The sequence below is a fragment of the Bemisia tabaci genome, chromosome 3 (genome assembly GCF_918797505.1).
Source record: "Bemisia tabaci chromosome 3, PGI_BMITA_v3".
Classification (NCBI taxonomy): Eukaryota; Metazoa; Arthropoda; class Insecta; order Hemiptera; family Aleyrodidae; genus Bemisia; species Bemisia tabaci.
The window spans coordinates 8,606,346-8,668,470 of NC_092795.1; the positions used below are offsets into that span (position 1 = coordinate 8,606,346).

At 39.2% G+C, this 62,125-nt stretch overlaps 1 protein-coding gene and 2 non-coding genes across 5 annotated transcripts; all 3 read left to right on the top strand.

Annotated features, from left to right (window-relative positions):
- The first annotated feature begins 5,170 nt into the window (after positions 1 to 5,170).
- Positions 5,171 to 59,873, top strand: LOC109032270 (uncharacterized). Of its 3 annotated transcripts, XM_072297714.1 has the most exons (11): positions 36,743 to 36,828; positions 37,151 to 37,294; positions 44,687 to 44,930; positions 46,259 to 46,557; positions 47,109 to 47,331; positions 48,521 to 48,816; positions 50,035 to 50,292; positions 50,963 to 51,178; positions 52,302 to 52,415; positions 52,860 to 53,045; positions 53,956 to 59,873. In XM_072297714.1, exons 3-11 carry the CDS (start codon positions 44,690 to 44,692, stop codon positions 54,601 to 54,603), a joined length of 2,481 nt encoding a protein of 826 aa, XP_072153815.1. In that variant the 5' UTR covers positions 36,743 to 36,828; positions 37,151 to 37,294; positions 44,687 to 44,689; the 3' UTR covers positions 54,604 to 59,873. The 3 variants fall into 3 exon arrangements, with proteins under 3 accessions (XP_072153813.1, XP_072153815.1, XP_072153814.1); XM_072297712.1 differs by lacking the exons at positions 36,743 to 36,828; positions 37,151 to 37,294 and adding an exon at positions 5,171 to 5,320; XM_072297713.1 differs by having other exon boundaries at positions 36,762 to 37,294.
- On the top strand, positions 33,783 to 33,853 carry TRNAG-GCC (transfer RNA glycine (anticodon GCC)). Its single transcript has one exon. It is a non-coding gene; the product is annotated as a tRNA-Gly (tRNA).
- Positions 43,949 to 44,019, top strand: TRNAG-GCC (transfer RNA glycine (anticodon GCC)). The gene has a single exon. It is a non-coding gene; the product is annotated as a tRNA-Gly (tRNA).
- Positions 59,874 to 62,125: the final 2,252 nt, after the last annotated feature.

A 62,125-nucleotide genomic window follows, 5' to 3' on the forward strand; every position in this document is an offset into this window, starting at 1 on the left:
ACAGAGGGGTTACGTGATACCACTTTAGGGAGCTTTCCTATGATCGTATGATACGGGCTTAAGGCATGATATAGTCGGCGTTTTGGAACTTTTTTGGTCTCATTTCGGGTTTGATACTGGCCTGAACTTGAGTCTGAAGGCTGATCTTGGTAGAAAATGCGAGTTTTTGGGTTGAAAGCTGAAAAAACTGCATTTCCCGCCAAAATTGGCTTTCAGACCCGTGTTTAGGCTAATATTACGAGGCCGGATTCGATCATATTGAGATGCATTCCGTAAAACATAGACATTAAATGAGCAAACATTCTTAAAGTCGAGGAAATTCAGGGTAGGCCCTAAAACGATCTTCATCGATACCTCTTCTTCAATTCATCTTTCCTGTGGTAAAGATTCAAGGTGGATGAAGACTGGTGGTCGCATTTCGTACCCTCTTGATCTCACACGGTATCGGGTACGTTTCGGGTACATCCTAATTGCATGGCAAAGCATGTACCTTCTGCGCATCACAGCCTTTAAAATGGCGGCTCAACTCGAAATGCGACCACTTTTCTTTATCCGCCTTGGACCCAGGTTTTATGTTACCGCGAAGCTGCCGTCTCACACAGCCGTGCCAAGGAAAAACGCCGTATGAACCTTCAGACGTTGCCAAATTTCCCCTGGCAAATCACTAATTTTCAGGAAAAATTTTGAATATTTTTCTACCAATTACTCGCATAATTTTGTTTGTAATTTGATCTAAGGGTCATTCCATTGTAACGGGTGTGACAACAATTTAACTTTAAACAAGAATTTGAACTCTTTCTTGGGGTTTAATTAAAAAATTATCTGCAGTAGCAGAAAGAACTTTTTTTTATAGATCATTTTAGTTTATCAGAAATTGTTTTTACTTTGTTCCATTCCTCAGGAAAAAATTAAAAGGCTGCGTAACGGGCGTGACCGATTTTGGAAGTGAGTTTTTCCTCAGTGAGTGTAAAGTGGAAACTCAGCGAATTTTATGAATTTAAAAATCTGATTAAATTATATGATGAAGCCAAGGGTTTTTGCTTCATCTGCCGATGATCCGTTTTCGATTATCTTTTTTTCTTTCCTTGAAAAATGGGAGAGTTTGCGTAACGGGTGTGACGTAACGGGTGTGACAGATTGTCTCTCTGAGGTCCATCATTTCTGAGAGAGTTTAAAAGTTAAAAAACTTACTTTTCTTCTCATACTCTTATTGCAGGCAATCCTAAGCAGTAAATCAATCAGCAATTTGACGCATTTTAATGTAGAACATGCCAAAACTACATTTTTCTACAAGGTGGCCCAGACCTACCGTTTGCGTTACGGGTGGACGTGTGACAGATTGTCTCTCTGAGGTCCATCATTTCTGAGAGAAATTAAAAGTTAAAAAACTTACTTTTCTTTTCATACCCTTATTGTAGGCAATCCTAAGCAGTAAATCAATCAGCAATTTGACGCATTTTAATGTAGAACATGCCAAAACTACATTTTTCTACAGGGTGGCCCAGACCTACCGTCCCAGGGCTTTTCTTCGGGTAGCCCAGGATTCCCCTCTCGTCCCCGCGGTCTGGACCTCGCATGATCCAAATTAACCAAAAAAAAATCCTGGTACGGTAGGTCTAGGCCTAAAGTAAAGTGAAAATATTTCAATCCAATCGGAGAGAGTTCAACGAGTTCTATTTGAAGTCCTTTTGAGATAGGTGTATTCACTTTAAATACTGAAATATGGCAAAAAAGTTGGCTATCTCTCTCTTATTAGATGTATACATACCTCTAATTGTGCATATGAGTGTATTTCTTGTGATAACCATAGAAAAAATGGTGAGAAGTGAGGCAACATCTGCATAATTGAAGCCTCTTCTCATTGGTCACACCCGTAACGTGTCACACCCGTTACGCAGTTTTGTCTATCAATTGTTGAAATAAAAATTTGGAAAAAATACTCCAAAGCTGTAATTGACTTGAAGACGTACGGAAAAAATTAGCATCTCAAAATAACATGAATTAAAATAGTTACATTAAAAAACCCATGTTTTGCGTAACGGGTGTGACAGTCAGTACACTAAGTTTTAAAAGTTACATATAATACACAGTAATTACTTTTAAAAATTGAAACTTTGCAGGAGCACATTGAATCAGTTTCTTGACAACTGCAAACATAAACTGAAACTTGGTTTTGGCGGGAACACCAGAAAATATTGCTACCAAACTGTCACTCTTTTTACAGTAGGATGAAGCTAACCAATGGGGTTACAAAACACGTGAAAATTGCGAGAAAAAAAAACAAAACGGATGTAAACCCCATATATTTCCAAAAACTAGGAGTACTAAGGAGTCCAAAAATAAATATTGTTGGGTCATTTGGAAGGGGGAAAAAAAATACCCCCCGGACTACCTAGGCGTGGAATGACCCCTAAAACTTCTGAAAATTTCGAGGAAAAATATTTATAATTTTCCTCAAAAATAAACATTTTATCGAAGGAAATTTGGCAACTCTCTAATGTTCATGCGGCGTTCTTCCTTAGCACGGCAGTATAGCATGTACCCGCTGTTGGACCGCGTGGCAGCCAGGGAGGGACCCCAAAAAGTACACACCACCCAGTAGAATTTTTCCGCGTAACGCTGCACGTGGCCTGTAAACGCCTGCGCCCCCGCAGCCCCCCGCTCCCCACACCCCCTATCCATGCAGCTACGCCCGGGAAGAAAAGCGAGGCTGAGGCTGAGAGTCCTCAAGTTTGTCGCACTGCCAACCTAATCAATATTCATTTGGCGATTCTTTTGATTCTTTCGAGCACCTAATAACAATTAGCTCGCTCGATTTACGGCCTCGTTGGCACCACTGCAGTCGACGTCGCGGACCCCGACCCCGCCCCCCCCCCCCTCTCCCCACCGTCGCTTGATTTAATTGTTGCACTTGCTGCAACTTTTTCGGCTTCGCCCCTCGCGGTTGCCGCGTTTCCACCGAAAATTGGACTTAATTATCAATTATTTGGCGCATGTTTTGTTTCTGAAGTGAGCTAAAAATAATAGTTCCTAATCGCAAAATGTAGTCCAATTTTTCCAGAATGTGTTTTTAAGGAAACTCACCGGTGAAACTTCCAAAGCATGTAGCTCGGGTTGCGACGTTGCAGACTTTCTGTCATTATTTATTTTTGAAATGGAAAAGTACTCAACGACAATTCTTGAAAATTGCCGTAATTTTCCTTTTCTGTGAGAACTTCAAGGAATGATGTTGATTTTTTCTCCTTTTGAAAAATGAACACGGATATATGAAGTAGAACGATTCCTTTGCCATTTGGGGAAAAATTACTATCGTAACACCTGAAAGCACCGAGGATGGTAACGTGCTTATTTATGAAACCCTATTTAACTATGAATGTTTCATGTTGCGCATTCATTTAATGGGGTCGTGGTTTTTTACCATCACAACTTTTTTGAAAGTTTCTGAAGTTGAAAAGTAAATTTAGAAACAGCCATGAGTACCATTGCGTTTTTCGCTATTTTTTATTCACAGATCGAAAAACCCGAGTCCAAGCAAGAAATCCAGTTTCTTAAGTCCGCTTGAATCGTTTTGTTTCAAATACAGGGTGTTTCAGGAAAAACGAGTAATTTTAAACACCACGAGAACGCTTTTGAGTGTCAAAAAACTACGAAACGCGTCGATGGCCAAAGTCGAAACCATGTATCTCAGTTTGCGACGTTGTAGACTTCCTGTTATACTTTACCTTTTCTCTCTAAAACTAGTCAACTCAATTTCTTGAAAAGCAGAATATTCTATTTATGTATTTTCTCCTATAACGTCGGCTTGTTGCTCCTCGAAAAAATAAAATAGGAGCAAACATTTTGAAACGCCGCAATGGAGATAGGTTGTCTCGCACTTAAACCATCGACGTGCTCCCATATTTAAATGGGGACATCTTTCAAGCCGATTTTCACTTGAGTAATCTCCAGGGGGAAGCACTAGGGGGGTGCTCGTTACTCAAAATATTACTTTGAAACGGCCCGTTTTTTTCTAAAGTGCCCTGTATAAGTCGTTCGATCTGGCACTAGTGAACATCTTCCGACTTTTTCTGCCTCCATCTTGTCTTCATTGCAGTTATATACAGCCCCGATCTTTTTTTTTCTTTCGGGTCGTAGTTTGTCACCCTCCAACTTACAAGTTAACATGTCGACGGAATTGCCTCTGCGCTGAGTCTTAAATTCTCTGTACGCCGCGTCGTGGAAAAAGCCTTATTACTCAGATTCGCGCTTCTGGAATCGTGCAAGATTTAGGCGCAGTTGTTTCCGTTCGCCGGCATGTGACTAGAACTTGTTGGCACCTCCCCTGGCAAAGCTTCGTTAAAATAAAAAGAGGTCTATTCTACGAAATTTTAAGCGGATATCACCAGTGGCTTGGCGTGAATTGCGATTTATCGATTGTTGTGCCATTTAAACGTATGGGAAAGGATCGATAAACAGGGTGTTCGCAGCGAACACCTCAATAATCGATTCTTTACCATAGATTTAAGTGGTATAACAATCGATGTATCGAAATTCACGCCACGCCACGCCACTGGATATCACCAGAGTCAGAGGCAGTGCTCCCATTTCCCGGAACTCGTTCCGAATTTCGGAACTCTGAGATTTTCCTGGATTTTTCCGGAAATTTTGAAATTCTCGAAATGTTCCGGATCTTTGGCATTTTTCGAAGCTTTCTCGGGCCGACATCGGTTGGTCCAGTGGTTAGCGCAACTGATCACAGACCTAGATGTCCCGGGTTCGAATCCCGGCCTCGGTGGCAAGATTTGATGGTCTCAGATCTTGTCACCGTGGAGTGGCATGGATGTTTCTCTTCGTTTCTTCCTTCGTTTCTTCCTTTGTACTTCTGTTTCTACTGTTGTTGTAATCTTCCCATCATTTAGCGGTGGCTGTTTGTCTACACGACTAAGGCCAATGAACTATACCTAGAGTGCGCAAGCTCTCAAAGAAAAAAAAAAAAAAAAAGCTTTCTCGGAACTTTTGAATAAATCTAAAAAAAATCCCGGAACTTTTGACGGTCGTGGAATTAGAGGAATTGAAATAATAAAGTTCAGAATTCCGGAACTTTTAACGGCCATGGAATGGAAGCTCTGGTCAAAGAGTTAATTTATCCCAAAATTTGTATTCTACATTTTATCAGGCTTTTGTATCGTACTAATTTATTCGTATTTCTTTCATTTGTGCAGGAAACGGAAGCATGTCCGAAACGGCAGGAGGCTGAATCATCGATGGACGAAACCAGCTGAAAACTCCTGAATCAATCCCCATTTTTGCCCGGTTTTAGTTCGGCTGAAACCCAGCAGAGGTAAGCACTTTCGTTGTACCTTGCCGCAAATTATCACTTCTCATGACGATTCTGAACCGGTGCACAGTAGTGGATCGAGTCAATTAGGGAGGTCGGACATGAAATTGTTGACTAAAACTGCAAATTTTGTTATTATTTTTTTACATTTTCAATTTCAAGGGTGCTCTTAGAACAAAATTCTACGAGGAAACTAATGAAACCACTTTTGGAACCTTAAAATTTTGCAAAAACGAAGTTGTAAGCTTTTAAAGTTTCCAAATTTTGTCCTAGCTCTCCTACGAGTATTCACTAGATCCACAGTGCGGCGGTCGGATGATGTTCAAATTTTCATAAATGAATTTTCGTTGTAACGAAGGAAAGATTTAGCGTCTCTTGAAGCGGGCGTAATTTTTCAGGTTGAACTGAATGAGGAATCTTTTGTGGAGAGGGGCACCTCATAAAACGTCGTCTCCTGTACGAAAAAAACGTAGCCTATTCCAAGGTTGCTACTTTGACTTAAACAATTCAATTTTTTACAAGATTGTACCCGGAAAATTTTTGTTAAAACGTCTGATTTTTTTCACGAGATCAGAAGATAAATCAGTGAAATTCTCGATTAGAAATGCCCAAGATTTTCCATGTAGAAATGCGATATGCGAGGGGAAATTTGGCAGCATTTAAATATAGTTATGTTTCTTCATAAAAGGATAACATAACGAAAAGATAGGTGTGAAAGTCGCAGAAAAAACCCTATTATTAGAGGGAGTTCGGGGGCACTCTCTCAGCTCCATGGGGAGTTTAGAAGAGGGGTATCCTCGGAAAAACTTTGGATATTGAGACATCCCTGGAGAAATTTTTAGTTATTCTGATCGAAAAAAAACCAATGACATTAAAGTTCAAGGATGAAAAAAATGTCTAGCATTTATTTCGCTAAATCTTCACGCGATCCAATCCAAGAGTATAATGAAGGGGCTTGGAGGACAAGGCGCATAAATGCAGTTTTTGCTATTACGAGAAATACTTGCTTGAAGTTTCGAAATTGCATGGATCCTACGAGGGGCGTTCAATAAGTAAGTATCCCCCTCTCTGAAATCAATAAAAATGGACCAATTTTAAACAACTTGGGCTCAAAATCTTCCTTAGGATATACTGAGTCCAACAAAACAAACAGCGACAAAATCGGACTATGTGCGGCCGAACGCGAGCCGTTTGAACGCGCCGAGGCCGAGGTGCTCGACGCGTTCAAACGGCTCGATTTCGGCCGCACATAGTCCGATTTTGTTGCGGTTTGTTTTGTTGAACTCTGTATATCCTAAGGAAAATTTTGAGCCGAAGTTGTTTAAAATAGGTCCATTTTTATTGATTTTAGAGAGGGGGGATACTTACTTATTGAACGCCCCTCGTGATAGTGGAAAGAAAGTTCAAACTAACTTTTTGATACTAAAGAATTGGATTTTGGAAGTGGATTTTTCACAGAATGTGCATTCTCACTCGAAATCAGTAATATCCCAACTTGTCCAAAAACTGCTCTTATGCCGTGTCCTCCAATCAATCACGATGACCATCATCTCGTAAAATACAGTCGGACTGTTTCTGATTGAATCCTTTCAGTTGCCGTCAAAAACCCTCATACGAAAGCATTTAATCTCCGCTCACATCCACTATTATCTACGATCTGCTAGTATTCAACCGTCGTCGGAAAATTTGCCGAAAGGAATATTTGATTAATGTGTAAATTATCCTTGAATCTTCCACTATTCTTCAGCCCGGTTCTTTTCGGGGCCAAGGAATATAGACACTCCGTGATCGTGGCATTCATGGCAGTTGCATTTCCTCGCCTTCGGGGTTTTTTTCCGCGTTTCCCCTCTCCTCCCCCACCCTTATACTCCCATCCCCCTTGTGCAACCGACGCCGCCGGCGCGGCGGTGCAGCGATGCAGGCCTTTGTCAAGCTGGGTGTCTGAGCGAGTGTAAGTATATGGGATTGATCCCGCTGCGCGCTATGTCGCACAGTGGAATCGGTGTACGGGAGGGTTCGAACATCGTTTGGAAACGTTAAAAGCGCATACCTTCGTCAACACGTTCACTGCCAAATTTTTCAGGGGACCTCAACAAAGTTTCCAAGTGCTGATTCTAACTAACCTAATTTTTTTAAAATGTTTAAGTCCTCTCCGATCAAAATTTGACTAAGGCATGGACCAGCACAGTGTAAGGAATGAAGGCAGTCCATGAAATATTTTCTCCCATGAAATATACGGGGTGGGGGAGTCGATATTTCGGAAATTTTACAAAAAAATCTAATTTTTGCAACGCCTAAAATTTCATGTATGTTTCAAATTTCAAGACGAATCTTTTTAGAGGGAGATGGGAGGTCCAGAGGATAAACCTCATCCCTCCTCTATGTATCACTTGGTTACTAGAGTTCATTGACTGGCTTTGTCGATTAAAGTTTTGAAGTAATCGTAGTCAATTTCCAAACTGTAAGAATGAAGGCGCTGCTCATGACAAAGGCCACTATTACCCATAAATTTTTTCCGAATATTCTGGAGAATCAATTTTCGAAATCTCCGACGCATAATCCTTTTCTTGTTTTCACGATATTTTCAATGAAAAGCGACCCCCGTGTTATTTTCCATAAGGGTTCCAGCAAGCGGCGGGCACCAGTCAAACTGGCCAATCAGAGACGACCCGTAAAAACAGGGGGTACCGCTCTGCCGTGTTAAGAAAGAACGCCGTATGAACATTCGAGAGTTGCCAAATTTTCTTACATAAATGGTTCATATTTTTGAGGAGAGTTATGGATATTTTCTCTTGATGATTTCTCTCTCAGATGACATAGATCTAATTACGGAACAAATTCTCTGAAAAATTGATCGGAAAATATTCACAAGTTTTCATGTAAACGTCGCTCCTCTGACGTAAGGGCGTATCTGGATTTCCACGTGAACCCTGCTGTCCATATAATTCCGTGCTTTCCAGGGCTCATGTGGAAATCGAGATACGCCCTTGCGGCAGGGGAACGACGAAAATTCGTATTTGATCAGCGGAAATTTGGCAAGTGAAGAAGGTTCATTCACGTTTTTCCTAGCACGGCAGCACGGCTTTGTATTGAGGCTCTTGTTTTCTTTTTGCTTCAACATCAAAATTCGTAGTTTTCGTCCAACGGCCATCTTCCAAAGGCTCGTTCCATCGCGCATTGTGCGCCGCGCGTTGCCATCGTGGCTGTCACCCGTCATTCGCGGGCTCATCAATCAACCCCCCTCCGGCTCCGACCCGGTGAACTTTTGCAAATGTTTGCACCCCCTCCCCTCTCCCTCGCGCACTCCCGGCCCGGTGCCCGTGAACTCTGATGGAAATCTTAGTCCGCTTTTTGCACCGCGCGCGGCTTCCCCCGGCGTCTCGGCGGATGTGGGTCAGTGGGTGAGACCTGCAACATCGCCGATGACAACGTCCACTCTTATTTATTGTCGTGTTCAGAGACAATGTTAATGGAAAGTGACCGTATTTGCCAAAGCTGTAAGTTGTACTTTGAATGGTTTCAAAGTCATCGATACTAGGAGCGCAGGGTGTCTACTAGTCCGGGATTTCCGGAAAATCCGGAGATAGTACTGATTTCTCAAGGTCGGTCCGGAAGTACTGGAAAAGGCCGGAAAAAGGTCCAATATTATTTATTTCATACCACGTGTGTTTGTTGATAAAGCCCGGAAAAGTTGCAACACCCTGCGCGTTGATTCTTGGAGTAGTATTTGCCCGCAAGATTGCGATTGTGCGCAATCGATTAATCTTCAAATCCCCGATGAAATTTTGTGTGCACGTCATTTATGTCGTAATACGAGCAAAAATTTCAAATTTTCGAAATTTTTCAAATTTTTTCACGTGGCGGTACTAAAAAAGTACTGAATTTTTCTGTTGAGACGGTACTGTATTTATTAAGAACCTACTGAAAAAGTACTATAAAAGTACTGATTTTTGGCGAACCTGTCTGAGTAGACACCCTGGAGCGTTTTTTTAACCGAATCTTTCGCGGAGAAGAACTGCGGTCACAGGGACTGAAATTTGGTTCAGATCAGTGGCATCATTTGGGAGTGGGGAGGCAGCGGGCTGTATTGCGAAGATCCAAAATGGCAGAACGCTGAATATTCTTTGTTTATACGAAGATATCTCTCTATATCGAATAGTTGCTTCACAAATTATCCTCAGCACATCGCTGTGACAAAGTTGAAGCATAAAAGATACTCACATCCCACGCATGTGTGCAACTATTCGTGCGTAGAGTACTGCGTAGTGGATGTGTTTGTAGTAAAAACGAAGGATTTAATGCGCTCTGTCGTTTTGGATTCTTGCAGTAGAACCCGTTGCTGCCCCGCTGCACGGTGGATCAAGTCCATCAGAGAGGTCGGACATGAAATTTTTGACTAAAACTGCAAATTTTGATGTTTACTTCGTCACATTTTAAATTTCAAGGGGTGTTTCTAAAAGAAAATTTTGCGAGAAAACTAATGAAACCACTTTTAGAACCTCAAAATTGTATGAACAGAGATATAAGCTTTAAAGTTTCCAAATTTCGTCCGACCTTTCCTATCGACTCGATCTACTGTGCGCCGGGGGTGAAGTGGTGTGTGCCTGGAGAATCAAAACGCCTCCAGTTCCGTGTGTATGCAACACGGACATCCGTGGAGCTCGAATAGTTGCATCCAAGGCGTTATCATGAAAATCGCTCGTTGTTTGTAGCATGCAAGAGGCAAGATTACCGGAGGGTGCTTTGCCTCTTTCTCGGATACGTAAACTTAATGCGAGCGTCGCCCATTGCGGCGATGAAGTAGGCAATTACTGATTTTTATTGTAACATCGTTAATTTTCCGAAAAATGTGTTGATTGTCTAAATGTATTACGACGTTTCCCTTCTTAAACATGGGCTGCGGCCCCATATTTCCTGACCTAAGAACGACGAATGCGACAGAGTCGTTTCATGGATACTTCAAGGAAAGATTTTCGAGCATGTATCCAAACATAATGGTTATGCGGAAGAGGTAAAAAGAGGCCCAGTCATAAACATGCATCAACCTCCGATCAGTTCAGAATCCGATGAGGCTGGAACCAGAGCTTGGAGAAAAAACATCTTAACGTTACTGATTTCTTCCGAATCATCGAATCGGACTTCAGGATATTAGCGCTTTTGGAATTTCACCCACAAGATACCAAAGATATTTTTTCAGCTGTGGCAGTTTATTTCTGAAATCATATAAATCTTTCCTCCTTAATACCCATGATTCATCAGTTGTGCTGCCAGTAGTAAGGGAAGAGGGGCATAAAAAGGATAAAAGACAATGAAATTTATACCGACGAAAGTCCATAATAAACCCCTGATTCAGACCACAGCATCCCCTATATTTTTCGTCACGCCATTCCGCCTTTCAATAGCAGCTATTGAAATTTTAATTAATTTGTTTTTGTCCAAACTCTGGTTTTCTTGGTCCATTGACCTCATTTTGGCTCTAATTGAAAAAATCCTACAGAAATATATCCTGTAACTCTACAGCAGAAATATCTGCATTAACCGACCCTATTCTACCATAAGAAAGCTCGTGCGGTCCATACGATTTTTCAAAATATTCCGCCAAAATCAAACGAGAAATCAGAACCCAAAGCTTCCTTTGTTGTGATACAGCACAACGCTTGACCTCAAAATCTCAGCATGGCAATATTCAGCTTTCATGTGAAACAAATGCATGTCAAATAACGTTGAAATGTTAATTGGTGTATTTTCGGAGTCAAATGCCATCCGTGGAGTGGCTTTTAAATGCATAGTCACCTAAAAACGTTTCGGTCACGCAGTCTTTGTGCGTGTCAGCCGCGGAAACGCAACGAGGTTGTCGAATCTCGGCTGAAATTATCGTTTTTTCAGAGCTTCAGGATGCCTCGGAAATCCGTAACTCCGTGGATTGTCAACATCGGATCGCGTTCAACAGTGCTTTTCTGAACAAGGCACCGACTCGGATAATAGGGCAACCTGCGGAGTTTCGGAAGGAAAAGCTTTCCGTTGACCTTTGTCGGATTGTTTTGAGAGCTCTCTTAACGATGGGTGAAATGGGTCAACGCGCGATGAGTTCTAGGAAAAGGCTGCTAACTTCGCAGGCAAATTGCTTGTGAGAGATGTGCTCACCATCGAGTGAGAGTTAAATTCGTCGGCATTGATATTTTAATAAACTTTTGCCCCAATCGCGTGGAAGCTTTCGGCTCCAGCCGTTCGTCTGATTTCCCTCGTGGAGTTCGCTTATTCACCTGGATACCCTCCAGGGATTTGCTTGATTTGCGATGAATGGTTAGCGTAGAGTTTGCATATTTTTGTCCCCTTTCCATTCGTTGTGCTTCTAGTGTGTTTTCCGAAGGAAAATATTTTATCGTTGAATATTTGACGAAAAAAAGGACATTTTTAGGTCTCGTTTAAAGTTAACTGTAATTCTGTTTTTAGAAATTGAACTGAATTTTATAATCATAGTGACCCAAGAGGATTCCTTTCTTTTTTTCCCTTTCTTTGCCCCTCCAGCTACATAGCACTGTAATATGTTTATTCACACTGTACAGATGTAAAGCTATGATGTGTTGAGATAAAAAAAAAAAAATAAAAAAAAAAAAAAAAAAAAAAAAAAACCATAGCCCTATCATTCAACGGAAGATGGAAGTGAGCCAGATCATGTTAAAAACGAGAAAAGTATGTAAATTATTAGTATATGTGCTTTTAACGTGCGATAAAAATGCATATTCTCCTCAGAGAGTCGAGAAAAAAAGTGAGAGGAAACCCTTAGTATTCATTTAGTATATGCTCCGTAAAACCGTAGGCGTAAGGTACGAGAAATGAGAATCTGGGATAAATAATTCCGTGTGTTTTTTATGAGTTTTAGTTCGGTGTTTTGCCTTCTGAGACATGGTCCAATATCCTGTCGATCACATCTAGAATCTAATATTGTTCATCTCTCCTTTTTAACACAAAATTGATTGATTAGGCGAATTTTTGCAAGTGAATTTGGTTGACTTTCTCGACCAGATTCTAATGAAGAACTTTTTTTTCCAACCAAATCCACTAGGCTGTTGAGCTCATCAGCAACCGGTGTCTGAACCAAATCCTAAATTTCTCGACCCACCGGCGGAGTTGGGTGTAAACGGTTTCACCAGTAACTTTGAAAAGCAACCAATTTTTCCAAAACGGTGGTTCTTGGTGCGACAAAACCAACATCTGACAACAACAACCGCGAGGTGATGATGATAAAGTGAAGTGTAAAAAGTGCATATATTTTTGTATGCTTGCGCTATATTTTACATCGTAAAAAAAGTCGTGTATCAGTAGCCAATTATTGGCGCGCTGTCATTGACTTTAATCCGAGATTTGGCTCGTTTTCTTCTAGATTTGGTTGAAACTTCGATATTCGATTCTGATCGGTCCAAATTCCAACGGCGATGCAACAGTCATCCATCCAGCAATTTAAGTCGTGAAATTCCGCCTATTTTCCGTTCTGAAGTCGACGGTGTACGTCCGCAACCACGTATCTCGATTTGCGACGTGGCAGACTTCCCGTCATACTTTATTTTTTACATGGGAAACTACTCAACGACAATTCTTAAAAACTTCCGTGATTAAACTTCTCTGTGCGAGGAAAATTCTTCGAAAATTTCAACCATGCAATGATGTTGATTTGTTCCTCTCTAAAAAAATAAAATAGGAGCGAAGATTTTCAAACACCGCAAACGAGATACGTGGTTGCGGACTAACACCGTCGAAGTGTATTTTCTTCCCATAAGGGACCGATTCCAATCCGTTCAGAGCGTCACGCGTTTCCCCCGGAATAATGAACTCGTTAGACCGGTAAATTAGAGTCGGAGGCAACAGTGGCGTGAAATCTATCGGGGGGTGGGGTGCACGACACGGATGTGCGGGGTGGGTCGGCCGGGGAGGAAAAGCAAAGAAAGGGCGCACGCAACGGGAATAAAGACTTTTCCAGGAGGAGAGCTTTCAGTGAAGTGAATTAAAAGTCCCGGTCTGATGAATGCTTAATGATTCCTTTCGCACTTCGGGCGTTCCTATACTCGTTGCATGCGGGCTGTCGTCCTCGTGGACGTATTTCTGCCCAACGGAACTATGTGCATTAAGACATGAGCCCTCAGACCCATATGAATATGTACATAACAGGGCTCACGTCATTATGCACATACTTCCGTTTGGCAGAAATACGTCCAAATGAATGTACGGTGACATGCCTTCTTGAGAAATCTCGGTGGGAACTCGTGATTTGATGAAAGCTCACAAAGCGAAGCCGTTCTCAAGTTTTCCGCCGCTGAAATTGTAATTATTGGACCCACATTTCGTCGTTCTCCCCGTAAAGAACGGCATTTGCTGGATCCGCCAATGGACTCAGATCGATTATCCGCGGTTTTTTCGGTGGCTTCAGCCCGAAAAAGCTTCAATTCAATGGCTTCAACCTTTGGAAAAAATCGCTCTAGGAATGATGTCTGTCAAAATGACCTCTCTGAGCTAAAAGTAATTCATTTTTAACCAAATATGTAGTTAGGTACATTTCTGTCTATTATTTGACAGAATTTTTTATAGATTCTTTCAAATTCAGCCTTTGCAATCCTTGTTTTGGCCGGATAGCTTATTGTTAGTTGCGGATACTCCACGAATTTCGCTTATCCGCGAGTCTCGCTTATCCACGAGTTCCGCTTTTCCACGAGTTTCGCTTATCCACGAGTTTCGCTTTTCCGCGAGTTTCGCTTATCCGCGATTGATTCGGTACCAATCATCGCGAATAATCGAGACTGCTCTGTCTCGATTTTTCCCCCGAAACGTTAGACACAATTCTCCTTGCCCGTTTGCGCCGGGCCACTGATATTCTGGTCACCAAATAAGTTTTTCGGTCGTAGAGAAGTCCCATTCATCCTCGGTCGTCCAATCGAATCGAATGGAGCAACTGCAAACTGCGGATTGGCAAGGGGCGCGCGTCGTCGACGCAATAATCGGAATCCGATCCAAGAAACTATTTAAACGGCTCGAACGCAGATTAAGCGGCGCGGCGCGAGCCCCCGCCTCGCGACGTTGCCAACTCGGGCATTCTATCCACTGGATCTCAATTAAAATGTGGATTTTTCGCCGCTTGCGCGGCAATCGCGACCGCAATCAAAACATTATTCCTAGGCATTCTTTATCGATGACCGTCGTCGGGGCGTCTGGGTTGCGGCGCGGAATTTTGCGCCCACCTTGACCCCTCCCCCCCGTCCCTCGCCCTCCGCCCACCCTCCGAAAGCTCTAAATTGAGAGGGAAATTGACGCACAGCGTTTGCGGCTAGCTATTTGAACTCGTGCAATTATATAAATCCGTTCGCATTGCAGCTTTAATCTGCCGCGCTTAGGAAAAACGCCGTATGAGCCATTAATCGTTGCCAAATTTTTTCAAATCAAAATCGAATTTACCGAGAAATTTGTGATTATTTTTTTTCAAGTTTTTTAGACAATTTTATACGCAATTTAACCTAAAATATCCTAAGATTTCAAGGAGGAATATGCACTACTTTCCTCGAAAATACACTTTATATTCGGGGGAAATTTGGCAACTCTTGGATGTTCATGCGGCGTTTATTCTTAGCGCGGCAGTAATGCCCGGCTCTATCACGTTTGGGATTTATCCCTAGCTTTAAATTTGACGCCTACTTTGAAGACCAGTTCACTACCCTTTGCGGGCTGATAATTGAAATTGCTAGTCAAAGCGATAAACAAAGCGATAAACAAAGTGATAGACAAAGCGATAGACAAAGTGATAGACACAGCGATAGACAAAGCGATAAACAAAGCGATATTCAAAGCGATAGACAAAGCGATAGACAAAGCTATAGACAAAGCAGGCAAAGGGAAAATGGAGCGATCCCATCGTTGCGGTGGAAGCGGGTGGTTGGCAAATGAACGAAGGAGGTTTCTATAATAGAACGATTAACGGCAACCCACAAGAGAGACCCTATTGTTAGTTAATCATTTCCGCCGTGCCAAGGAAGAACGCCGTATGACCATTCGAAAGTTGACAAATTCCCCCGGATAAAACGTGTATTTTTTTAGAAAAGTTATCCTTATTTTTCCTTAAAATTTTCAGATATCTTAGAATAAATTGCGTACAAAACCGTCTGAAAATGTTGAAGAAAAATATTCATACTTTTTCCAGTTAATTGTTTCTCTCAAAAGAAATATGGCAATGTCTGAAGGCTCATATCGCGTTCATCCTTAGCACGGCAGATTTCCCTCTTAGTCTAGAACAATCACCCGTTTCAGCAAGTTGGATCGCTCATTTTCCTTTTGTCTGTCAAATCTATTGCTTTATACATCAAAGACAATAATCAGCCTGCAGGTTTCGGATACAAAGGATCTCACTAAACACTTGAATTGTACCTCAGTTTGTTCGGTTTCGATTTGCGCGTATTGGTTCTCGGGTATGGACCACTGGAACGCCTTCAATTTTTTGTGCATGCAACACTGGCATCCACCAAGCACGAATAGTTGCATCAAGGCGACGCTACTATCATCGTTCCTTCACGAATTTCACGCTCACCGATCGAAACACTCACCGTCCAAACTTCCTAACTGACTCAATCCACTAAGCGCCGGTATAAAATCAGGGAAAAGGAAAAGTCGCACCGAGGAAACGGTCGCCCATTCAATCGTCAAACCATTTCGGATGCTCTACACGCCAAAACTCGAAGATTCGTTTGACAATATCGGCGATTGATTCGCCAACTCGGCGATAGGATCGCTAATTCTTAGTAAATGCATTACTAATTCTTACCGGATGCATCGCATGCCAAAATTTGACGACGGTGTCGACAGCCGTTTTCTCAGTGCAGCTAATATTGGCACTGAACTTTCACTTTTATTCTTGTTTTGTCGAAACTCGCGAATTCCTTCGAATGGACCCACGATTTTCATCGGCAGAACCTTAACTTCCTGTTCGAGCTCTGTTTTGGACCTGCTGACGGGGATGCAGAGAGTTCGAAAGTGTTCACCCGATAATGAAGTTGTTCTTCATGTTTTCATTTTATACCTTTTTGAGAGAATGAAGTGAAAATATGTTTATTTACATCACCTAATGCGCTTTTTAATTAGTAATAATTGTTATAAATCGGCAAAAATTAAGCTTCTTCATCTTACTACGGTAGAAAAAGTGATAAATTCATAATATTTTGTTTTTAATCTAAAGGAAATTTACGAGGCGGCTGCAAAACTAGCCCATACGCGAAAACATGTTTTATGCAAATGCAAAGATTTCACAAATCTTTATACACAATGTCTCAAACCAAGGTTTTTGCGGATGGGCTGATTTTGGCTCCCGGTGTTACCTATGCGTTGGCACTCTCTATAAAAAGGATTATCTCAAGCAACCGCATTGCTCTCTAGTCTGCGTTGCTACACTTTAGATTGGGTTTTAAGCGCACCATGCGTGACGATACGTGACATGTATTCGAGTCCTATTGCTTCCTGGGTAATTTTAAAGCCGTTTTCGTGGCAGGAACGTATTTGAATTATTGCATCGTGATAAATAATTCTTGGGAACATTTAGATTGCTGGTAATTGTTTTTTTAATTAATGCCGTCACTGAAAGAACCCATTAGATCTTCTTCTGTGTCTGTAAAGTTCTTCAATTTTTACATATTTATTAATTTGCTTCGAGCAAATTGCGGTTTCTCTATTTACATCTGCAAAGCATGATAAATTGTTAATTTTATTTTCGAATTTCTGATTGGTTATCATCGTATGAATCGTGTATAGGCTCCGTCATCGATGAGTGCAGTGACTCATCAGCTCGGGAGTCATCAGTCTTAAAATCGTTACTTCGCCTAATTTTCAAATTAAAACCTGGCAGAAATGTTCTGTGTGACAAGAAAAATGATGAATGGTGGCACCCTATTCTGATCAAAAGACCAATTTTGATCAAAGAGGACTGTTGCATGGTGGTGGGAAATTTGAACTTATCAGTAATTTTCCCTTTTTATCAGGAACAACTCTCTTCCCACTCCGGCAAAAGTTTGCAACAACCCTATTAGAGCTCTACATCGTAGGCTTTTCCGAGAACACCGCCCGGAAAATAAGTTTTTCAAGCCCCGCGAGTACCCACAGAAAGCAGGCAATTACGCGGCACGGAAAGGCGAGGGAATTTTTACACCGTGCCGCACAGTGTATAACGAGTTTTTGGGAGAGGATGAACATTGCATTTTTTGCTGAAACTGCAAATTTTGATTTTCAATCCATTTTATTATAAGTTTTATGGGGTGATCCTTGAGGAAAATTTTACGAGAAAACCAACGAAATCACTCTTAAACTTCTGCGTTTTGTTACAAAACGCAAACGCAGTGGCGTGGCGTGCTTTGCGATATATCGATATTCTACCATTAAAACCTATGGTAAAGAATCGATTACCAAGGTGTTCGCTGCGAACATCCTGATTATCGATCCTTTTCCATAGGTTTAAATGGCATAACAATCGATGTATCGCAAAGCACGCCACGCCACTGGAAAGTTTTGTACTAACGAAAATATGAGCTTTTAAAGTTCTCAAATCACAACCGATGTCTCCCGATCGAGACAATCTCACCTCTTTGATGTATCGAATACGATCCACAGGATTGTTCCATTTTTTCTTCTTCTCCTTTGTCTTTAGTTTAGTCCATCAGTTTCTATTATCAGCCCACAGTAGAGTTTTTTGTCGAGAAAAAGCCAGAAGTTTTGGTTCGTAATTGACTTTCTGGCATGAAGGAACAGGGGTATTTTTCTTAAAAATCAGCACACAACCGCTATTAGAGGTACTTAGGGTGGTCGCGTCGCGGTCAGGTCGGGTCAGAGCCATCGAAAAATCGTCCCTCGTTAAGCTCTCGCGATAAGCTGACCGGGGGGGGGGGTGGGGGGTGGTCCGGACGCTTCGGAGCAGCTCCAGTCAATGGAAAACCCACCCCGGTTTTATTGCGATGCTCGAGCAGGGAATACAAACGGGCGGTCTTAACTGGAAGTGTGAAACGATTGTATTCAAAATAGGGTCGTTACATTAAACTGCGAACGTAATGTGGAAACATTTATAATGAGACTCGGCGACTAACGAGAGCTTTTTGTGCCCGCTGAGCCTCCCTGTTCAGCCTCGGTGTTTTTCAAAAGCTCGCATCGCGAGAGGAAAACTGTGGGTGACTTGCTGATCTAGAGATGCGAATGCAGTTTTGCAGGGTTGCTTGGACCTCCTGCGGGCTGATTATTGAAATTGATAGACAGACACAAAATCAGGATTTTAATATATGACTGTAAACTTTCGTAGGCATACACGTGACCTGAATTGCTTACAAATCATTCTTTTGAACCCTAATAGGGAGGATTTTCGGTTCAATTCCAAAACCCGATTTTTATACCTATCTTGACCAGAGATAGCTCTCCTAAAAACTGGAAAATATTCTTAAAATTTCCCCCAAGAAATATTTGTTCTTCAATAATTAAGAATGGTTCAGCTTACTTTGAGCTACTTCTTGGTTTGACCCAACAAGAATTGTATTTTCTTCGTGATGAATTCAACGTGAATCAAGATAGAAAAAAACATTCTTTGCACCAAATTCAAGAATCATAATGCTTGACTCAAGCGCTTTCCTCGCTGCAAAAAGTTTGTTTTCGTGGAATAAGGCCCCTTTCTTCTCGGACGATCACTCACAGGTGCACGGTTTAATTAGACATCGTTAATTTTATTAAGTTGTAAAATTGTCTCATTAAATGTATTTCTTGTTAGTACTTGGCCACTAATTCGCATTGTTCGCAGGAGTTTTTCCGCTTCCAAGTTTACGAGCTTCTTAACCTTTTTTAAACAGCCGATGCCACCAGGCCGGATACCATTTCTGTGCGGTCTTTCTCCCCGTAAGCGGCTCAAATTCTCACCGCGATCCAGTCGTAAAATCTGGCAAATCCACTTACCCTCCGTACTTTTCCCCTCGAACTCAACGAGAGGAAAGTTTTTCGCGGCGCGTTGCGCTCTTTTGAAGTTGCGGGCAATTTTTTTCGCTCCTCCGTAAGGCGTATCTCGATTTTCACGTGAGCCCTGCTCTCCGTATAATTCTATGCTTTCCAGGGCTAATGTGGAATTAGAGATAGACCCTTACGTCAGAGGAGCGACGTTTTGTGAGGAAAGCCGGAAACGCTCCTTTTCGAGGACCGACTGAAGCCGACGCGACGCACAGTGGATCGAGTCAATCAAAGAGGTGGGACATAGGGTGCGTCAAAAAAAATGAAAGATGATGAGACAGAATGAGCATTTTAAAATACCGATTGCCCGGACCCTCTTATTACGGCCGCCATTTCAATTTTAACTTTTTTGAGGGGTATTCCAGGTCGGGCCATTTTAACTTTTAGGAAGTTGTTCAGGGGGACCTACTGATGACGATTACATAGGAAAGTTTGTTATGCAATTTTTCCCGGTCAAACCGCACTTTCCCCTTACTATTATAGCACGATCCTGCTTCTTGAGCCGTACACTTTTTGGAGGATTGTGCAAAATAGTTGGAACTTTTTTTGAAACTGAGGAAGTTCTGATGACATTGCATCCTCAACACTTGCCTACAGTTCATTCATACCCTCTTTCGACTTATTTTCGTGAACCTGAGTCTTTTAAACCTCTACTTTGTAAGACCTCGGAAATCTGAGGACCAAAAAAATAAATACTGAGTTGAGTTTTTCTAGTTCAATTTGGAGTTTTATCGGTTACAAAGACGTCCTCCTAATGTAAAATTTTGTCCTCTACAAATCGAGTTCTTTGGCATTTTTCTCGTAAACGCACGATTTCATCGTAAAATCGAGTGTTTTTGTACGAAATCGAGGTCTAAACCAAAATATCACAAATTCATCACAAAATTGACCTTTGCAACATTTAAAATGGTTGAAATTGGCCCAAATTTTGGCAAACATGTTTTTTTACCAAACGTCATCGATTGCCGCCTGGGGAGCGGAACATTTCAGACTTTCTTTTTTTTTGACGCACCCTAGTGGGACATGTAATTTTCGACAAAAACTGTAAATTTTGATGTTTATTTCGTCACATTCCAAAGTTCAAGGGCTGCTCCTAGAAGAAAATTTTACAAATAAACCAATGGAACCACTTTTAGGACCTCAAAATTTTATACACTGGAAAAAAAAAAACACATTGGATCTAGAGTCCAGACTCTTAAAAACATCGACAAGAAAAAGTACTCTTGATTCAATCAGAATGTAGCTTAAATCAAGAACCAAGCCTCTTAATTAAGCGGATTTCGTTTTGATTCAAGCTAAAATCCGATTGAATCAAGAGTATTTTTTCTTGTCAATGTTTTCAAGAGTCTGGACTCTAGATCCAATGTTTTTTTTCCAGTGTATAAACGGATTTACAAGCGTTTAAAGTTTCCAACTTTTGTCCGACCTCTCCTGTTGACTCTCACCACTGTGCGTCTGGTGACAAGTTTTTGAAGAGTCAGAGAATTGGCCAACCAACCTTGAGTAGTCCGGGGATTTTCAGCGCATTTCGCTTTAGAACCTTGAAACTATTTTTTTAAAAACCGAAACATTGAAATATTTTCAAATTACTGGGGAAAAAAGGAAACCAAATTGTGAAAACCGTTGTAATGAGAAATCCTGCCCAAAAACATGTTAGGGAATTTTACGTTTAGGAACCCTTAAAAGTCATGGAAAAGCCAGGGAATTTCGTATTTTAAGAAAAGTCACTCTGTTGAATACTGTTACCTAGTTTATAAAATTAGTTAACAGTATACATTCGTAACATTCGTTTTCCTAGTGATTTTTTTTTTTTTTTTTTTTTTTTTTGCGTATTGTGCTTTAAGTCACACCTTGTTTAGTGGCCCATCCGGTATTCATCACGCGATGTGCAATTTTTCGCCATTTCGCACTGATGAGCATTGCTTTGAGCCCACCAAATTAAATTCTGTACAGTTTGTTGTGTTAATTTTTTTACCGCCTCTCCGTTCTCTCCTCCCCAGAGCCCAGACGACCTGCCCTAGTCTGTCGTGCTATGGAAAAACGCCGTATGAACATTCGAGAGTTGCCAAATTTTCTTCAATAAAATGTTTATTTCTAAGACAAGTTATGAATATATTTCCTGGAAATTTTCAGGGATTTAGTTGGAATTGCGAACAAAATTATCCGAATAATTGGAAGGAAAGGATTCATAAGTTTACCATGAAACTCGTAATTTATCAAAGGAAATTTGGCAACGCCTGAAGGTTCATACGGCGTTTTTCCTTAGCACGGCAGCCTAGTGCCCTGTTCCGTAATGAAGTATTACTCGGAAATCATCACCGAACTTGGCTAACTTTCCGCATTAAATTCTAGTTACCGTTAGTTTCCTCGGCTGTGTTCGGCGGAAATCTGAGTCGCGCCAGCGCAACGTTGCAAAACAGTGCACGTAAGGCCATTAGTTCATGCACTGTGTCTCGGAGCTTTTCCTCGCACGATGTGTCAATATTCTAGCTTTACCTAAGAAAATGATGATCGAACGTCAAAGTGGGAGTGGAAGTTCTTGGATGCGGCCGGATCCGAAACTTGAGACCGTCGGCCTGCCAGAGATTTCGTGGAAAACTCCACGCAGTATTAGGGAGTAAGTTGAAAATTTGATCTCGAGCCTTCAATATTTCGAGGTTTGGCCGCGCCATTATACGGACGGTGGCTCTAACCGGAATCTACCGGAATCAGGCCGGTTTCGTCATGCGCTGCCGGATTTCAACTCCTTTTTTTATACGTAAACATGGAATACTTTAAACGAAGTTAAATACGATCACAGAGTCGGGGGTGTCTAGATACTCGCGGACCTTTACGATCATCCACTCCATTTTAAGTGAAAGGAAAATTTCTTGTTTCGAATCGAGGGCATGAAGTGACATTTTTTTTGAAAAACTCAAGAAAGTTTCAGCTATTCGAATTTTCCAAAATCCTCTTGTTTGCAACCAGAAGGCAGTCCAATGAATCGAACAAAGGAAAGTTTTTGGAAATCTATCCAGTAGAACTTGAAAAAAGTGTACCTTAGCATCTAATTTAAAAATTAAAATTTAAACTTTAAACTCAAAAGTAAATAAACTTTGAAGGTCGGGGCTCATGCTTCCCATCAACTAACAAAAAACCTGATTAAAAGGCTTTTCAAACTTTTCCACCTCCAAAATGCCTCAGGTTTACCTATTGCTGACAACCTTGTGACGAACAAAATTCGTGAAAACTTTTTTGTCCCGAATTTCAACCGTTCGGTTCGCACGTGCAATGTGTCAGCCGTCATTCGACTGACTAACAGTAAATGCCTTCAAAAACACAACACACTTCACGCATTACACGCGTCGACACTGATCGATTGCTCCAATGCTCTCTTTGCGTAGCTCACTCGAGTGCACGCATGGTGGATACTGCTTCTCTTTTGATCCATCTACCTTTTTTTTTTTTTTTTATATTTATTTATTTTTTGTTGGGTTAATGCACGTATAGGGTGCCAGGAAACCTTTCTTCTAGGATTTTCCTTCAGTCGAGGTTCTGAAGTATACTTTGACCGAGTTCCCGAGAAAGGAAACATGCTCAATCACGTTGAAACGGAGGAAAAGAATTTTAAAACTTTATTCCTCCTGAAGATCTAATAGTCATAACTTTCAATCAGTATTCTCACATTCGAAATTTTTTTTTCGACTCTGCGTTTTTGACTTAAGGAAATATGCAATTATTTGAGACTTGAGCTCATAATATTGCCTAACATATTTTAAAATGCATTCTGTGTGTAATTAAATATGAAGGGTATTTATTTTACACCATAACGCGCTATTTTTTGGCATGTGATGTTTTATTTCATAATTTTTCAACCTGATTCCATTTCTGGAGCTGAGTGGAATTGCGGAATGCATCTAATGATGGAATAAACGTGCCAACTAAAAAAACAATGCGTTATGCTTTAATAGAATTTCCTTCAACATATTTTGCTCCGAAGTATAGCTTTCTTCATTTCTGCCTAGCTCGGTGTACTTCAAAAAGGGAAAGAAGTGGGTGCGTAAAAGTGTTTTGACTGTGCTCGGGGCAGTCTCAATCTCGTAAGGTAGCAAAACTATATTTCCTCCTTTTTAAGTATTGCCTCTTGATGGAGAGGCAGCCTGTCTCTCTAAAATAGATTGTTTATACGAGGAATCAACGGTTTGTTCCAAAAATTCAACCCAATTTGATAAACTGTAGGTCATAATGCGAGATTAACACACGATAAAATCTGCGAAGTAGAATTCCTTAAAAGAAAAGAAAAAAAATAATTTTTTAGCAGCTAGTCATGGAAAAAATCACTCGCCGAAGTTCTATTGTGTTAAATTTTACAACATGTATCAACGCGGTTTCAGGAAATACAACAGAAAACTGATTCACACTCAATAGAAACAGCACGTAACTTCTTTGTCGTTTACACAGTTAGCTGCACGACGCTATTTGTCCGCCTTGATACAACTATTCGTTCTCAGTGGATGTCCGTGTTGCATATACGAAAAGTTGTTGAAGGCGTTTTGGGGCTCTATGTGACGCTGCGCTGCCATCCTATCTTGTTGCAACCGTTCGTTTCCGTGAATGTCCATGTCGTTCAAACAAAAAGTTGAAGGTATTTTAGAGCTGCTTCAACATCTGCTCTGGACGCCACTGTCTTGAATTTTTCAATTCGTGTCAATAGTTTTGATTAAATAGGAGAGAGAGCAGACAATTAATGCACATTTACAAGCAGAAACAGCACGGTATCTTCCGTGGCGGTACAGGAGGATATTAAGGCGCCTTGATGCAACTATTCGTACTCTGTGGATGACCGTGTTGCATATACGAAAAGTTGAAGGCGTTTTGGGGCTCGATGTGACGCTGAGCTGTTATTGTGCCCTGTGCAACAGTTCATTTCAGTGGATGCCCGTATTGTTCAAACTAAAATTTAAAGGTGTTTTGAAGCTTGATTCGGCCCTTATATCTGTTCTAAACGCCACTGTTTTGAATTTTGCAACATGTGGCAATAGTTTTGAATTTAGGAGAGGGAGCAGAAAATTGATTCACTTTTACAGGCAGAAACACCACAGAATCTTCCTGGCGTATGCGGCGCGGCGCTACAGGGAGCTATTAAGGCGCCTTGATGCAACTATTCGTACTCTGTGGATGACCGCGTTGCATATACGAAAAGTTGAAGGCGTTTTGATTTCAATGTGACACCATATCGTTATCGTACATCAATGTGAGTGTTCGGATTCGGTATATGTCGGCTCCTGTCATAAATTCAAAGTTATTTCAAGTTTTTTGAACATGAAAAAAGTCGTTGAACTTTGTTCTTAACATAGAGCCTATGGAGGAACACAACCGGACCACATTTTGCAGTTAGGATCTACACACTCAGGCTTATCCATAAGAGCACCTACCTGTATACGGAAACTTATAGCACACCGACGGTGAAAGTCGGCAATCAATCACATAACTCGTTTGCGGTGTCTGAAAATCTCCGCCTCTACGTCATTTTTTTAAAGGAGAACATATTGATATTATTTCTTGAAGTTTTTGCAGAATTTTCTTCGCATTGAGAAGAAAAATCATGACACTTTTAAAGAATTGCCGTTGAGTAGTTTTCCATTTAAAAAATGAAGTATGACAGGAAGTCTGTGACGGTTCAAACCGAGTTATGTGATTGCCGACTTTCACCGTCGACACGCAACTTATAGCACTGTTTCTAACATGAGCCAGATATTGTAGTTTCTAAAAGCAGATTGCAGCTCAATTTGAAACCTCTGATTCTTGGTTCCAACTTGATCCGACCTGATGCGTCTTCATTAAACTGTGTCCAAGTTTGCAACAGCTCCACTCCGGATGTCTTTCAATCGCTAGCGATGCATGACGTGACGTCACACGAAATCTCTCCATGGTAACAGGTCCCAAGGTTCCGGTCAGAGCGGTCCATCGCTCCCGCCGCATCCTCCCTTTTCAGGGGCTCGATATGCATGCGTTATGCATGCATGCAGTGCACAATTGGACGTATTTATGCCAAAAGGAGATATGTGCAAGTGGAAAGATGGGGTGTGCTCGTTAGTTGGGTCATAAGAAACAATGTAAAAGTGGATGTAGCTCCTTTTGAGAAAATTGAAAAGCGGGATTTGACATTAAATCAAAAGAAGCTAAGCGCCAAAATATGCTAAATCATGAGCCGTGGGCATGGCAAGAGAGCGTTGTGGACAGGGCTCATGAGTTCAAGACGCCGGACGGCGATCCCGATCCCGAAACCGTCACCGCACTCACCGCTGACGTCACTGGCGCTTTATATTCTCCATTCATTCTTATGGCCCGACCACTAACGAGCACACCCCATCTTTCCACTTCCACATATCTCCTTTTCGCATAAATACGTCCAATTCGTCGGGCATCGTGCGAGGCTCCCGATTACTTGTTTACAATCCCATCTTCAGGCTTGACTGGACTGTCGGGGCCCACAGAGAGCCTCGCGTCGCCATAGCAACCCGCGCAGAATCTATGTATGAGTCCCTGGAAAACGCTGCCGAGTGGGTTCCAAACAAAGAGCTTCCAAAAACGGGCCTTTTTGCTCCTTTTCTAGGAATCGAAGAATTTCTCGGACGCATGCAGATGAAACGAACGGATTTTTCCGGAATCATACTGAGGGTGGTGTCACGATAACTGGAATAGTTCTGTCGCCGTGACAGACAACACATTTCTCGGTCTCAATTTTAGTAGAAATGATAATCACTCGAATTTTTTCGCATTAATCTTCAAAGGGTTACGTATCTTAGCGCTTTCTAATGATTTATTGCTCTACTTCTCAATTAATATGATGTAAATTCCGAAAATGTGCTGTCTGTTACGCAGTGAAAAGTCAGCGTAACAGACAGCACATTTTCTTCAAGAATTTCTTGGACATGCATATGAAACGAACGGATTTTTCCGGAATCATACTGAGGGTGGTGTCACGATAACTGGAATAGTTCTGTCGCCGTAACGGACAACACATTTCTCGGTCTCAATTTTAGTAGAAATGATACTCACTCGAATTTTTTCGCATTAATCTTCAAAGGGTTACGTATTATAACGCTTTCTAATGATTTATTGCTCTACTTCTCAATTAATATGATGTAAATTCCGAAAATGTGCTGTCTGTTACGCGGTAAAAAGTCAGCGTAACAGACAGCACATTTTCGGCCATTCATATATTAAAATTGAAAAGTAGACCGATAAATCTTTGAAAAGCGTTATAACACGTAACCCTGTGTGGATTAATGAAAACAAATTCGAGTGATTATCATTACTAATAAAAATATAACCGAAAAATGTGTTGTCTGTTATGGCGACAAAATTACTCCAGTTTTCGTGAAACCACCCCTAACTACAAGTAAAGAATAAGTAGTCCAAAATGTACGAAGGGAGGGAGGAAACACAACTTGCGTAAACGTCAAGCAGTTTAATATTTTTAAAAAAATTTCACTCACGCGAGTGGATATTTTTTTAAAAATTTTAAAATTCTTTTGTAAAATTTGTATTTTTTTTCAATTCATTCTGATCTAGTTGATTTGCACATAGGTCTTTTTAGCATAAACACGTTCAAGTTTCCGTTATCACCCGGTTCGCGACACGGCTGAACCCTCAAAACCACAGTCGAGCAGAGGCGGAATTATCTCTGCGGGCGGCTTTCGACAATGACATTTGTGCCTGACAGCCAACCAATGCTTCCGAGCATTGGGAAGAACGTCGTATAAGCCTTTGGACGTTGTCAAATTTTCCTCAAGAAATATTCATTTTTGAAGGAAGTTATCGTATTTTCCTTCGAAATCTCCAGACACTAAAGATTAAATCGCGAATGAAATTCTCTGAAAATTTGGAGGAAAATATGTTGAAAATTTTCCGTATTTGATCGAAGGTTTGGCAATATCTGGAGGCTCATACGGCGTTTTTCCTCAGCATGGCAGAATATGCGCCGTGTAATTTGCATTCGACGTGTTAAAGGGGTCCAAAACGGATTAATAGCAGCTCAAATCGAAAATGAACTCCAGGGAGACGGAGTGAAAGGGGAGGGTGATCACAGGGGGCTTCATTCTCAATTTCCGGGTACATATTAAGCAGATCCGCGACAACTGACGGCTCGTAATATTGAGCTGAGTTGTCGGATTGAACTGGAACTACAATATTTGGCTCCCGTTAAAAACAGCATACGTGTCATAAGTTTCCCTATGCGGATAGGTGCTTTTATTGATGAGTCTGAAATTGGATTACATTTTGCAATCAGGAACTATAAATTCTAGCTTAATTTAGAAACAACGTATGTACCATTAATTTCCCCATGCACATAAGTATTTTTACGGATGAGCCAGAAATTTTAGTTCCCAATTGCAAAATGTAGTCCAATTGAAGTTCCTAATTGCAAAGTGCAGTCCAATTTCATTCAAACTTTTGAAGCTTCTCCTTTTAAATTGTACAATCATTGTATACTTGGCAACCAGGTCCCTTGACGTCTCTGGCTAAAGTTTTAATGAGTGTTATTACCAGTCTATTGTATCTTTATCGTGGCGATTTGACCTATATTCTTTGAATTTAATTTGACATTGTCCCGCACTACATTGTTTATTTAATTATTCTGCTAAAATATTTTTCGAAAACCATATTTGCGAATGAATATGTAGTTTGAAACGTTGTTTATTAGTTGAGCGTCCGCCGTCTGGTGGTGAGGGGAAAGGAGTACCTTCGTCGCAATATATTGTAGTGCAGAAAGCACTCGAGCATTTTCCCGACCAAACGGCATACACTCACCTCAACTTCGCATTTCTGTCTTCTGTTTGCAAGCACCCAAAATCTTTAACGCGGGATGCATTTTCTTTGGAAAAACATGCAGAAAAATAATTATACATTTAGAGGCAAATTCCATAATGAAGCGTGAGGTTCTCTACAAGCCAAACAGTTAAAGGTATACCATATTTTAGCAACGTTGTTATATTTATATGGCGTTTTTTTTCGAAAAGGTCTCCTTAACTTAAGAATATGAGGGAAAAAAAGTTTCAAGGAAGGAAATATTGAAAATTGTAGTTGCGCAACAGATTAGCCATATAGGAATATACTTATGTGACTGAAAATATAAATGCATGATGTATGTCAATGGCGTCACTGAAAGCCCAGATTAATAAATACAATTGATCCAGCGAAAGATAATTTTAAGGAGTATACTGATTCGTGCCGAGCAATCCAAAAATGGAGAGCGTTGCGCCTTGATACCGCATTTTGCTTTGACCTCAAGCAAAGTATTTAAACTCCCTGCAGATCAAATTGCATATCCGACGAAATGTAGGAACTTGGAGTGAATTCGTGGAGCTTATCAGTATACTATCTCCCAGAAAACTTGAAATCATCCAGATTAGAAGCGCTCTTACCTTAAAATGTAAAAAGAAAAAAAATGGGGCAGGGAAATAAAAGATCCGCGTGACCCTAAAATCCACTTTTCCGCGATAAAACCGTGTGACCATTTTCATACTGAGTTGGGCCCTGTCCAAAACAAACGATTCGAATAAAGTTGCCTTTGCTTGGCAATAGAGCAGAAGACCTTGACAGCAGCCAATCGTTTTTTTCCCTACCTCTCGTTTCAAGGACAGGAGACAAAGATCCCCACTCCCCTTTATAGTTAAGGGATGAATGGGTAGGAGGGGAGAGAAGTAAGCACACATAAGTGTCATCTTTCTCTTCATCTCGTGGATTGTGGGTTTATCCTCTTGCCGCCAGCTCTCGTGGTAATTAGTCAAATAGTCAAAACTAAGGACGAAATACAAAGCTGCGAGCGCTAATTCCAAGTGTACGAGATAATATTATTTCGAGTAGTATAAGTTGCACTTAGTATTTGCCACTCTGCTGTCACGTTGTGAGCGCGCTTCCACGTTTTTAGTTTGAAACTCGGTGGATCTGCAGTGCTCATTTTTCAATCTGCTGCATTGAAAAAAAAAAAATTCTTAATATGTTATTTTGACTTAAAGCGTTTCTCGTCGACAATTTTTTTTACTTAAATCCGTTTGGGTTAAGTCTAAGTACAAAAAATGATAGCAAAGTAACGTTTTTTTAACTTAAAAAAACTGGCTTCAAGTTAAATCCGTGCGGATTAAACGTAGCCTATCATTTTCCCCCTCTTTCTATAACTACCATTCGTTTCAACAAATAGAATCGCTCAATTTTCCCGATGTTCTCTTTTTATATTGCTTTGTCTATTATTGTCAATAATCACTCCGCTGAGTCTCCCATCCAAATGATGCCTCCTAAGGAAAGGAACTGTTTTGTGAAACGACCATGAGTACGGTCCTACCTAAGTTTTGTGTGTTGTCGCAGCCCACAACATTTTAGGACTGACAAAGTGCCTTTTACCTGCCTGGACTTAACAGAGTTAAAGCGCTGCTATGCGGTCCTGCAGCGCAGTGGCTCACAATTGCATCCCTAATTCGATTATCGTCTCATGCCCAAGTCCACTTCAAACTTTTAACGAGGCTCTTGCGGCTTTTACGACGGAGTTGGGGCGAACCGCAAGATCCTTTCCGCCGAAACTACCGTCACCCCTGGGCGTGCTTTTCGATTTATCGATTGATCTGCCATTTAAACCCATGGTAAAGGGTCGATAAACAGGGCGTTCTCAACGAACACCTTAATAATCGATTCTTTACTACAGCTTTGAATGGGGAAATATCGATAATAGATCATTCACGCTCCTCCACTGCCCTGGAACCTCTCCGCAATAGTGTCAACTTCGCGGGTTATTTGAATTACGTGGTCAGCAATCGATAACTTAAAAGAGGTTAGGAATGTGAGGAAATTTTCCGAGAGTTCCACTGATTTTCTGTGCAGGGAATGAATTGTATTTCTTAGAAGACCGGCAACGCCGCTGTATGTGTCTCCGTAATGCTGCTACCCGGTTTTCCTTTATTCAATTTCCGCAATACATTTGTGATGTCTTCATTTCCGCTCACAAGATCTTGAGGCTTCGTTGTCTGATTTTTTGTATTATCAATATTTTTTTCGTGAGCAAGCGGTAATAGTACGGTATCTGAGGGTTTTTATGTGCAAGCTTGAACGAAAAAGTGTGGACCCGGTTGCTTCTTACGCCACACTGAAAAAATAGTGAAAATACAGTTTTCTTAAAATTTAAAATAGAATTCCCTTTATATGAGATGGGGGAGGGGGGTAAAGAACATGCATTTTTCCTTAGGGAAAAATTATTTTAAGTGAAGAAAAAGTGTTTGACGCAAATGATTTTCTTTATTATTCAAAGAAACATGACTTCGCCGTCGATGGCAAATTTACTTTTCTTTGAATTGAAAAAGATTCATTTGAGTTAAAAAAAATTCCTCCCGCTGAAAGAAAACATTTCTTTCAATTAAAAATAATTTTGTCCCATTTGAAATAAGGTTTTTTTTACCTTTTTTCAGTGCAATTTTAACAGTTTAGAATTTTTCGTTTCAAGAGATTATAAGCCTTGCAACAGCTTGCATATAGGGCTGTGCACCTGTTGTGTACCTATGTGTAGTACTCGTTGTATCCTCTGCGAAAATCCATCGGAAAGCTAGGATTTGACTTTTCCTCTTCTCTTTAATTCTTTGCTTTTCCTAATTTGCGCACTAGATCAACTGTAATGTAAATGCCTTTGATCGCCGCAAATTACCTGCAATAATCGATACTTTGCGATATATCGAATGTTCTGCCATTTAAACCCTGGTAAAAATTGGCAGTAGAATGTGTGTTCCAAAATACTACAGACCTAAAGCCGGCTGTAAGATTTCCAATAGCTTCTGTAGCCGGCTGTACAATTTCTTATAGCCTTTTATAGCCGATGGCGATTAAGCAACAGCCAGACGATAGAGTTTATGCTAAACGTTACTACATACGGATACTAGGACTTAGTTAGTTTTTGGACTACCGCTCTCTTTTAGTGCCGTAGCATCTTGATTTATTTTGCGAGGAAAGCTCCGTACTTTTGAAGGATGCCTGTCATTCTTAATATGTTGGAGCGCCTTCAATTTCTTATGATACTGTGCAATACCTCTGGTGTGAAATAGTTGCTTCAGACGCCGTGGCACGCTGCGGCGCGGCGGGCGGGCAGAGAGTGCGAACGCGCATTGGCGCCTACAAACCTAACCAGGATACTTCACGAATTGTGCAATGCGTGAAGTATCCCTGTTAGGTTTGTAGGCGCCAGTGCGTCGCCGCGCAATGCGTGAAGTATCCCTGTTAGGTTTGTAGGCGCTAATGCGTCGCCGCTCCGCTTTGTGTTAGGCTCTAATATTTAATCTCGCGGAGTCAGCGTTTTTCAACTCATGATTTTTAAATGTTTGCACACTCTGTATGGACCATCTCATTTTAATTGATGAAAAAAAATATGTTTTAAAGGAAAATACGTATAATGTGTGTTTTGTAAATATTAAGGTAGTTCCGTATCAAAATTAATGATTTCCAAAGCACACGAATTTCTACACAATTTCTTATAGCCTTTTATAGCCAATGGCGATAAAGTGTAAAGCCCGGCGATAGGAACTATAGCCCGACTGTATACTTTTTTATAGCTTCGTATAGCCCGGCTGTATGATTTGCTCCACTTTCTACAGCCAGCTATATGATTTTCAATAGCCTTCTTTAGTCGGCTATTAGAACTCCTATGGTATTTTGAAACGCAGCTCGTATCGACAATTTTTACCAGGAAACCTACGGTAAAGGATCGATAAACAGGGTGATCATAAGAGCACCTTAGCAATCGATTCTTCACCACAGCTTCAAATGGACTGCATTTTGTAATTTGGAACTATAAATTCTGGCTCATCTGAAAAAACACTTATGTGCATAGGGAAACTAATGGCACATACGTTGTTTTTAAACCGGGCCAGAATTTATAGTTCCAAATTGCAAAATGCAGTCCAAATGGGAAATATCGATAATCGATCATTCACGCCTCGCCTTTAATTATCAGAGCTGGAAGATTGTTTTAAAACATTGAGTAAAGGATAGTTTCCACCTTATTAAGAAGCATATTCTCTCCCGCCAAGAAGCTCACATAAGTTTCCAAAAAATAACCAGAGCGCGACACTTTAACTTGAAAGCTGTTGAACCTTACAAAAAAATGAAATTTCAAGCATATTTTTCTCCGTTCCGTATAAATATCACCAACTCTCCTCTCGTTAAACGCAATTTAACTTAAGGTGCTCAAAGATTATTTCGCAACAACGGATAAAGTCATTTTGCTTTACCTAAAGCATCTTTTAGGATAGAAAACTTGCAACAAGGCTTCTGTAAGCCGGTTCAAAGTTCTCTCATCTAAAAAGTTAGTTTCACACCTCGCTGTAAGCTCGCCTCTGAACCTTCGATCAAACTTGCTTTTGGCTCACAATAACTGAGTTGTAACGCAACAACAGAAATAGTCCTAGAATTCGCGAAAGTTAATGGCAAGCCAATATCCAGCGACTTCGCTATGTAGTTTTTTTCAGTAAAATTCTTTCAGAATATTTTTCCAAGAACGCATGCACGTATCGACTTTAAAAAAAAAAGAAAAAAACTTAAATCATTCACCATGAAAGGTATCTTGAACGAAAAAGGAATGAAGGAATGAATCAATGCCTCACATTTGAACTATTTTAGGAAATAGGAACTAAAATTTCTGGCTTAACCGTAAAAACACACATGAGGACTTATCTGTAACAACAGCGGATGTGAAAAATTACCTTTTCGGAACACATTCAAAAAACTGTTTTGGCATCGAGAAAATTTTGAAAAAATACTTGAAAGGTGATCTTCGAGATCTGTACATTATACCAGAGCCAAACATTTTAAATTTTTGTGTGAACAAAACAGTTTTTTAAACGTGTTTCGAAAAGGTAATTTTTCACATCCGCTATTGTTACAGATGAGTCCTCATATATCCATGGAAAACTCACGACACATGCGTTGTTTTTCAACTGATTGTAAGCCAGAAATTGTAGTTCCCAACTGAAAAATGTAGTTCATTCATCAAATATTCCGCTTTTCATCTAACGCTCTTTAGACTTATCGCAGCTTTACGTTAGCAGCGTTGCGACGCGTGCCGCACACTATGGAACGAGCAAACAGGAGAGATCAGACATGAAATGTTTGGCTAAAATTTCAAATTGTGATATTTATTTCGTCACAAATTCAATTTCAAGGGGTGTTTCTGAAAGGAAATCTTACGAAAAAACTAATGAAACCACCTTTAAACGTTATATTTTTGAAAATATAAAGGCTTTGAAGTTTCTCGATTTTGTCCGACCTCCTCTACTGATTCGGTCCAGTGAGCGCCGGTGCTAGTGAATGTGATCCGACTGCATTCACCAGATCATGTGTGAGTGTGCCGAATCTCGCAGCTCCGATGACCTCATTGAAGATGCGCAGCAGTTTTGAGATAGTGGTGAAAGTAATCAAGGATGCATATTTCCTCTTCCTTCATCAAGCATCGGTGGTTCAATGGTAGAATGCTCGCCTGCCACGCGGGCGATCCGGGTTCGATTCCCGGCCGATGCATATTTTTATGATTGCGCACAATTTTTACCCTTTTTGAAGTTTTCGTTTAAAATTTTTGAAATTTTTTAAATATTTTACCGATGAAAGGAATTATTTAAGAGTTAAAAGGATTAAGTGAGATTATACCACGATCCGCGCCTTTGCGCCGATGTTCAAAAAGGCATACGATCGCAGGTCTATAGTTTTCCTTTGACCCTGGCCGAATTAGAAACTAAAAACATGTTAATAAATATCGAGTAATACTCAGTGAAAATGTGTTTGGCAATATTCGCATCCTGATAAGCTTGGCAGCTGGAGCCGAGATTTTCAGTCTCCGCTGTCGAAATTCTGAAATAGACGAACTGAATTTTCGAATTTCTATAAATTGAATGTATTCCCTTGCTGTTGTGGGATCAAATTATTTTCAAAATGAATAGCTCGTATTGAACCGGTCCTAAAGCTTCAGGCTAAGATGAAAAGTTGATTTTTCGTGGTTACTTTGGCGGAACTCTTGTTTTTTCAAAGATAATCTCGAAGAAAACGAGAGCGAAATCCCAGGGTTTCATCGTGGAATTTTTCCTCGGAAATCAGGAAAAATCGAGGAAGTATCAGGGAATAAATAGAAATACACTCGGAAAAAAAAACTCCGGTCGTGAAACCCGTACTTACCGGCTGTATAGACGTACCGTCCTCGCTCCGGGTTCAGAAGCCTATAGTTCTTCGTGTAGCACCCGGGGCAGTCGAAGCTACGGCTACAGCACCCGGAACTTTCGGCTTCTGAGCCCGGAAAGGACAGTTAATCTTTAAGGCCCGTAACTTTCTTTCAGTGTTAGAATTTCAGACACCTTCAAATTACAGGGAACAAGAAAATTCAAGAAGTTTAGGCACAATTTTCATGAACTTGATGCACAATCTGAGCAACACCGATGGTGCTTACAAAGTTTTGAATTTCCAAGTTGGTAGAGTGTACTAACATGGATACTCCAGTGCTGATAATTGGCATCGGTTTACGAGCAGAGCCCGCCGCCGGTCTTATCCCGGAGCAGTGGAGTTATTATCCGGGCCAAAATATCTGCGCAAGAACCCCTCCCCCTCCATCCCTTGCCCCCCCCCCCCCAAACCTCCTCCCCCGCGTTGAATATTTAAGCGTTTCGCACGTGATAATGGTGCCCGAGGCACGCGACAAGGTGCGACACCGAGCCAGCTACCACTAAATCATTTTTATTCATTTTTTATCGCTCCCGCTTAAATCACCTCTAACTCCCCCGCCCCGCCTCCCCCCATGTCGTCCCCTCTGTCGTGCGAGGAAAAACACCCTATGAGCATCCGGACGTTGCAAAATCACCTCCCGCCAAAGACGAATCGATTGTGAACTTTTGGGAAAAGTTCCCATTACCTTTCCTCGATAAATTTTGGACAGTATGTGGTACTTTTTGCATTAAGGAACTACAATTTCTGGCCCATTTATGAGAGCGCCATCTTGAGGAGGGAAAATTAATGTAGGAGAGAAGGAAGAAGCGCAGATAGAGGAAAATGGAGAGATTGCGGAAGAGAAGCGGAGGTAAAGGAAGGAGAAATGTGGAGAGAATAGAAAGAAGAAAGAAGAGAGGATGAAGAGATGGAGGATGAAGAAGAAGAGAAAACAAAAGAAGAATAAGAAGAAGAAAAATAAAAGGATGAAGAAGAAAAAGAAGAAGAACTGAAGAAGAAGAAAAGAAGCTGTCTGCATAGTAACGCTACGGGCACATAGGTTGTTTCTAATGAGCCTGAAACATGACCTCCTCATTCCAGAATGTAGTCCAATTTAATCTAACGTACCTGAAAATGCCAAGGAGCAATAATTACTCCAATTTTTCTCCAAAAATAATACTTCTCATCGGGAGATTTGGCTGCGTCCTAATGTTCATACGGCGTTTTTCCTTAGCATGGCAGCTCTCTCCCCGCCATGAAAATGCAGATCATCCGTCCGTTTTCGTTTCCCCATTTGATCTGACCATAGGTTGATCGAGATCCAGTCTCACTGAATAAATAAATGATTAGCCCTCCCCCCTCCCCCCTCCACCGCCCCCTCCCCCTCCCCCTCCAGCTTCCCCTTCAGCTTCCCTCCCGGCCCCCCGTTCCACCATAGTGATAATGAAGTTCAAGGTCCTCGAGTTCATGCCGTGAAGTTCGGTTAGAACCGCAGTGACGTTATTTGGAACTACGCTAGAAATAGAGTATGTGCCATTAGTCCCTCTGTTGACACAGGTGATTTGGAATACGTTTTGCAATAAAGAACCACTATTATTTCTGGCCCATTTTAGAAACAACATACATGACATTAGTTTCCTTATGCAGATATGTGCTTTTATGGGAGAGCCAGAGATAGTGGCTCCTCATTGCAAAATGTAATCCATTTTATAGATGAAATAGAAGTATAATAGGTTCCCGGTCGAAAACCGCGCACGCACCTGGGATCAGTGGAGAGGCGTGAATGGCCGATTATCAAAAGTTCCCCATTTGAAGCCATGGCGAAGAATCGATTATTAAGGTGTTCGTTGCAAACACCCTCTTCATCGAACCTTTTCCATTGGTTTAAATGGCATATCAATCAATACAATATAGTCACCCTAAAGTCAGAAAAGTTCTTCGCACGGTGAAATATTCAATCCCTAAAATTCTTCTTGCTCTATGTATATCAAGAGAGTTTTGTCAAAAGGTGGTTAAACCAGGCCTCAACTTAAAAATAGTACTATCCCTCGAAATATCAAATGGAATTTTTTGCTCAGTATTTACCTTTAAAATACTCAGCGTCACTACGAGAGATAAAGAAGGGGGGGTCGGTACATCTTTATCACCGCATGTCACAGTATGATGAGTTGTTTACACACAAGCTACAACTTACCTACTCGTAGACATCTCAAAAGTTGTTTGTCATTCGTTGTCAGTCACCTTCGCGCACTCTTGTCTCACCTGTTGGCTTTCTTTTTTGTTCAAGAGTGGAGTTCGTCACCGTGGTGGGTGGCGTTTTCCAGGCGTGGCATGTGTCGAGCTTTGCGATTCCTCGATGGATCCGCCGTTTAAACATATGGGAAAGGATCCATTATCAGGGTGTACCTTGATAATCGATTCTTTACCATGGCTTTAAATGGGAAACTATCGATAGCCGATGATCCGCGCGTCGCCACTCATTGTCAGTGTGGTATCGTGTTACGCGTCGTGTTGGGCGTGTGGTATCCTTATCTGTATCAGGCGAAAATATTTACTCGCGTATAAACAAATACAAAGAGGGATAACGCGGTTTTGCACCAATATGGCACGCAATATGCTTTCTTGTAGGTTTAATCTGGACCCCAAAACGTTCACCAAACGCAGAACCGCGGAAATTCGAAATCGGGGCGCACCGAAATTGGTGAAACGTGTCTCACAATTAATATCGTGAGGAATCCAAAGCTAGTATACTGGACATCGAGTATCTCCTGTGTAAGTAAACCTTCATTTGTATTGTATCCTGCAATGTTCTCTTTCGGAGAGCATACAGGCAACTACAAACAACGTCGTCGCCTTTTTTCGGACTGTTTATTCTCATGAGATTTATTATTTGTATCAATATTCCTTTTCGTCAATGAAATAAAATAGTTGTGTTTTAGGGCTCTTGTACTTTCCTTGTTACAGCCACAGAACTTTCCGTTGTGAGGACAGAGCATTCTGTGCTCACGATCAAAGTTCTGTTCTCACAACAGGAAAGTCCTGCAAGTTTAGAAAGTGCAGGAGCCTTGTGAACAGAAGGTTCTGTGATCAGCACAGACTATTTTTTTGCGTGTTTCTTGTACTGAATTCTGAAATTCAAATATAAAGTTGTAGTAACTTAGGTTCCCTTTTTGTGATGACATTTTTCACGACACGATGAAGCTGTTTTATTTTATCATTCGTTTCCTGCGAATAAAACAATTTCCTGGTTGTAGCAAATTATACCTCTGAGTGAAATCTTAGGTTGTTGAAAAGTTTAAATGGAGGTTTGTCAACTTTTGGTCCTAACTTGTATAGGACTTTTTCCTTTTTTTCATTATTCTTTTAACGCTTATTCGCAGCAATTTGTGTGCAGAAATTCTTTGTCATGATGCTGACAAAGGATGAAAGATATGAGGACTACGAGAGTGAGTTATGGAAATTTAAAATAGATGAAAAGAGTGTATCACGTTGGATTAGCTGTCCGAGTTTCAACAAAACATAGGCGAGACGTGTACAACTCCTAAAATGTAGTTTTGTTCTTTCGTAAGGGAAACGACGTCATGCGGGATTCCAACTCGCCTATTATTTTGACGCGATTTTGTAAGTTTCTGTGATTGATAATGAATGGGTAGTATATAAAAATAAACCTCCTAGTCCCGCGCAACGTATTCTAATAACTTTTTGTCTTAAGTCTTGGACTTAAGTCTAAAATTGTATCATAATTGGACCGCGTTAAACAGAAAGGAACCAAGCCACGTCAGCTATTGCCAAATTTATTCGGGCAATTTAATTTTTTACATGGAGACGGTCGCGCAGATTTTTGTGCAAATTTCAGTGAATTTTTTCCATAATACAACGCAAATTCCTTAAAATTGTCAAAGGAATCCATACCACTGTTCTCTCGTAAAAAATAAAATTTCCCTGTTCAATTTGGCAATAGGTGATGTGGCTTGGTTCCTTTCTTTTTAACGCGGTCCAATGGAGAATTTGCAGATGTCTGAACTTTGATGAATTCCGTGTTTGAACGCTACCAAGTGAGCTGAACACGAGGATACCATTGGTTCATAAATTGAACAACTATTGGAGGGGATATGACAAAATGATCTAATCTGCTAAAATACATGTGTTTGAATGGGAAATGCCGCCAGATTACGTCACCAGGCCGTGCATTTTCTCACTTTTAAATCTATTTTCACACTATTTTCCATAGCCGAAAAAAATTATAAAAAACACACTGGGGAAAAAAACACATTGGATCTAGAGTCCAGACTCTCAAAAACATCGACAAGAAAAAGTACTCTTGATTCAATCAGAATCTAGCTTAAATCAAGAACCAAGCCTCTTAATTTAGGCGAATTTCGTTTTGATTCAAGCAAAAATCCGATTGAATCAAGAGTATTTTTTCTTGTCTATGTCTTCAAGAGTCTGGACTCTAGATCCAACGTGTGGTTTTTTTTTTTTTTTTTTTTTTTTTTTTTTTTTTTTTTTTTTCCAGTGCACTGCAAAATCAGCTCTTTAGGCACTATCAGATGGAGTAATTAAAAATTTGCGTGCAAGTTCTCCAGTATAAATATTATAAATCCTGAACAAGGAGTTTAATAAAAATATGTTGTAAAATAAAATAAAAAAATAAACAAATTCCAGGTAAACACCGCTCTCTCAGCGTGCAATCAAAAGACGTTCCCGCTGAAAGTGGAGCTATCTCCCGGCTCGCGGTCGTTGGGCGAGTGACCGCGTGCACTCGCGAAATCGGAGGTGCCCGAGCATCGGAGCACATGTCGTCGTTCCTCGGACGTAAGGACGCATCTCGATCCTCTCATGAGCCCCAGAAAGCATAGATCATGCGGGAAACAGGGCTCACGTGGGGGTTGCGGTTCGCCCTTATGTCAGAGGTGGCGACGATGTCCGTGTCCGCAGCGTGCATCTGGCCCCTGCAGCGGGGGAACCTGCAACCTGCCCGGCAAGACGCGCCAGCGATCAATAGTCCCGAACGTTTTTCTCTCGCTTATCCCATTTCACTCAGCTCCCAATTTGAATAAGTTCTCTCCCCGGCCCCCCGACCCCCGCGCTGAGCCCTCCTCTCTGTTCTCGCTCGCCTTTCCCCGAGATGCCTCCGTTCCTTTATTTACGACATCGTTTTAGCCCCCAAAGCCACCGCTTGTCCCAATCGGAGAATCGCCCACTCGACAAAGACACCGATAAAATGTTGATATTGTCTATCCGGCGGGCTGATTATTGGAATTGATCTCCAAAGCGATAGACAAAAAACACGTATGAGGGGTTTGGAGGACAAGGCGCAGTATTGAGTTTATCAAAAGTTATGATACTGTACGCCAACACATACTGCGACTCCGAGGCAGTATTTCAAATTAGTTGAGAATTCATTATGTTCAAGTAAACTAGTCTTAATGCATATTCTGTGAAAAATTCGCTCCAAATCACAATTTTGAAGCATCATAAAGTCAGTTTGAACTTTTTTCCGCCATAAGGATTCATGTGATTTCGAAACTTCAAACGCGTATTTCTCGAAACAGCGAAAACTGCACTTACGCGCCTTGTCCTCCAAGCCCCTCATATGGAGTATGGAGCGATACTATCGGTTGAAATGGGTGCCTCTAATAGACTAAGGGAGAAAATGATAGACTAACTGTAGGGTATCTCGTGACGTTGCCGCTATAGTTAGTCTACTACCTATTTCTTCTGTCCATTCCAAACACCCGCTTCCTCCAATAGGATTCCTCCATACCCCTTTTGTCTTCGTTGTCTATAGCTTCGTCTATCAATTTCAATAATCGTCCCGTAGGTGGGTGGACAAGTATTGGGTAAAAAAAGTGCAATTTTTATGAAGAAACTTACATTTTTACGAGTACAGCAACGAGGTGGTAAAATAGTGCTGGGTTCACACTAATTTTCGGGGAAAGATAAGGCCAGAATTCAATAAGAGTAAAACAAGCTCCAATCGTATCTGCCTCAGTTGAACTCTCTCCCCCCTCAGTCTTGTACTAATATCTCATTAGTGACTCAAAATTGTAGACTCTAATTGAAATTTTGGCCTTGCTTTCCTCGAAAAAGAGTGTGGACCCAGCACTATATCATCACCTCGTTACATACAGTTCGGGTCACATTTTTGTTACCACAATAGTAACATTTCATCTATGACGACGAAGTAAATTGGATCTGGAATCCACCATGAGCATCGTATAAGCATCGATTCTTCTTTTCTTCGTGAATAAGCATCATCGTTCGTGCGTTGTAATTACGTTTATTCGAAATGCCTGTATTCGAACATCTTTTCCCGCCAGCTTCCCATTCGGAAAAATTTCCTTTGCCGCGAGCGAATGAATATATTTCCTCCGTTATTCAATTTTATGTTGCGATAAAGCGTGCGGGAAATAAACAGGCTCCGGTCGGTGCTTCCCACTCGAAGCGGGAGCATATTCCATATTGGTTTTATTTTAATATCTTCCCTCGCTTAACTAGCACTCGCCTTAAAGAGGGAAACATTTTGCAGAACAACGCATCCACCCTCCCATGGTGATTTAATATAATTCAGTCGCGTGAATGAGACGAAAGAAGAAAGGAATATCAGCAGTTTCGCTTTATTAGTTAACAGCACGGGCTACAAATATTTTATTTTCAGCGTGCGTTTCAAAATAATAGCGTTCGGGTAGTTAATAAATTTTTACGCTGCCTAAGTTATTTGTACCGCGCCATTCTAGACAGCGATCCCTTTGTGAATTTGAAATTCTGCATTATAGAACTATCCCAGGCGAAGAAAATTTAAGGCGCCATACGGCGCACGGTAGATCGAGTCAATTGGAGAGGTCGGACAAAATTTGGAAACTTTAAACGCTTCGAACTCCGTATATCCAAAATTTTGAGGTTCTGAGAGTGGTTTCATTGGTTTTCTTCGTGAAATTTTCTTCTAGAAACACCCCTTGAAATTTAAAATGTAACGAAATTAACATCAAATTTTGCAGTATTAGTTAAAAATTTCATGTCCGACCTCTCTAATTGACTCAATCCACAGTGCGGCGTTTTCAATGGTTAGGTCGGGATGCAACTATTCATGGTCTCTGGATGTCCGTGTTGCATACACAGCAATTGTAGGCGCTCTGGTTCTCTTAGGCAACGAAACGTATATGGATGTGTTTATTGGGTTTCAAGGATTCCCTACGTTGCATTTCCAATCGTGTTTGCCATGAAATCCGTGGAGTTGGAATTAGTTATGTTGCGTCACGGCAGTGGTGTCAATTGGTTCAAATTTTCCACCAAAAACATCTCCTCACAAACCCCGCGATTGTCAGTCCCGCAAATCACCACCGATAATATCTCTCCTATCTGTATCTTTTTGCAACGCTGCCATGGTTCTACACATAACTCATCCGAATTTCAAGGATTTCATTGTAAACGCGACTGTAATTGCAACGTAAAAAAACCATCGAGAACTAACAACTGCAGCCATACGCTTCTTTGTGCCTAAGAAAACCAGAGCGCCTGCAATTTTTGTGTAGGCAACACGGACATCTCGAGAACACGAATAGTTGCATCCAGACCTAGGCATTAAAAAAACCCAAGTACCCTCAATTTCTTCCGCTAGTGGTAACAAAATGTATATGCCACTCATTGCATTTATACCTCACGTCGTCGTTGCAGGAATTTGGGACGGTTTGAGTATTTAATCAAATACAATTATAAAAACAAAAAACAAGGACGTTAAAAAAAATTACAAAAAAATGGAGACTATTCATGCAGAAATTACTCGCGTGAATTTATCTGCACTTGACCTTCTTCTAAATCTCCTCATTAAATACTTGGAAATATGTAAAAATCAAATTCTAAGAATTATTTACTATCTTACGTGTGTGGCAGCGTAGCCAAATAGTGCATATTTACGGGACCAAGAGGGGCGGAATCATGACCTATCCTAATCATTGCTGTTTGCAGGGTGACAAGTTTCCTTGGATGTAAAAATTCCTAAATTTTTCAGATATTTTGAACATAAAGATTCCCAATTTTCCCTGGTTTTTCAGTGTTTCTTTAACATGGTTTCCAATACAAATTCTAATTACAAACAATTCTGAGCCCAAAGTGCAAATTTCGGAAACTTTATTGACAGATGATTTGCGAACATTTGCACCATTTGGCAACGCTGCCATGGTGCTGCACGATGCATCCGAATGTCAAAGATTTATTAGTAAACACGGTTGTTAACGCATTACACGTTGTGCCTAGGAATGCCGGAGCGCCTGCAATCTTTTGTTTATGCAACAAGGACATCCAGAGAACACGAATAGTTGCATCCAGACCTAGTCATTGAAAAAAGCCGGGACGCCTTCAATTTTTTCCGCTTGTCACATTAAAATGTGTCGCCCATTGCGTTCGTGTGTCGTCGTTGCATGAATATAGAGCGCTTTGAGTATTTAATCAAAGTGAAGCAAAAAAAGAAAAAAGAAGTATGATTAACCAAAGGCAACAAACGTACGGGGGGGCGCAAATATTATCGTGTTGCACAATGAGCTTGGATTGAACCGATTGGTAAATAAATATCGTCCTCAATGTCGTTACTTATTTCTGGCATCATTCGTCTGTCTTTAAGTTTAATTCTAAATTCATAGGTAACATTTCATCAATCGAAATCGCAAAATCGCAATCTAAATTGCATCCGCTCGTGTGAATTACGAATTTCAAAAGATGCTCTGTAGCTATTAAATTTTATTTTTTCTACTTTTTGTCTTGTATACATGGGTAGGTATATGTAATATCTTCGAACGAAAACCAATTTGGGGAAAACGGAGAAACAAGGCTAAAATACAGCACTAAAAACCCGAGGCGTTTCGACTCGAAACTGAGTCATTTTCAGTCAAAATAAAAATTAAAAATTAATAAATACTGAAGGAGCGTGTAAGTCTCAGGTTTTTTTAAATATTATTGAGAAAACATTGAGCCAATATTTTATCAGTATTTTTTAGCACAATTTCAAAATATGTGTGCATTGTTTCTGTGAACATATCCCGTTACTAAGTATTGCTCAATAATTTTTTTATATAACTAAGAAAAAAAAAAAAACACCGGAGTTTACGATATTCAGACACAGCCCAGACACCCTTTAGAAGCATGTAAGTGATTTAAAAACAATTCGAAAACATTTTATGATGTGAAAATGTTTTAATAATCCTTCATCGTTAAATATCGGCACATCCTAAAAATGTGCCGTGTCACCAAAGAATGATGCCTGCCCCCTTGTGCGCAGCGCCGCGCCGCTCGCCTTTACGGGGCTAGTAAGTGAGTAGCGAGGCCGGCTGAGGACTGGAGATATCCAGTTTGGCTACCATTGTGCGGAGACGAAGTAGCTGTATAGCTGCCACTGCTTGAGTACGTCTCATTTTGCCCCTTCCTCGTACAGCATCGGTGGTTCAATGGTAGAATGCTCGCCTGCCACGCGGGCGATCCGGGTTCGATTCCCGGCCGATGCATTGTTTTTATTTTCTCACGCATTTCTTCATATTAATCCATTTACGTGAGAAAATAACCTGTGTTTTTTGGGAGGAGGGGGGGGGGGGGTTCAATTCGTAATCAAAAAGAAGTGTACCCCATGGAAATTTGTACCTTCACATTATCACAGCTTCCAATACTTTTTAATTTACCTTACATATAAAAATAGCAAAACATGACCTTAAATACCTAAGGACCACCAACATATCAAATAATACGTCGAATTTTAAAAATAATTAATAAGTATTATTTTGAAAATTAAAAATTAAAAAAAAAAAAAAAAAACAATAGGTAATTTTTATTTTCTCTTCTCTTTTATACCTAATTTTAGTTTGTTATTCAAGCAATGTTTTTTCATGAAAATGCAAATTTTAATTTTTGACAATTAATTTTTTAATGTGAAAGGGAGGCATGCTTCGCAATTTGCATTAGCTAATTTAAAGTGGAAATAGGTAATCAATTCCACTGCACAACTGATTTTCAGACCTCTTTTATAGCTTTGATGAATACCTACTAACAAACCTATTAATTTTCCATTTTCAAACATTTTTCCAGCCTTTTTTGATCAAATGTGTGCTTGTACTTACTCATCTAAAATCCTCTTTTTGGGCTCAAATACTCAATTTTTTCTCTCTTTTTGTTGTGCAGGTTATGGTGAAGCATGGGAACGCGGCAGCCGAGTATTTGCAGAGTGCCCCAATCCGACGGCTGCGACACCCGCTAGATGAAAGTCCATTCTGGGCCATTTTTTGCTCAACACTTGGTGATACCTTGGCTTTTGTGGCCAGTCTACCAATAATTGCACTTCTTGTCATTATCTTACCGGTATTTTCTCTTACCAGATGGATCCTACTCCTTGCCTACTGGAACACACGCCGCAGGTGCTTCAGAGGTAAATTCTAATCCTCTTGCTTATAAAATATCTTTTAAAAAAAAATATTGGAAGTAAAAGTAGGAATTAGGTAATTCTTTTTCTGAGGAAGGGCTACAAAATTATTGTGAGATGATAATTGCTAATTGCATAATTGATAATTGCTCTGACTTGGAATAGTTTTCTTTAATTATTCAATTAGACACAAATTAATTACTTACCTACTGTCATAAGGCATAAGTAATTATTTGCATTGGTCCCTGTCTGCATAAGTAGGTACAACAAACGTATAAGATATGTGGACCAAAGTGGAAAAAATAAAATAGATTAGATTAACTATTCTTTGACTATGTTAAATCGTCAAGAGTCTACACTACCTATGATAAATGAAAGGTTTTCATCATATTTTACCAATTTTTTAAATTTTATTTTATTTTTTTTTCAAACTGTTTTGAGAATTTTCCCACATTATAGTAACCACAATTATACTGCGGTATTTAATTAATTATACTTATCTACCAACTTTTTCAAATTTTCATACATCCCCATGAAGTAATTTTTTTTTTTTTGCAATACCTGAGTATACTTATTGTGACTGGAAAGAGCAGATTGGTGATATTTTTGGAAACGTTGAAATTATAGCCATTTGAAGTTTTAATCATCTAAGAGAGTATGTATAGAAAAACAAAATATTTAAACTAAGTTTTTCTCCTCGAAGTTTCACTTTGAAGTTTGTCAGCTTTTTTAATATTACCTACAACTTCAAGCATCTTCCTCCCCAAATTCTAAAAACATCAATTAACTTCTTCATCAGTAGGTATACTTATTTTGGGGTGCTGTAGGTACCTATGGTGAATAAAAAATGCCTCTTTTTGATACTGGCACATACAAAGGTATTTACAGCTTTTTCTAGCATTTCGACGATGAAAGTCTGCAATCACATAACTCGTTTGCGGTGTCTGAAAATCTCCGCCTCTATGTTATTTTTTTACAGGAGAAGAAATTGACATCATTCCTTGAAGTTTTTGCAGAATTTTCTTCGCACAGAGAAGAAAAATCACGCCAATTTTAAAGAATTACCGTTGAGTAGTTTTCCGTTTAAAAAATAAAGTATGACAGGAAATCTGCGACGTCGCAAACCAAGTTATGTGATTGCCGACTTACACTGTCGATTTGCTAAAAAATGAGAAAAAAAAGAAGAAGAAAACGAAGCATTTACCGGTTTCCAAAGGTTTTTGCATTGCGCTGATTAATTTTAAAAGCGTCATTGTAAAAGTTAAGTGGAAATTTCTGATCTATTCCTGATAGTGATTAATATTTTGTTTGATTTTTATTTTGTCTACCATCAGTAAGCGGTGGAGTGGAATCAATGCGAGGTCAGGACGCCAAGTGGTTAGGTAGCGCATGGCAGCGTTCGGTGCTCCATGCAGTGCTCGTTTTTGACTCCCGGCTTGATCTGATGAGGCTGAAGCAAGCCCTCCTTCAGCGTGTAATCCCATTCTGTCCTCGCCTAATCTCGAAGCCGTTTGCGCTGCCACTCACGGCCGGTGCTGGCCATTGTTGGCTTCCAGACTCCTCGTTTGATATACACCGACATGTCTTCCATGCACCAGAGCTTTCTCAGGATCATGGTGCTACAAAGTTACAGGTAGTTAAATATTGAAACATATTATAACATTCTGTAACTACGTTTTAAACTGCATTAAAAATATTCTTTTCATGACTGATTTTGATAACTTTTTATTCGAGAATTCCAATGAAAGAGTACATTTTTCAAACTTTTATTGCACTCCAGTACCAGGGCTGTCCCACCAGTGGAAAATACTCTAAAAATCCCTCCACATTAAATCATGCAGTGTTGAGTTAAGTACGTATGAATAAATATACGAAACTTCATTCTCTGAAATATCTTTGAAAGAATACATAAGTAATATGGCAGATCAAAAGGAGAGAACAATGAGGAGAAAATTCTCCGAAAGAAAAAGAAAAGGTATCTCTCCGACAGGTTACCAGATCACAGACTCTGTAATCTGATCCTCGTCCTTTTCAAAAAAATTCAAAAAATAGATTTTTTTAAAAATAATTTCTGCACAAGTAAGTACAAATCACTGCAAATATTTCAGGGTGAGAAGAAGAATAACATTTTTTATCCTTGAGAATTCTTTCTATTTATTTATTTATTTTCTTTTTTAATTTCAGGATTATGTAGGAAAGCTTTTAAGCAAAAGTTTGTCTGCTGATAAACCACCATGGGAACTTCACGTCATGCCTCGATCAGTAGAAACTACTGTGTCCTCTCCGTGTGAAGCTCCAGACACTATCGTCATTCTGCGAATTCATCAAAGCCTTGCCGATGGCACATCATTAGTCAAATTACTTTGCCAAAATCTCTCTGATACCAAAGTAAACTGGACCACTCCAAGGTGAACTTCCTGTAATAATTTTCTTTAATTCTAAATGGAATATGCGCTCCCTTTTTAGGTATTTCATTTTTTTTTCAGTCAAACATGAGATGAAGTAGGATTCAGCATAACGATATAGGTCAAGAAATTCGATCGATTCTGAATTTTTAGCGAAAATACAAAAGACGATAGCACACTGCGCAAATTACCGATAGAATCATTCTAAACCGAAAAATTAATACAATTCCGAATGTGAATTCAAACACGCGCTCATGGAAAACCAATGCTCTACATGATTCCATCGCGCGCTAAACGTTATCATGACAGTCTCTGCGATATAAAATCTGGCAACCTCAATCTTGACGCTTTGGCTCAGTTATAGCAAATTGCTAATAGTTTGAACAACACATGATGGGAAATGAACATTGCTCGATTGAGAAGCTTGCTGAAACCGTTGTAGTGGGCGATTCGACTCACGTAGAGTTTTGAGTTTCTGTGAGCGGGCAGTTCAAATTCCTCGTAACCAATGTGAAATAAAACGTTAATATCTTCGTTAGGAGTTGGTTTCCATAATTTTCGTTGTGTGAATCGTTTTCACGTGAAATTCTGGTTAAGAAACATGTATCAGATCGCTTAAATTCGTACCTTGTCTAGTGGTCCATTCTCATTCAGATATGTAATGTAAATATTAAGTAATAATTTCTGACGTGCAAAGGCTAGGCTTTTGTCCTGATTTTGATCAAACAATTTCGTGTGTTCGGTAGGTAATGACAACAGCTCCGAAAATGGAATCTGTAGGACAAGGTGACATTTCAAAAAGTATTACACCCATTTAAAGAAAAAAATCCATTTTTTTTTCAAACTCATAATGATATTTAAGTATGGTTTTACTAATTTCTAAAACAACTGAATTCCCCAAACCTCAAGTTTCTATGAAAAAGGCATAAAACTTGGAGAATGGCCTTTTTATATAGTCAGCATTTTCATGGCATGGAGAACTTTCCTCTGACCAAAAAAAAAATTATTATTTCCTCCACGGACAGTTCAACGAGACTGCTGTATTATTAAAAACGTAAAATTGCAAAATATTGACAATGCATTTTAAGCACAACACCAATTCAGTTTGTTGTCAGTAAACACCCCTAAGCTCCTACCAAAATTCATTTTTAATACTTTTTAAAACTATCAACTGATATTCTTTATTTTCTCAGAAATTTGGACGCATCCAATTTTGCTACTTGTACATCCGTGCGTGCCTCATCTGCCCACTTGCTCTGTGTTGCTGGCTCCTGACTTCAAGGAAGGACCGCAACCTAATAAATGGGCCACAAAAATGGACCAATCACAATGTTGTATCTATGTCTTCAATGTTAAGTATGAGCAAAGCAACCCGCATCAAACAAGTAACACGTTCATCAATGAACTGTGTCGTTCTTTCTGCATTTGCAGGAGCTTTGAGATTGTTTCTGCAAAGTTGTGGAATTAGACATCCACCCGACATGAAGGTATGATATCCTGTTAAGTATGGTAAGCCTTACCTAGATCATGTTTACATCCTTTCAAGTCTTTGAGCAACATTTGTCCTTATTATTAATTTCAAAAATTCTTGCAGTTATCCAATTTCCGCCTTCAAAGAAATCTTTGTAGTGCTTCTAAAAGTTTATGATTATCATTAATTTGTCCTTTGAGACAATTCTAAAGAATGATCAGAGGATACATGCTTTATATGTAATCAAAACTGAATGAAAAATTAAAAAATATGTCAATCGTAAAATCACAAAATCTTTATTTTCAGTTTCAGAACTTTTTGCTTTTTTTAACAACAGAAACCAAGAAAACCGAACAGTAACAAACTGTGAGCATCAAAATTTGGTAGAAACACTATAAAATGTTTTGGAGGCTGTAAAAGGCTGACGTGTCTAGGGACGCCTGTCTTCCTCTTCAGAAATCTGGATTGAAAATTGGAATCTGCTCTGAAAAAGGAGACAAGCGCTCCAAAACGCGTAGGATTTTTTTTTATTTCGCATACTTTGAGAGTTTAAGTTTACTATTTTGACTCTACTTATTATATTGTTTTTGTCTCATTTTTTGCTTCGTACGAAAGCTTGACAGAAAAATCAAGTACTTTACTTTTCTGAAACTACTCGAAGACATTCTGTAAACATTTTCCACAGGAATACCAATCAGTTTCTTTTTTAAAAAATGAGGTAAAATCAGAAATTTTCTTCATAGGGATTCAAAGTGTTGTTTTCTGCACAAAAGAACGCATCTTGTCTGCTCTGTTTCAATATTTCTTCGGACTTTTTATTTTTTTGTTGTTGGAGAACTATTGTACTGAATTCGTTTGAAAATTTTAGTTTCTTTTGTCACAAGTGTTAAGAAAAATCATTGGAAAATGCGACAATCTTCCTTTAAAAAAATATGACATCAGTAAGAAATACTGAAGCAGTGCAGTCAAAATACGTTTCTTTGCACAGGAAACAACAAAATATTTATCCCCTGTTACCACTGATTTATTAGTTATTATTTACATGATATTGCAAAAAAATGGCATTATTTAATTATTGAAACATAAGTAAATTTATACAGGCAAGTTTTAATTTTACTATCTTGTAGGATTGTTTTCTCTGAATATATCTTCCAAATTATCGACAAGCATAGTAGTAAGTAAGTAATTATTTTTTTAATGTGAAGTGAACCACAAGCATTTTTCTATCACTCAGATCGTGATTCCTGTGAACATGAACCAAGGGGGCATGTCAGTCCAGCCAAACATTAACAGTAAAGTTTCTCCTGTCGTTATGACTCTACCTGTGAGTATTGAAGGAGCTTTGCCACGCTTGTGGTACACGAGAAGTCGCCTCAAAACGCTGCGGTCATCCATCGATCCCTTCGTTCTCTATGTGGCCACTTCAGCTCTAATGTCAATCGCACCTGGCTCATGTGTCCGATCGCTTATTTCTGCTGTCACGGAGAAAACGGTGAGCCATTCAGCCTTTTTAATTCGTCGAGCAATCCTGAAAATACAAGTGAAAAGGAAAGTTGCATCTGTTTTTGTTATTGCAATATCTGTGAACTTAATATTTATGGAGGCAATGCTCGAAAATTTGATGAGCTCTCTTTGAGAATAATCTCTCTATAAATCTGAAGAACTCTCTCTTAAACTCTGAATATCCTCCCAATTTACTGTGGCTTGTAAGAGAGATAAAAAATATGTATTCTACAAGTGTAAATGAACAGTGATCGAAGCTGCAAAATTAAGTATCTCAATAATTGTAGTGTTTCAAAATAATATCCGTTCCTATTTTATTTTTTTGAATGAGACCGGATCAACATCATGGCTTGAAACTTTCACAGAATATTTTTCACAATGTGAAGATAAAACATCGAAGTTTTCAAGAAATGACGCCGTAGAGTTTTCTATTCAGAAAATAAAGTATGAGAGGAAGTCTGCAGCCCTGCATAACAGGATACGCAACTCTGCAAGTTCATCTAAGTAATTTTGTTTAATTTTTAAAATTAAACATTTAGTCAGTGTTGCACCTGACGGTATCTTTTTTATTCGCAACCATTGAAGTTTACAGGATTGTATATGTATTCTAAGATTACTTTACCTCAGTATTTTTCAAATCGAATTCTTTGTTGATTTAGGCAAGCGTGCAGTTCAGCTGGCTTTCTGGGCCAACGTCACCTGTAGCAATCAGCGGTAGCGAACTGAAAGCAATATATTCTTTAGTCCCTGCTCAAAGCGGAATTGGAATAGCAGTTTCTGTGATCACCTACTCCGAACAAATTTATCTCACTGTTGCTACTGATGCTGCTCTCGGACAAACTGGAGAAATCCTTTTGCATCATATCAACCTACAGGTGAGTTTGCTTAAACGGTGTAATTAAGGAGGCTTTTCATCAAAGCATTTGGTGCCAGAAAGACACTTCTTGGTCACATTGTTTCGGATTCTCTGTAATATTTTATTCACACGAAGGAAGTGAATAAACTTTCGTTGGAATTTTACTAAATATTTCTCATGATTCTCCATTGTTCTATTGAAAAATTTCTGGAAAAGTCATCCTTTACATTCTTTTCTGAGACATAAATCAGCGACGGAGATTCTGAAACATTGCTACCAAGAATTGCCTCTTCTTGCACCCAGCACGTCAATTAGACTTGTGCTATTAGTTTTTGCCATGCCATTGAAACACTTTCGGTACAAAGTGTATTATAACAAAAACGGCGCTCCGCGCCGTTTTATTTGTATATTTAGTATATTTAAACGGCATGCATATTCGTAATCTACGACCCATGATCGATGCTCATTACATGGTCTTTGGTCCAGGTCTGACATCAGGGGAGAACGCAATAGTGTATTTCCTTCGGAAAATATACTAATTAGAGAGCTCAATCGCTTACTACTGGAGTTTTTGAAGTTTGCAAAACTGAGATATCAGCAGACATATCTGTTTGACTCACAAACAAGGCAAGGAATAAATGCGTCATCAGTTTTCATACGACTGCCATTCTCAACAATAGTGAACTCATCAGATTGTATTGGTTGTAATGAAAGTAAGGGCACTGACAAGGGTCCATCTGCACACTAGCTTTATTTTTATACACAAATAAGCTGCAATTAAGAGGTATCATTAGCCTAATATCATGGTGGAAATAAAATATATGAAACTCAGGCTTGTAGAAAGAAATCTAAAGAATAGATTGATTATTTGTAATTATTTTTAGAGAGATAAAACAGAAAAACCATGCTGTGTACCTTTCGAGAGATTTTCTCAAAATCTTCTATCTCCAATTATATTGATTGCAAAATCAAAGAGCTGTGATCTCATTTTTTTCTAAAGTCACAGCAATGTGTAGATATTATCTCTCTACCTAAAGTTAATTTCTTTTCTATTTTTCAATTAATATCAGCGGAAATTCCTTAACCGTTACCGCACAAGATTTTACCCGTTTTTTTACTCTTTTCCTCGTTTTCATTTACAGATTAACAAGTTGTATGAGCTACTTCATAATAGGAGGATTCCTGGTGAAGGTCATCGATCAGATGCAGTTAGTTTGTCAACATTCCCCAATATTCGAACCGCCCCTGTCGATAGTGTGAGTATTTTAAATGTAAATCTTAGCTCAAATTATTCAATTAATTGATTTGAAAATATTCACGTCTTAATATATGTTTTTTTCCTTGTAAGTCTAAATGAAAATTGCGTTTAACCTTTCAATTTTTGTGCTTATTGCGAGAAAGTAAATAATATTTTCAAAATTTTAGAAAAACACTTAAAAATATATGCGGTAGAAAATAAAATTTGAAATGTTGATATTTCTCTAATTTACAGAAAGTTTAAATTTTAGGTTGGCAAAGTTATGTACAAAAATAACCGGACCAGAGGCATACAAATTGGTCGTAGCTTTACCTGTGCTGTTGTAAATCGCCTATTCTTAGCTTTATATTTCTCACCTTAGTTTATTACATCCATATCTAGTGAAAATGAGCTTTAAATTTTATGCAAAATGGTGTATTAATATCTTAAATTTATTGCGCAGATCGTGGAACGAATGTACAAAGTGCAGCAAGAAATCCAAAGGATCTGTGAAAATAAACGACCACCTCTCATCGAAAGAGAAAGATGTCAGTGTTTAAAGGCAGAGTTTACAGTTTTACTAAAAGAACTTCGAAGGAGGAAAAGTCAAAACAATCAACAAAAACACAAAAAAACTCAATTACCCCAGGTTAGAACATTGTTTTCTGTGAATTTTTCCATGTCTGATAGCGTATATGTTTTGAGCAATCGAAATTTTGTTTATAAAAACAAATAAACCCTCTTTAGATTGCTGTAACTGTCCAAAAAAAATGAGTATTGCAATGGATCAATAAACACAAGGTTATTGTGAAACAAAATTAAGCATCACACGCAAGTGTTTTCTCAGTGAAATTTTACATAAAAGACGATTTGCGTCTTTTATACATTTCCTGCTCACAAAAAACCAAAGTCTTCTTGGATCAATCTATTTATGATGAAAATTACCACCATTAATTTCTCACCCATGATTTCATCTTAGGAGTACTTTTATCGTCACAAAAACTATCATAAATTTTTATTCTCATAAAATGTTTGTTTTTGTAACGATGAAAACTGTAAGAATGTTTACCCTGAGATCTAAAAATCTCAAAAAGTCTAGCTTTAACTTACAATTACTGCAAGTAAAATACTTTGAGGGTGAAACTGCAAAAATGCGTATCTTGGTCTGCAGCGTTGCAGACTTCCTGTAAAATTTAATTTTTTACATCAAAAACTACTAAACAGTTTTTTTAAAAATTCTGGTGATTTTTCTTCTCCATGTTAAGGATATTTTGTGAAAATTTCAAGACATGATGTTGGTTCGGTCTCCTTTTGAAAAGTAAAATTAGACCGGATATTTTGGAACAACGCAACCAAAATACGCATTTTTGCTGTTTCACCATCGATTTCTGTGTTGCGGTGTAAGCTAAAATATGAGTATTGGAAGATCTTCGAGTGAAGAGTGTGTTTTCACCTCAGAGGTGTATTTTAGCATTTTTGGGAAAGTTTTTTCTCAACATTTTGATGATGAGTCGCAAACTCACAAGTACTGTAAAGCTATTTTAATTTTATTTTTGTAGGATCTGGACAGTGATGACTACGCTCAAGGTCTACGGCATCGTCGATCTATGTCCTGCCCTTTCATGGTACGACCCAATCTCTCCACCCTCAACATTTTGGCCAATGCTCATGGACTCCATCACAGTGAGAACAGCCCAAACAGCAGTCCGCTCAAGAATCTCAGCCCTGCCAGTCCACTGAAAAATCCGTGTGCATCAAGTCCAGTCCCGAGAGGATCAATAACTTCACCTCTTAAAAACATTCCAGTGAATGCCCCCCGTGCTAACCATTTCCCCTCACAAGTGTCTTCTCCTGTGGATCATCCACACAACCGCACGTTAACTAGTGTTAAGAGCACTATTTTCTCATCGACGCGAGTCTATGACGTAGACGAATCCCAGAACCACGCAAGAAATGTGCCCAGTTTTAGTTGCTCTTGCGCTGAAGAGCACAGGACCAGTTTCACGAATAGTCACGATAACTTTCTCTATTCTCCGCAAGATTTGGAGCCGGTTAAGTCTTCCCAACTTTCCAGTAGTTATGGTCGGCCCCTGTGTAGAAACAACCAAACCATTATCAAGATGCCTGAGTATGTGATGCCAGAGTTATCGACCATTATTGCCTACGACAATGCTCTTCCAATTAATAGTACATCCGTAGATATATAGTTCAATTTGATTCTCATGTATTCATTCCTAAGCGAAATTTTTCCAAGTTTGAATTGTCGTCGAGTCGATGAGATGAACTCATCGAAATCTCGGAACCTGCTTCCAACTATTTAAAGTAGTCAAATTCAGCTGGTGTAACATCTTTTATATTCACCAATGAAAATTTTTTCGGTTTCAACCCTCTAAGATCTCTTTAATTCTGCTGGTTTTTGTATGGTGACGCTATTTTGATCCATTTTTTGAGCTGAGACAGAACTCAAGAGATTATCTCTACTGGTTCAGTTGCCAATTAAGTTTATGAATAGCGCTTAAAGTCAACTTTGTCTTTCTTTTATCTCCTGTCATGTGGATAATTTTAAACAATTGACCATCCAACGGGTTCTGCTGTCAGATTCATTTATCATGGATAAGTGTCTATATGTTAGCGGCAAAACCCGATTCCAGGCAGAACTAGATTTGCCTAGGCAAAAATGTATTTTTCCGAGGCATCTAGTTTTGCCTGCGCAAAGTAGGCAAAACCAGTTCCGCCGGAGCGCTGTCAGTTTTGCCTGAACACGACCAGGCGAAACTAGTTTTGCCGGACCGAAAAAAAATGAAAAATAATAATTAAAAAGAAAATAAAGGATAGGGTAAAATAGGTAGTAACTTTACTAAAAATTTAAGAGCAGGGGGTCACTTTAATTATTACACATAGAAGTCTTATACTAAAAAATAAATGTAACAATTTATCCATTTATTGTTGCATGCGGAGCTGCCATGACATTTAGAGTTGCATAAAAGAAAATATTCAATATGAAATGACACACTATAGACAACGTTCTTAGTTCGGCAACTTAGCACAAACGCGGCAATATCACTCATCGGAGCGTCCGAATCTTCTCAACGGTGGGAGAGACACTGATAATAGCTCAGCTGATCGGATTCTAGGTGCTCCCGACCTGCCGGTGACAGACATAAAGTACATAAGTCGTAATGTAAGTAGGTGAGCTGGCGCCACTTTTAAGCGTTTTCCAGGTCCCAAATTCCGAGACTCCTGTGTGACGCCGGGTCATTTTTTCGATACATAATCGATTGTTTGCGATACACGGGTACCCGGCCATCCGATGTAAACAAAGAAGATAGGAATCACCACGTATTCCACACCGCCATTTTGGATCGAACATGTATCGAAAAAGTGACCGGAACTCGGCGCACACCGGGCTGGGAACTCGTTGAGCAGAACATGGCGCCAGCTCTCCCATTTACATTACATACGACTCTATGTACTCTATGGTGACAGATCCATGTCCCTCCCGAAATGTAAACAGTGTTACGTAATTCGGTCTCGCTCAGCATCGCCAAACACTCCGCTTGTACTTATCAATTTCAATTGGCAGGGCCAGTTTTGCCGGTTCCTTTCAGGCGGAACTAGTTTTGCCGGTTCATTTCCGGCGAAACTAGTTTTGCCGTGCCTCATCAGTTTTGCCTGAACATCAGCAGGCAAAACTAGTTCCGCCTACGGTCGGCTAGTTTTGCCTACGCAAAGCAGGCAAAACAGGTTTTGCCTAGGCAATTCTAGTTTTGCCGACGGAAAACAGGCAAAACAGGTTTTGCCTAGGCAAATCTAGTTCTGCCTGGAATCGGGTTCTGCCGCTAACATATATAAAAGAGATATTGTCTCAACACACGCAATGAAGGAGGTCTGGTGATTGGAAGATTGTTCTGATTCTAAATGGGTCGCAGGATTCCTTTTAAGTCTGTCCCTAAAATTTGTATGTTTATTTTATTTTTATATCTTTTTTGCCTCTGTATCAGTTCATTGATAGTTCTCAAAGGCTAATAAGTAAGTGGCCATTTTGTCATCGTATCAAAAAATTTGATTTGATGTGTGTCTCTATTCCATTGTTTGCTTTAGTTCTTGCCTATGGCCCAAATTTTTTTGGTTTACTGTTGATTCCAAATCTAGTAAACATAAGCTGAATCAGTGAGCACAACAAATCAGAAGCCTCACTTTCAACTTAGAAGTGACTCGAAGCGGCCACAAGTTTACACCTAGCTGGTCAACAAAATTTGGGCCCAGGTATTTTGCTCCTGAAATTTTACAAAATTTCATTTTAAATTAAAAATTTAACTTGTAAATTTAATGATTTTTTAGGCAAGATGGACTTAGGACAAGATGGTTTCCGGACAATTTCTTTATGATCACCGTCCCTTTATATTAGTTAGTTAAAGTAAACAGTATTTTTTTAAGTAACCTTATTCCTTTCAAAAGTAGAGAGGGTGCATTTATAATTGAAATTTAACATCCATTTTTAGTCTACTTTCAGATTCACTCTCACGTTGAAAAATTTTTCATTAAATATTTCATATTCGTTTTCTCTGAAGGACTACACTTGGAACAACAAGAAATAGGGCACTGGCTTAGCCTCAAAAGTTTTTGATATGATGTTCCTCAGGATCTCCAGAGTAAGATGAGCTTTTAAAACCAAACTTTCAGTGCAATAATCTCGAGTCTGAAATGTTCATGTAACGTGAATTTTAAAGTATTATCAAGTGGGAAAATGTACGGAGTATGTTTTAACGGAGGAGCGAGCTTTTCTTTCCTTGTCTCGTCTTCCTTTTTCATCATTCTTTAACTCGGCGACGGCGCCACCTTTCCATATACTTAACTTGTTAAAGTGCAAAAAAATGCGCTTTTTATAAACGATTTTCTTGAGATTGGCTCTCATAGAAAGTTCTATTTTGAAAGCTCAGCTTATTCAGCTTGAGTATCTCATAAAAAAAAAATCTTGCAATTTAGCCATCATCAAATTTCTTAGTATTCTGGCGTAGTTAGTCATTTCAACTCCACCAGATCTGGAAATGTGGTTCACCAAATCTATCATCATGGGTATAAACTCGGTACTTTTAAAATACGCAAATCTTAGCAAGCATACATCGGACATGAAATGTCAAAGCGTATGGCTCTCTTTTCTTACTTCATTTTTTGTTCGGTTAGTTTTTTCTTCCTCTGTAGTGAAAATTCAGTTTTCATTATCTCATTCTTCATTAAATTTTAATGTTAACATTTTTAATTTGTCGAAAGTTCTCTTTTAGACTGTACAACTATTCCAAACTGAAATCTAGTTCAGTCCACTTTTAACTTTACTTGTGATTCTGGAAACTTAATCTTGTTACATTCATAGTTACGTCTCTAGATGAAACAATTAGAATATTTCTCTTTTAGCCTTATCTTTGTATTTTTATTCTTTCTTGAATCTCTGGCTGATGGATGGATATTTGTTCTCAAAAGAAAAAATGACAAACAATTAGTAAGTTATGTTTACCAAGTACAATAATGCTCCGATCATCTGACAATTTATGACGAGGGCTGCCTCGGATATCGAAAATGTCGGATAATTGAAGCCACTAAACAAAGGCTGACAAAACGCCATCTCAAGCTCTGTTTGTAATCAAGTAGACACAAAATTTGGCCAATTTTTTTTTTGTAAAACTAGGCTATTCAATTGGAAAAAAAGCACACACACACACAAAAAAAGAAAAAACAGATTCATTCAATTCTGACCCAAAAAACCCGTGTTTGTCCTGTCAGATAACTTGTAGTTGACAAAAAACTCAATAGACTACATCAGATAAATGAAGTGTCGAATAATAAGGGCATTAATTTCATTTGTGAGAATTAGCAATTGTATAATTATTTGCACTTAAGTTCTCGGAAAGAGAAATAAAAATTGCCATGTTCAGTACACCACTGTTTAAATCCAGTCAGTTCAGTCCAAATTTTTCAGTATTTTGTATGGTACAGTATAAAATCACAAGAAAACTTGTACAATTTCGTTTTTTATACTTCCTTTATCGTTACAACTTACTACATAAGCTCATTCTTCCAAATATTAAATTCTATAGTCACTCAAGTTATTTTGATTTAAATGGTATACCTGAGAAAAAAATGTAAACATGGCATTGGAGTTTCTCGGTTTTTGCTAAGGCAAGTAAGATCAAGACTTTTTTCAACTCTAAGTGTTTCTTGATATCTTTAGTTATCTTTTGATATCTCCAGATATCTAGAGCTCTTCTTGTCTCAAGGAGTGCCATTTCAAAAGAATACTTACTGACTCTGTTGTTATTGTGTTCTGCGTTAAACTTGGAAGGAGATTCATGTGCAGTTATATTGTTCTGTCACATTTACTCTTATTTTTAAGATTTCTATCACATTAGTCTAATAAAGCAGGCAACTTGTAATTGATTTACTCATTATGTCAATTTTTAAAACTTTTTAACCAATGTAACCCATTATCATGCTGGTGAGAAGGTGAGAATGATCAATCTTTTGCGTTCAAGGACTAGTTTGAGTCATCATCTGTAGAGCTGTAGTAAAATTTGAATAATGATTAAAAAAGAACAGAGCGTGCAAGATTTCTATGGATGAAGCCATTTCATCTCCAGACCAGATTTTGTATCTCATAAATAGTGTCTGCATAAAAATAAAAAATGCCATTTTTTGGCTGATTTTTTTTTTCTTTACTATTATAACAATGTACCTTCACCAAGAATAGGGCGTGCTGTGAATTTTAAAAACTATCATTTATTGCACCCTGGCACTGCATCATCAAAGTAAAAGTTTATCTCTTCCCTAAAGTCTCTCTCTATGTTACTTTTATCAAATTATTCTTGTTCGATTATAATCAGGCCCATTTTTTAACATTTTTTTTTACATTTTTCTAATTTTTAAATGAGCATTTGATTTAAAGTCTCCGAAGAATTTGTATATGAGCTATCGAATAGCTGGGATAGGATGTGGGCGGTTTTATCCTGAGTGTTAATGAAAATCTACACAATTCAACTAGTGTTACTCAATAGCAATTAAATTCTTGCATATCACTTTTAAATTTTCATACATCTGTTGTCTCTATCTTTTTCAGCATTAATCGTTGTTGCTCACACTTTAGTCTCTGATAAGAGGAAACAGAGGGTAATGTCGTATGATTCTAGAGACTGAGAGATATGTTTTGAATGGAAAGAAATGAATGGATATTTTACGTCACAATATTGTGGATCTATGATTGCATCTTTAGCTGGTGCTGATTCGCTTCTACTGGGGTTTCTCACAGGTTACCTCAGAGGACAAAGTTACTTTGAAGTGTGCTAGGTAGTTAAAAAAGAAAATCTAGTCTGTAAAGATTCTGTAACTTAAGAGCAATTATTTTTTTGTTCAATTTGCTTCTCATTACTGTAGAAATCAAAGTTCTATACACCTGTTTTGTTTTAATAAAGTTTTTTAAATGTTTTAATTGTATTCGTTCTGTTTTTTACCACTCCTTAAAACTAGAATATTGATTGATTTTCGTAGATTCATGGATTGCAGGATGATGATAACTATCTATTAATTTAAACTTACCAAATTTTATGATTCACTATCAGTCTACTAAAATCTAATTTTAAGGAAAAAGTACAGCGTCAGAAGCATATTTTGTGAGATTTAAAACAGAAAATTAGTATATAGACAAGCCTATAAATCATTTTAATTTTTTAAGTTGTATTAATGTTAAAACTATGTGGGGTGGGGGCGGCTCGTGGAGCGAGTCGCAAGTTCATCACAAAGCAAAGAACTGGGGGTCCAGGGGCACTCCCTGGTTAGCCGTGTCGGCTCGCAAAGCGAGCTAATCATAGCTAGTTTTTTATATATTCCGGTAATACCTCGCGTACCTGCAATACTACCGCGCTAAGGAAGAATGCCGTATGAACATTCGAGAGTTGCTAAATTTTCTTCTATAAAACGTTTATTTTTGAAGAGTTATGAATATTTTCTCTGAAAATTTTCAGATGACATAGATCTAATTACAAAGAAAATTCTCTGAAAAATTGATCGGGAATCATTCCCAAGTTTTCTTAAAAATTCGTATTTGAATAACGAAAATTTGGCAACTGGAGGAGGTTCATACAGCGTTTTTCCTTAGCACAGCAGAGTAGTACTGTTATTATTGTTGATGGATTTGCACTTTAAAAAGAAAACCATTCGTTATTTAAAAATTGTTGAAGTATCCATCTAAAGTACGATAGGAAACCTTTCTTACTTCACATGAAAAAAAAAAGTAACGGAAAAAATCAGGCTCAAAATTTTATTAAAATTCAAAGTTCGTTTATTTTTATGTAAGATGCACTTGGCACTGCAAAATATGCATCATACTAAACCAAACATTTAAGAGTATATTATATCTAAATTCACCAAAATAAAGTGATAAAAACTTTTAAAAGTGCAAGATTAGAATGATATAATAAGGTCTCCTTGGGAGCCCAGTCATCTACCTCCATGGTAACCAATTCAAACATAATTCGAAACTTCGTATCCAGCAGTCGTTCTAGATAGGGGTGTATCTCATCAGCAAATAATATAAATAATGTGAATTATTATTCATTTCTCATCTGCCCTGAGACTTTCAAAACAGTGTGCTAACTTCATCATTCACTGAACCCATTTCCCATCTTGTCGGACCAATTACATAGCAATGGTGAGAGTGGCTTCACTTAATGCACTATAATGGCTTCAAAGTTGGAAACTTTGTACAAGATTATAAGGTCCCTTTTATACAGGATTCGTTAAAAAAAATTATAAGCTCCCAATTCCTCCGGAAATTCCATCGCGAGTATGGAAAAAAATAGAAAAAACATTACAGCTTCTTGTACTGGTGTATCAATATAATGAGTCCAGCGGCCCAACTATTGAAATTATGTCAGCCTGACACGACAAGCCATAGCCCTATCATGCAATATATTGCAATTCGATGTCTTATCGGGCTGTTTAAACTTTTAATAATCGGCCCGCTGGTAAGGTATCATTTGAAGATTGAAGGAGACGTAATGCTTTTTAAGGTGTCTAAAAAATTCATTTTTTGTTTTTATTTTTTATTATTATTAGAAGACACATTTGAAGTAATAAGAAGTTAGAATATTAAGGTGCAGATCATTGTTCTTCGAATGGCCAAGCATTGATTTGAGCAAAGTCGTTGTGAAAACATTTTCTTCTGCATGGTGTGATTTTACATTGTAAATACTCCATTTTAAAAATATCTAATTTTGGCAGTATGCCATTTTCATTCCATTAATTTAATTTCTTGATAAAGAGCCAAAGTTATTTTTTTAAAAACATGAGCCGTATAGGTAATTTAGGAAGTTCGGACTGCCCCATTGTTATGTACCTATTCTCCTTCTTAAAAAGAGATTAGAGGCTCTTGACCTTCGCCTTCATGAATCAAACTGCACTGCATGCAAAGCAGGATTAAAATATCCCTATGTTTACCTAGAGTACCTGTATAGGGAGAGTAGCGACAGATCTGAAACTCCGAAAGTCCATCAGGCCTTCACCGATGCCTCCGCGAATAAAGTTAGGGTCCAAAAGGGCAGCCAACCTATGAATTTCGAATGTCCAGAGCGATGTACAAATACAATTGTCACGAACCGTCGTTTAGAAAGCATGTATTTGGTTTACTTTTTGCATAAATTTACTTATTTTTGCGAAAAAACGCTCATTTATGTACATTCTTAG

What these genes read in the sequence shown, in the direction of transcription:
- LOC109032270 (XM_072297712.1), top strand. Translation starts at nt 44,690, where the DNA reads ATGGTGAAGCATGGGAACGCGGCAGCCGAGTATTTGCAGAGTGCCCCA. An exon ending in AGTAAACTGGACCACTCCAA is followed by an intron (nt 47,332 to 48,520) that starts GGTGAACTTCCT and finishes CTTTATTTTCTC; the next exon opens with AGAAATTTGGACGCATCCAA. An exon ending in AAAAAACTCAATTACCCCAG is followed by an intron (nt 53,046 to 53,955) that starts GTTAGAACATTG and finishes TTATTTTTGTAG; the next exon opens with GATCTGGACAGTGATGACTA.